This window comes from Pinus tabuliformis, chromosome 2_1 (assembly GCF_031772625.1).
Source record: "Pinus tabuliformis cultivar Carrire ecotype Pingquan chromosome 2_1, CPIR1, whole genome shotgun sequence".
Taxonomy (NCBI): Eukaryota; Viridiplantae; Streptophyta; class Pinopsida; order Pinales; family Pinaceae; genus Pinus; species Pinus tabuliformis.
Window position 1 is genome coordinate 356,342,642 of NC_142299.1, and position 70,141 is coordinate 356,412,782.

The 70,141-nt window shown below is 36.9% G+C and overlaps 1 protein-coding gene and 1 pseudogene across 1 annotated transcript; one reads left to right on the plus strand and one right to left on the minus strand.

Moving 5' to 3' along the window:
- Nucleotides 1–20,161: 20,161 nt before the first annotated feature.
- LOC149200339 (uncharacterized) lies at nucleotides 20,162–21,385 on the minus strand. The gene is made up of 2 exons (XM_089400917.1): nucleotides 20,878–21,385; nucleotides 20,162–20,775 (listed from the first exon to the last, which is right to left on the minus strand). The coding sequence occupies exons 1-2, from the start codon at nucleotides 21,383–21,385 to the stop codon at nucleotides 20,162–20,164; spliced, it is 1,122 nt and encodes a 373-aa protein (XP_089257043.1).
- A 2,434-nt stretch (nucleotides 21,386–23,819) lies between these two features.
- On the plus strand, nucleotides 23,820–24,465 carry LOC149200340 (uncharacterized; annotated as a pseudogene).
- Nucleotides 24,466–70,141: the final 45,676 nt, after the last annotated feature.

Consider the following 70,141-nt stretch of genomic DNA (forward strand, 5'->3'; position numbering starts at 1 on the left):
GCTTTAGTTCCAGAAAGAAATTTCACTCTTTCGGTCCTTGCAAATTTTACACTGTTGTGCATTACAAACAAAATACTTTGTCTCTTCTGAAAAATTAACACTACTATATGTTTGTGCTGCTGCGTTTCATTTCATTTTCAACAAAAAAAAACTGTTGTGTGTAAAAACCCTTTTTTTGTAACTTACTTTCACGCTTCTGCGTGCTACATTTTTCTTTACATTGCATAGTCAACGAACAAAAAAAATACGTTTTTACTTTTTCTATACTCCTGTGTAAAAAAAATAAAATTAAAAGTTTTACCTACATTTTACGACCATAGTAAATTTCATTAATTGTTTCACTGACAAAACTGGCGGTCAATGAAAATTCCACTTCACGTCACATAATATGGTGCAGGCATGTACATCAACCGTTGATTTAATCAGACGGCTGTCAGACGATATCGCATGACCCTTCCTGCTGAACTTTTAAGCGCTAGGGAAAACTATTTTGACAAACCACGTGTCAGTCGTTGAATATGCTCACTGCCCTCGGAGGAAAACCAACTTTTGGCAAAAGGCGGTGCGGGGAAAACTTTGGTGGTTTTGCAGTCGCAGTTGAAAGTACCATTTCAACACTCCCCTTTAATTTCAACTGTTGGGTTATCAATCATACCCAGACATTTCCTCAAAAATTCAAAACTTTTCTGCCCCAATGGTTTGGTCAGAATGTCTACAACCCGCTCCTGAGTTCTGCAATGTTCTAAGACAATTTCTCCATTGTTTACCAATTCCCTGATGTAATGAAACTTTGTGTCAATGTGTTTTGTTCTCTTATGAAACACAACATTCTTGGATAATGCAATAGCTGAACTATTGTCACAAAAAATCACAGTTCCTTTTGCTTGCTTTTGGCATAAACTTCTCAACATCCTTTTCATCCAAATTGCTTGACATGCTGCTACTGTAGCTGCCACATATTCTGCCTCTGCTGTAAACAATGCTACAATAGGCTGTTTTTTAGAATCCCATGAAATGGCTCCAAAACCCATGTGAAAAACATAACCGGATGTGCTTTTCCGATCATCTACACTTCCAGCCCAATCACTATCAGTGTATCCTATTAAATCTGAACATTCTGAAGTAGTATATAAAATGCCAAACCTTTTAGTACCTTTAACATACTTCAGAATTCTTTTTGCTTCCTGCCAATGTGCTTCTTTTGGCCTCTCCATGAATCCAGAAATTAAACTAACAGCATACATTATATCCGGCCTAGTTGCAGTCAAATACATGAGGCTGCCAACTATGCTCTTGTACAAACTAGGATCAAAATCCTTGCTGTTTTCCTCTTTGCTGAGTTTTAATCCCATCACTGTTGGAGTGATTGCTGCTTTTCTCTCTTGCATATTAAATCTTTCCAACACTTCATTAACATATTTCGCTTGTGAGATAAAAATCCCATTTCCATTTTGTTCTACTTCTATTCCTAAGAAGTATCTCAGCAAACCCATGTCAGTCATTTCAAATTCTTCTTTCATGACTGTTTTGAAATTTTCAATAAGATAATCATCATTACTTGTGAAAATAACATCATCAACATATAACACAACAATTAGTATTTTACCATCATTTTCTTTGATGTAGAGGGTGGGTTCTCCCTCACACTTTTCAAATCCATTTTCCAGTAGATAGGAATCTATTCTACTGTACCATGCTCTTAGTGTTTGCTTCAGCCCATAAAGAGCTTTCTTCAATTTGTACACTCTCTGCTCTTGGCCTTTCTTTTCATAGCCTAGAGGTTGTTCAATGTAAACCTCTTCCATTAACACTCCATTTAGGAATGCTGACTTCACGTCCATTTGGTAAACTTTCCACTTGTTTTGTGCTGCTATGGACAGCACTGCTCTCATGGTTTCCATTCTAGAAACCGGTGTAAAAGTTTCCTCATAGTCTCTCCCATGTTGTTTCTTATCTCCTTTGACAACAAGTCTTGCCTTGTGTCTTTCTATTTTTCCTTTAGCATTACTCTTGGTCTTGTAGACCCATTTAACTCCAATGACTTCTTTTCCTTTTGGTAGTTCAACTAAATCCCATGTATTGTTTCTTTCTATGGCATTGATCTCCTCATCCATAGCTTCTATCCATTTCCTGTCCTTAATTGCTTCTTCGAAATGAACAGGGTCATCAACATGACAATATAAAGCAAACAAAGAGTTCATACCTTCATCTGTTGCCTGTTGTTCATAAATATCACTTAAATTTCTGAACTTCTTACCTCTTTCATTTGGTGTACAAGTACTTGAAGAAGCAGTTGAACTTCCTCCTTATGGTGTGCTTGGAGAAGCACTTTCATTCCTCCTCAAGGGTGTCTCTTGCTGCCCTTATGTTGGTGCGCTGTTTGGGGATGTATTTCAGCCATCTCCTCATCATCTTCATCATGACACAAAGAGTTTTTAACATTCACTGTTTTCTCTATGCTTCCATCCCAAGCTTCCTCCTCAAGGAATTGAACATCTCTACTCAGAATAAGTTTCTTGGTGGATGGGTATACAACCTGTAAGCTTTGGATTCCTCACTGTATCCAATGAAAATACATTTCTCCCTTTTGTTGTCCAACTTCTTCCTTAGTTGATCTGGAATGTGTGCATAAGCCACACATACAAAAACTTTCATGTGGGTAACTCCTTGCTTTGTCCCACTCTATGCTTCTTCTGGCACTCTGTTCATGACTGCTTTTGTAGGGCATCTATTCAAAATGTACGTTGCACAATGTACAACTTCAGCCCAATAATCATTTGGCAAATGCTTTGCCTTTAACATACTCCTCGCCATATCCATGATTGTCCTATTCTTCCTTTCGACAACTCCATTTTGCTGCGGAGTGTACCTAGTGGTAAATTGCTTATGAATTCCATTTTCTCTTAAAAAAAGTAGAAATTCTCTGGAGATATACTCACCTCCTCTATTAGTTCTTAGAACTTTGATATGTAGCCCACTTTGGTTTTCTACAAGTGCCTTGAAATTGCTAAATCTTTCAAACACTTCACTTTTGTTCTTCAGGAAATAAACCCAAGTTTTTCTAGTAAAATCATCAATAAATGTTAGTATATAGTGGTTGCCTGCAAGTGATGGAGTTTGTATCGGTCCACATAAATCTGAGTGGACAATCTCTATGGGTGCTTTTGCCCTTATGCTTTTCCCAGATGGAAAAATTTCTCTGTGTTGTTTCCCCAAGATACAACCTTCACAAAGGTTGTCTGGTTTCTCTATCAATGGTAATCCTCTTACCATTCCTTTTCTATTCAACAAGTTAAGACCTCCAAATTTGAGATGTCCAAATCTCAAGTGTCACAACCAATTTTCATCTTTTGGTTCACTTTGGAAAGCATCTTTTGTCACTGCTGCTATTTCTTCTCCATTTTTTAAATCTGCTTTCATTCTAAGAGGGAACATCCTGTTCCTTGTCATCTTCACTTCAACAATACATTGTTTGCTGGGTGTTTTATCCATGATGGTGCATACATCATCCACAAAGAAAACATTGTACCCCTTTTGAATAAGCTGTTCAATACTTAAGAGGTTACATTTCATTCCAGGAACATAATAAACATCTGATATGGTTTTCTTCTCACCTTTCTTTGTTAAGACATTTACTTCTCCTTTTCCCATAACAAAAACTTTATTATCAGTCCCTAGTGTGACTTGTGACTTCACATTCTGATCTAACATAGAGAACAGGGCTATGTTTCCTGTCATATGGTTACTGCAACCGGAGTCTAGGAACCATACATCTTCACTCTTTTCTTCAGCCATATTACAAGCTAAAAACAAATTATTTTAGCTGATATTTTCTCTAGTGAAATTTGCACTAGTTCTATTACTCATATCATGCTGCTTCTTCCTACATTCATTTGCATAATGCCCATATTTTTTACAATAGTGACATTGGACATTGGATTTATCATACCTTTGTCCTTGAGCATGATGTTGTCCTTTTTGTTGGCTGCTGCCTTGGCCTTGGTTCTGATTTGGATTGCTGCCTCTTCCTTGAGCATTTTCTATACTGTTTCTTCCACCTTTGTTTTGGCTTCTGCCTCTTCCTCTCTTTTTTCCTCTCCCTTGACCTCTTCGTCTTCCAAAGAACATCTGGGTCTTAAAAGCATGTTCTAGAGATGAGTTTTCATTCCTACTCAATCTCTGCTCATGTGTTATCAGTGATGCATGTAGTTCATCAACTGAGAAGTTTGTGAGATCCTTTGTCTCTTCTATGGTGGTGACAATCACATCGAACCTTGAGGGTAGGATCCTCAATAGTTTCTCCACAATCCTTATTTCTTCAAGAATCTCTCCATGAGACCTTATCTGTGTGACTAGACTAATCACATGTGTGAAGAATGAGTCAATATTATCTGACTCCTTCATGCAGAGAGTCTCAAAATCTCTCCTCAACAACTGTAGTTTTGTTGTCTTCACTTTCTCCATGCCTTGATAGGCTATCTTGAGAGTTTCCCATGCTTCTTTGGATCTCTTTGCTGCTACTATCCTTGGAAACGCACTCTCATACACTGCTTGATACAAAAAATAGAGGGCTTTAGAATCCTTCTTCTTATTGCTCTTCAACGGATTTTTCTCTGCCTGAGTCAAATTATTAAACTCATTTGCATCTGCTGGTTCTTCAAAACCATCCTCAACAAGTTCCCATAAGTCGTGGGAAGCAAGCAAAGCTCTCATAGTTATTGCCCAATAGTCATAGTTTTTCCCATTAAATTCTGGGAGCTGAGTATTACAGATACCCATGCTAGTGCTGGCTCCAACCATTCTTGCACTCTTAGCTATGCTTCAAAATACTTGACTATGTATTTAAAATAACTGACTGTCCTCAACAGTAACACAAAAAACTAACTTGAGAAATACCTTGGATTCTTTCTTGACTGAGTCTTCACTCTGTTGGAGAAGCTGCTGCAACAAGAAATTATTCCTTCAGCTTCTTTGATACCTTCAAAGAGTCTAGACAAGCTCTGATACCATGTTGGGAATTTCTGATAATTCCAAACAAAATGAACAGAAAATAATGCTCTGTTTTTCAACACAGGAAACAAAATTTTTTACACACACAAAAGAAACTTTGCATTCATTAACAAGACTACTATTACAAAATTCTTCCTCCAACAGAGGAATTAACACAAGAACGCTTCAGTTCCAGAAAAAAATTTCACTCTGTCTCTCCTTGCAAATTTTACACTGCTGTCTTTGCACTACTGTGCATTACAAACAAAAAACTCTGTCTCCTTTGAAAAATTAACACTGCTATATGTTCGCGCTGCTGCGTTTCATTTCATTTTCAACAAAAAAAACATTACATTCGCACACACACTGCGCTGTGTGTAAAAACCCTTTTTTTGTAACTTACTTTCACGCTTCTGCATGCTACATTTTTTTTACATTGCATACTCAACGAACAAAAAAAATAGGTTTTTACTTTTTCCATACTCGTGTAAAAAAATAAAATTAAAAGTTTTACCTACATTTTACGACCATAGTAAATTTCATTAATTGTTTCACTGACAAAACTGGCGGTCAATGAAAATTCCACTTTACGTCACGTAATATGGTGCAGGCCTGTACATCAATCGTTGATTTAATCGGACGGCTGTCAGAGGATATCGCACGGCCCTTCCTGCTGAACTTTTAAGCGCTGGGGAAAGCTATTTTGACAAGCCACGTGTAAGCCGTTGAATATGCTTGCTACCCTCGGAGGAAAACTAGCTTTTGGCAAAAGGCGGTGCGGGGAAAACTTTGGTGGTTTTGAAGTTGCAGTTGAAAGTACCATTTCAACACCTGTTAGCATCCAAAGACAAAGCCGATCTGAGTGGAATTACGCAGAAGCTAAATAACATGTATTTGAAAATTAGCGTCCATATGGGTATTTGTAATTCAACTGGCATTGAGCACGTTTTAGCTGCCTTTGAGCGTGTTGTAGCTGCCATGGAGTCTAACAGGAATCCCCGTGTCCAGAATATATCCTGACCAGGCTGGTAAATATATTTTCAAAACAAGCTATATTGAATTTTATAGTTATTGTGAGTTTTATTTTATTATTAATAGATTTAAATATGGATCCGGTGTTGAATATTGTTGTAATAGTTGGAATTGATAAGTCAATTGCAGAGGTTCTTGATCTTTTGAAATGTGAACATGACCAGAAAGGTGTCACGGTTATCCTCCACGGTTTCGGAGGGATGGGGAAGACCACCCTCGCAGATGCGGTGTTTTCACGAGTTAGAGGATATAGATATTCTCACGTTCAACTGTTTGAAGATATAGACTCTAAACCTAATATAATAGAGTTGCAAAAAAAGATATTAAAAGATTTGATGGGAACTAAAGAGCCTGTTCCAAATATTAGAAAGTATCAGGATGGTTAGGGAGAGTTGGGAAAAAGGCTAGAGAAAATGGAGGCATTCATTTATATTGACAATGTTTTGGAGGGAGCTGCACTTAAAGAGCTTTTGCCACATGATATGAGTACAGCGAAAAAGGTGAGGCTCCTCCTTACTGTGCATAACGAAAATGTGAAGAATGCATGCCCAAAGCCGTGTACAGAACCCAAAATCTGTTGGAAATTTCTAGTAATTTCAAACACAAAAGAGCAGAGAACAATGCTCTGTTTTCTCCACAGGATCTTCACACAGGGAAGCTAAATTTTTCTGAGCAGACAGAGTTTTCAACACACATGGAAACACTATGTATTCATTAATAAAACAACCTGTTACAAAAAACTTTTCCTCTTAACAGAGGGATTCACCAATAACTTCCAAAAAAAATTAGTCTCTTTTAGAAATTTTTACGCTACTGTGTGTAAAATTTCTTTACATTCACTGCGGTAAAAACATTCTCCTTCACATTTTACATACAACAAAAAAAATTTCCTTTATGCTGTTGCGTATTCCATGTGCTCAAAACTACTGTAAAAAATAAATCCCCCCCTTTTTTTTTACTTCTTCGCACTGCTGTGCGTTTTTTCAAATTTTCACAAAAAACATGAAAACAAAACATAACATATGTTTTTACTTGTGCCATAAAAACTAGAACTACACCCATAAATAAAAAACATTAAAATTAAAAACATTTACCTATGTCCATACTTCCTGTGAATAAAAAACTTAAAGACTTTACTAAAACTTACCTATCGTAATAAATTCATTTATTACTTTAGCATGGTGAAAAATTAATTTCTCGTCCTTTTACTGACAAACCTCGCGGTCAACCAAAAATTTACTCCACGCAAGTTCAAATGATGCAGGTCCGTTGATTTAATCGGACGGTGGACGGCGATATCGAGAGGCCCTTCCATGCTGAACTTTACCGTCCGGGGAATGGGTGGTTTTGAAAAGTCAGCTCAGACACGTGGCAGCTAGTCGGTGTGTTCGGAGCCTCCCGGGGAAAAAAAACTTTTGGCAAAAGGCGGCGCAATATAAAACTGCCTGGTTTCCGGAATTAATACGCGCAGTTGAAATTATTAATATTTCAACACTCCCCTTTAATTTCAACTGCTGGGTTATCAGTCATACCCAGAGATTTCCTCAAAAATTCAAAACTCTTCTGGTCCAATGGTTTGGTTAGAATGTCTGCAACCTGCTCTTGAGTCCTGCAATTTTTTAAGACAATTTCTTCATTGCTTATCAATTCCCTAATGTAATGAAACTTTGTGTCAATGTGTTTCGTTCTCTTATGAAACACTGAATTCTTGGATAATGCAATAGCTGAGCTATTGTCACAAAAAATAATTGTTCCTTTTGGTTGCTCTTGGCATAAGCTCCTTAACATTCTTCTCATCCAAACTGCTTGACATGTTGCTGCTGTAGCTGCCACATATTCTGCATCTGCTGTAGACAATGCTACAATAGGTTGTTTCTTAGAAGCCCATGAAATGGCTCCTGAACCCATGTGAAAAACATAATCGGATGTTCTTTTTCGATCTTCTACACTTCTAGCCCAATCACTATCAGTGTATCCAACTAAATCTGAACATTTTGAAGTAGTATATAAAATGCCAAACCTTTTAGTACCTTTAACATACCTCAAAATCCTTTTTGCTGTCTGCCAATGTGCTTCTTTTGGTCTCTCCATGAATCTGGAAATTAAGCTAACATCAAACATTATATCTAGTATAGTTGCAGTTAAATACATGAGGCTGCCAACTATGCTCTTGTACAAACTAGGATCAAAATCCTTGCTGCTGTCCTCTTTGCTGAGTTTTAATCCCATCACTGTGGGAGTGATTACTGCCTTGCTCTCCTGCATATTAAATCTTTCCAAAACTTCATTTACATATTTTGCTTGTGAGATAAAAATTCCATTTTCATTTTGATCTACTTCTATTCCTAAGAAGTATCTCAACAAACCCATGTCAGTCATCTCAAATTCCTCTTTCATGACTGCTTTGAAATTTTCAATGAGATATTCATCATTACCTGTGAAAATAACATCATCAACATATAACACAACAATTAGTATTTTACCATCATTTTCTTTGATGTAGACGGTGGGTTCTCCCTCACACTTATCAAATCCATTTTCCAGTAGATAGGAATCTATCCTACTGTACCATGCTCTTGGTGCTTGCTTCAGCCCATAAAGAGATTTCTTCAATCTTCACACTGTGCTTTTGGCCTTTCTTTTCATAGCCTAGAGGTTGTTCAATGTAAACCTCTTCCATTAATACTCTATTTAGGAATGTTGACTTCACGTCCATTTGGTAAACTTTCCACTTCTTTTGTGCTACTATGGACAACACTGCTCTCACGGTTTCCATTCTTGCAACCAGTGCGAAAGTTTCCTCATAATCTCTCCCATACTGCTGCTTGTATCCTTTGACAATAAGTCTTTCCTTGTGTCTTTCTATTTTGCCTTCAGCATTACTCTTGGTCTTGTAAACCCATTTGACTTCATGGACTTCTTTTCCTTTTGGTAGTTCAACCAAATCCTATGTCTTGTTTCTTTCTATGGCATTGATCTCCTCATCCATAGCTTCTATCCATTTCTTATCCTTAATTGCATCTTCGAAATGAATAGGGTCATCAACATGACAACATAAAGCAAACAAATAATTCATACTTTCATCATAAATGTCACTTAAATTTCTGAATTTCTTACCTCTTTCATTTGGTGTACAAGTGCTTGAATACGCACTTGAATTTCCTCCTTGTGATGTGCTTGTAGAAGCATTTTCATTTCTTCTCAAGGGTGTCTCTTGTTGTCCTTGTATTGGCGCTGCTGTTTGGGGATGTATTTCAGCCATCTCCTCATCATCTTCATCATGAGACAAACAGTTTTTAACATTCACTGTTTTCTCTATGTTTCCATCCCAAGCTTCCTCCTCAATGAATTGAACATCACTGCTCACAAAAAACTTTTTGGTAGATGGAATATACAACCTGTAAGCTTTGGATTCCTCACTGTATCTAATGGAAATACATTTCTCCCCTTTGCTATCCAAGTTCTTCCTTAGCTGATCTGGAATGTGTGCATAAGCCATACAACCAAAAACTTAGATGTGGGTGACTCCTTGCTTTCTCCCACTCCATGCTTCTTCTGGCACTCTGTTCATGACTGCTTTTGTTGGCAATCTATTCAAAATATACGCTGCACAATGTACAGCTTCAGCCCAATAATCATTTGGAAAATGCTTTGCCTTTAACATGCTCCTCGCCATATCCATGATTGTCCTATTCTTCATTTCAGCAACTCCATTTTGTTGTAGGGTGTACCTAGCTGCAATCTGCTTATGAATTCCATTTTCTCTACAAAAACGTAGAAATTATTTGGAGATATACTCACATCCTCTATCAGTTCTCAGAACTTTGATGTGCAACTAACTTTGGTTTTCTACAAGTGCTTTGAAATTGCAAAATCTTTCAAACACTTCACTTTTGTTCTTTAGGAAGTAAACCCAAGTTTTTCTTGTAAAATCATCAATTTGAATGTTAGAAAATATTGGCTGCCTGCTAGTGATGAAGTTTGCATCGGTCCACATAAGTCTGAGTAGACAATCTCTAAGGGTGTCTTTGCCTTTATGCTTTTCCCTGATGGAAAACTTTCTCTGTTTTGTTTCCCCAAGATACAACCTTCACAAAGGTTGTCCGGTTTCTCTATCAATGGTAATTCTCTTACCATTTCTTTCCTACACAACAAGTTAAGACCTCCAAAGTTGAGATGTTCAAATCTCAAGTGCCACAACCAATTTTCATCTTTCGTTCTCTTTGGAAAGCCTCTTGGGTAACTGCTGCAATTACTTCTTTATTTTTCAAATCTGCCTTTATCCTGAGAGGGAACATCCTGTTCCTTGTCATCTTCACTTCAACAATGCATCTTTTGCTGGGTGCTCTATCCATGATGGTGCATACATCATTCTCAAAGAAAACATTGTAACCCTTTTGAACAAGCTATCCAATACTTAAGAGGTTACACTTCATTCCAGGAACATAATAGACATCTGCTATGGTTTTCCTTTCACCTTTCTTTGTAAATATTTTTACTTCTCCTTTTCCATAACAGAAATTTTACTATCAGTCCCAAGTGTGACTTGTGACTTCACACTCTGATCTAGAGCAGAAAATAGGGCTATGTTTCCTGTCATATGGTTGCTGCAACCGGAGTCTAGAAACCATATATCATCACTGTTTGTTTCAGCCATATTACAAGCTAACAACACATTATCTTGACTGATATTTTCTTTAGTGATATTTGCACTAGATCTATTACTCATATCATGCTGCTTCTTCCTACATTCATTTGCATAATGTCCATATTTTTTACAATAATAACATTGGACATTGGATTTTTCATACCTTTTTCCTTGAGCATGATGTTGTCCACTTTGTTGGCTACTCCCTTGGCCTTGATTTTGATTTGGATTGCTGCCTCTTCCTTGAGCATTTGCTGGACTGTTCCTTCCACCTCTGTTTTGGCTTCTGCCTCTTCCTCTCTTGCTTCCTCTACCTTGACCTCTTCCTCTTCCAAAGGACATCTGGGTCTTGAAGGCTTGCTCTAGAGATGAGTTTTCATTTCTACTCAACCTCTGCTCATGTGTTATCAGTGATGCATGAAGTTCATCAACTGAAAAGTTTGTGAGATCCTTTGTCTCTTCTATGGTGGTGACAATCACATCGAACTTTGAGGGTAGGACCCTCAATAGTTTCTCCACAATCCTCCTTTCTTAGAGAACTTCTCCATGAGTCCTTATTTGTATGACCAGACCAATCACATGTGTGAAGAATGAGTCAATATTGTCTGACTCCTTCATGCAGAGATTCTCAAAATCTCTCCTCAGCAACTGTAGTTTTGTTGTCTTCACTTTCTCCATGCCATGATAGGCTGTTTTGAGAGTTTTCCATGCTTCTTTGGATATCTTGGCTGATGCTATCCTTAGAAACACACTCTCATGCACTACTTGATACAAAAATACGAGGGCTTTTGAGTTATTCTTCTTATTGCTCTTCAACAGATCTTTATCTTCCTGAGTTAATCTATTAAGCTCATCTTCATCTCCTGGTTCTTCAAACCCATATTCAACAAGTTCCCATAAATCTTGTGAGGCAAACATGGCTCTCATGGTTATTGCCCAATAGTCATAGTTTTTCCCATTAAATTATGGGAGCTGAGTATTAAAAATACCCATGCTAGTGCTGGTGCTGGAGCCAGCCATTCCTTGCACTCTCAGTGATGCTTCAAATATTTGACTGTGTATTTAAAAATCACTGAGTGTCTTCAACAGCAACACAAAAAAAACTTTGAGAAATACCTGGATCCTTTCTTGACTGAGTCTTCACTCTGCTGTACAAGCTGCTGCAGCAAGAAACCTTCCTTCAACTTCTTTGACACCTTCAAAGAGCCTGAACAAGCTTTGATACCACTGTTGGAAATTTCTGGTAATTTCAAACACAAAAGAACAGAGAACAATGCTTTGTTTTCTCCATAGGATCTTAACACAGGGAAGCTAAATTTTTCTGAGCAGACAGAGTTTTCAACACACATGGAAACACTATGTATTCGTTAATAAAACAGCCTGTTACAAAAAACTCTTCCTCTTAACAGAGGGATTCACCAAGAACTTCCAAAAAAAATTACTCTGTCTCTTTTAGAAATTTTTACACTATTGTGTGTAAAATTTCTTTACATTCACTGCTGTAAAAACATTCTCCTTCACATTTTACATACAAAAAAAAAAATTTCCTTTACGCTACTGCGTATTCCATGTGCTCAAAACCACTGTAAAAAGGAAATCCCCCTTTTTTTTACTTATTCGCATTGCTGTGCGTTTTTTCATTTTTTCAAAAAAACATGAAAACAAAACATAACATATGTTTTTACTTGTGCCATAAAAACTAGAACTACACTCGTAAATAAAAAACATTAACCTATGCCCATACTTCCTGTGAATAAAAAACTTAAAAACTTTACTAAAACTTACCTATCGTAATAAATTCATTTATTACTTCAGCATGGTGAAACATTAATTTCTTGTCCTTTTACTGACAAACCTCGCGGTCAACCAAAAATTTACTCCATGCAAGTTCAAATGATGCAGGTCCGTTGATTTAATTAGACGGTTGACGATGATATCGGGAGGCCCTTCCATGCTGAACTTTACCATCCGGGAATGGGTGGTTTTGAAAAGTCAGCTCAAACACGTGGCAGCTAGTCAGTGTGTTCGGAGCCTCCCGGGCAAAGATAATTTTTCGCAAAAGGCGGTGCGATATATAACTGCCTAATTTGAGAATTAATACAGGCAGTTGAAATTATTAATATTTCAACAAAATCTACAAGATGGAGGGCATTCAGCGTCAAGAAGCATTGATTATTTTAGAGAGGGAAATAAAGGATGGAATAAATGATGATCAATTCAATGACATCATACACACATGTGGCGGAATTCCCCTCATGTTAACATTAACAGCACCATTCATAGGTCGCGCCAAAAATAAAGAGGAAGCTTATTCTACCCTGGTGGTGCTACAGAAAAAAAAAATGGCCGAGTGAGGCCTTTGAGGAGATGCGCTACGCCTTTGCCTATGATACTCTTCCCCATGATTGGATAGAGCCATTTTTAGACATATTCTCATATTACGAAGGATGGGATTGGGAGGCAGTGGAAGACATTGTGGGAAAGTATGAACTGGAAATGTTAAAAAGCAGAGCACTTGCTACAAGAACCATAAATGACGTTGTGAGTGTACACGACGTCATCTTAACACTTGCTCGCCAAAAGTCAGAAGGAAAGGAAGTGAGGTTGGCATTCACCAGAGCAAGCAAACTCACGGAGTTCCTCGAAGAGGAGGTAACAAATCTATGAACAATATGCATGTTTGTTTATACAGTCTCCGTTTTTATTTTAATTTAATTATACTTTTATAATGAGATGCAGGGCGCTGAAGGGATTAAAGGCGTTTGGTTAAGCGACAATAAGGATGCCTTGGAAATATCTGCAGCAACACTCGACTTAATGTCTAAATCATTGAGAATTCTTCGACTTGGAGATCTGGCAAATGTGGAGGGCGAGTGCAGGGAAACATTTAAGGAGTTGGTATTTTTTGAAGCGAAAGTTCGGCAACTCCCGTTTCATGATGTGTCAAAGTTGACGAAATTGAGGTACCTCAGTTATAGACCCAATCATGAGTTGAATCTATCCAAGGCAAGTGATGCTATTTCCCCATTCATTTTTCCTGAAAATTTGAATCTACGTAAGAAATTGTTTTACTAATTTTAATGATTCATACGATTGTGACGTATCAGTTGCATAACTTGCAGATGCCTTCAAGTTTGAGGCACATGGAATTTGATGGAAGTTCATTGTTCTATCCCTTTCAAATGTATTCTAATGATCTTCAACAACTTGAACATTTGAGAATACTACGATTGCTCAACTTTTATTGGTTGAAAAATCTGCCAAAAAAGCTGGGGGATCAAGTAAAAGGGTTGCATGAGCTATCTCTTTCAAACTGCGGATCTATCACGAAGCTGCCGGATTCAATTTCAAAGCTCCAGTCTTCAAGGATATTGGAAATGGACGGTTGTTCAAGTTTGACTGAGTTGCCGATTGATTTCGATTTCGGATCCTTGAGTTCTCTGCGAGAACTCCATCTACATGGTTGCTGGAGTTTAGAGGCACTTCCAGACAGTGCCGAGAAACTTTCATCATTGACATTATTGAATTTGTCAGGCTGCACAAGCCTATTAAATATCCCTCCCTGCGTAGGAAACTTAACACGCCTTGTTGAACTAAATTTAAGGCATTGTGATGAACTAAAAACTATTCCTGAAGGCATAGGAAACTTAACACGCCTTGTTTATTTAAATTTAGATGGTTGTAGAGAACTTGAAAGTATTCCTGAAGGCATTGGAGAGTTGAAGCTATTGCGAGCCTTGGGTGTGTCAGGGTGTTCGACTCTAACTGAACTACCCAATGGGCTTTGCAACCTCTCCTTTATCACACATCTTTCATTTGAGTATTGTAAGAGCCTAGAGAAGCTTCCAGATCGGTTTGGTCAAATTAGCAAGTCTAAAAGTGCTGCTCTTCAGTGGGTGTCAATCACTACAGAAGCTTCCGGAAAGTTTTGGTCAACTCAAAAATTTGGAGGCGCTGAATCTTCAAGGTTGCAGGAAACTTGAAAAGCTATGCAATGACTTCCACTGCCTCTCCTCCTTGAAAAATCTAGATTTGAATGGCTGCAGACATTTATAGAAACTCACCGAAGATTTCCATTGCCTAACCTCATTGCAACGTCTACAATTGAGTTGGTGCACCAAGCTAGAAGGAAAATCTATGGACCACGTGGTAAAGATGAACAAATTACAAGTTGTGCACATCCGGGAAAGCGAACAGTTGGTGAACAAGTGGGCAGAAATTCAGAGAGATGGAGGTGGATCATGGTCCTTTACAGTTAATTGAGGGCAGGTGATGTTACCACCCATCAGTATTTATTGATACCAACGTTGTTAGTGCCTGCATTATGTTAACTTTTATAATAAATATGGACCATAACAACTTTACATTTTTCTTTCAGGATTTGTCAATTTCCATGGTTGAAAAGGAGAACATAGAAAAGAGTGTTTTGTCGGAACTTGACGGCCTGCTTACTAATAGACGAGGAGAGCACTTCCATCTATCTCATCTTCCACCAAACACCCTCATCCTTGTCACGTGGGAGCGGGTGTCCATCATTGAAGATATGATAGATGAAACAGAGATAAAAATAATTTATATTGGTCCAGATTTTGATAAGTTTTCCACCAAAGTGAAGGATAATATATTTGTTGTCCATGTGCCCGACAACTCGTGCCACCAAGATGCTTGAAAAAGTGAACTTGACAGTAGATTTAACACCAAATCCATGTAATAAATGAGACTTTTGACAGATGCTGAAATGGAGGAATTTGTGGTGAGTAACTGTAAGAGATACCTACGGTTGAAGCGGCGTCAAGCAGAAAGGGATGAAGAGAGCGGTAATATAGACTTGTTGAGAGAATTGTTTGCAGCTCAAGCGGATGAAACGACTCCCGTGTTTCAAAAGAATGAGTCATCAGTACAAGAGGTACGAATGCCTTTTACTCCATTTTACGGTTTTCAACATTATTTAATCATCGCCCTAAGTTATTTTGTTACCGTCATCATTGTAGCATCGAACTGAACACTTTGTAGGGCAGATTTTGTTATTAATCAAAACGTTTATTTTCTAATTGTAATTTAGAATTTTAATTTAATTATTATTTATTTTTTAATGGTAATTTTAGAATTTTAATTTTATTATTAATAATTATTAGATGTATAATAAAAATTAATAGCTATTTAATATTTTAAAATATTTTTAATAATTAATTTTGTAATTAGTTAAATTAATAAACTTATTTGTAATTGTAATTTCATAATTTTAAATCAGTGAGAGTTATTATAAATTTTTTTAATTAAATTTATTAATTAAACACAATCATATTAATATATGACATATAAATATGAGTTAAATTTTGAAATATGTGATATTAGTAAGCTATATATATATTTTTTTAGACAAGTTTCGGTTGCTATATACTGATCTGAAAAAAGAAAGAGGCAGTTCGTCATACATATAGTGCTTCCTGAGCATTCTGGATCCAAGGAATTACAAAAGGGGTCCCTTCCTTGATCCTTGTTCTAATATTCCTGCCTCTAAGGCTTCTAATGCTACTGTAAATCCTTACATACTGCAAACACCAAAATTTACAACTACAAAACATAATTAATCTATCTCTATATGACTGATCTTCCTAGCTGTGGGCGCTTCTGGGCTTGGGTCTGGCTCATTCTGTTTTGCACTGGAGGAGGAAGGGGCATCCTTGAACTTTTTGTCCATCATGAACTTGAGGACAGCTATCGATTCTTCTGCGTGGCTGCATCTGTTGGCCAAGTTGCTGAACTGCTCATGTAAGGAATTGACTCTGTGCAGGAAAAGATTGATCTCTGTCCGATACTTCTCATTGAGAATTCTGTACTGGTCTTCCAATCTCGTTTCCAGACTTCGAACTTGATCCTCCAGGGCCCGTTGTTGTGCTCGCAACTCCTCGAACTCTGCCTGCAGATCTCTGCAGTGGACGCAATCTTCTGAACGTTCCATTGACGTTGGATAATTCCTGTCTGCGATGCCGGCTTCTTTAGCGCGAGACCCCTGAACTCTTTGGTTACAACAGGCTACAACCACAGCTCGCGCAGGGTTGTTATGATTCTGTTGGACACTATGGTAGCTACCTCAGGATGCTTGTAGATAGACGGAGGCGATGGTATTCTGATGATCGCGGAAATAAGCTTCCTCTATGTAATGAAGGATCTTGCCACCCGGGATATATATAGAGTCCTTTCGCAGGCTGTGAGGGCGAGAAGGTGCCCATTTACATCTCCCAATACTCCACAAAATGGTCAAGTGCGTATCTTGAACAGCGTATGAGATCTGTTTGCAAGGACGATTTTTCCCTGAACTTCTCTTGATTCCCATGTGCTGAGTCGATCTCCCAATCTTATTTCTGATCCAAATCCTGCCTGCCTTACCTGCTCTGTCATCGGCACTGATTGCTTGTCTGTTGTCATTGGTTCTATCACTTGTGGTACATCTGCTGTTGGTTAGATATTGAATATTCATGGTAACGGTTGGAAAGAGATATTGTTGTTACAACTCAAGCTGCCCTTGGAGCGCTCACATGCCCTGTTGGCATGCTTATCAGCCTCCTTGTTCAACCCACGTAGGATGTGGTAGTATACGACCTCTTCCATTGAAGCGTGTAGGGTTTGATTCCTATGGTTTATCTGCTAGAGAAGGATATTCGGCGTGCTCTGCCTATGCGCCATAAGCTTGATAACTATTGCTGAGTCCCCAAACACCACTGCCTTCCTTATCCCTAACTTTAGCAGCTGAGTGAGGCCCTGATACAATGCAAATCCCTCTGCCCTGTTGTTAGAGATCTCTCCCAGCCCCCATTCGAATTGAAGTATTATTTCTCCATTAGCGTTGCTAATGAGACCCCCTGCACCAGCTTGGCCCGGGTTCGATTTAGAAGCACCATCAAAAAATAAATAAAACCTGTTACAGTTTCTCAACCAATTCGCAAATTCCTCTTCCTTTAACCTCAGCTTCCATGCCCTGTTTGTTTCTTTCGTTTGTATTCTTCCTTGGTTTGTTTCCTGAGCGCTAGCAATATTCTCTAGGACATAGCTGATCACGTTTCTCTCTTCCATGCTGTAATTTGCTGCCTCGATCTTGCCTTTGGTGTGATTTGTGACTGTCTCCACCGCTAACATCTTTGCCTTGTGGCACATAACCCTGATATTGCAGCCTTTCTCCTGAAAGACCTTTCCATTTATTGCCAACCAAATGCGCCATAAGAAGGTTAGAGGTATGGTATTCCATATCCTTTGCGTCAGTTTAATTCTTTTCTCTTTCCATGGACAGTTCTTCCGCCATTTATGAATCGTTTCTGCAATAGTTGCGTGAGGCTCCCAGGAAACATCCCCTATTGAGGCCATCTTTCTCCAGCATTCATCAGCCACCGGACAATCTATAAACAGGTGTTGTATTGTTTCCTCTGATCTACAACAGTTTGGACATCTGGATGGCCCCATTATGCCTCTTTTCTTTAAATTTTCCGTTGTTAGTGTTTTCCCTTTCAGGAGCAGCCAAATGAAAAAATTGACTTTGGGGGGTGCTTCTGCTCTCCACACAAGTTTCCATTGGTTCCATATGTCCTGTGGGAAATTGCTGTCACATAAAAGTTGATGTCCAGCTTTAGCCGTGTATTGAGTTCCGGTTGGGTCCCAACGGTATCCATCTTGCTTGCCTTCTTGGATCGGAGCTTTGCTGTGCAGGAGATGCTTTAGGGCAGTGAGGCTAGTGTCTAGTTCCCTGGGGTGGTCCGGGAATTTCCAACCTATCCATGCTTGTGAGTGATTGTCCCATTGTGATATTTGAGCCAAGTACAGTATTCCTTTACCATTGAGCCAGTTTATGGCAGGGATTGCCTCCATTTTTGATCCAATGGGATGCTGCCCTAGAATTTTGTCTGTGGAGAAATTGATGCTGCTCCCCACTCCTGGGACCTTTGAAATATTCTGAGACATAAAGGATATGGCCTTCTTGCAGAGTTGCCAAATTTTTGTACTATCTCTAATGGGTATATTAGTCTCCAGAAGTTGTTGCCTTGTGCTATTCAAGTATTTTGCTTCTAGAGCCTTCTTCCACCACGTTGTGGGCCCTGTGATCATCCTCCATATTATCTTAGCTCCAAGAGCTAAATTTAGCAATTTTGGTGATCTTATTCCTAATCCTTCTTTTTCCTGAGACTGTATAACATTCTTCCAGCTTACAAGGTTGAATTTTATTTTTTCCGTTTTCCCTCCTTGCCAAAGAAAATGCCTGAGGGCTCTTTCCATTTTCTGATGGAAAGCAACATGGGCTTGATATAAAAAAAAACGGTATATGGGAAGAGAGGCCAAACCTGATTTTAGAATAACAAGTCGTCCTGCTGGGTTTAACCACATGGTGCCCCATTGTTGGATTTTTCTCTTTATTTTGTCAAGGATTTCGTTCCAGGTATAAGCTTTCAGCGGTCCAATACTTACTGGCATCCCTAAGTAGGAGAAATGGTTCCAGACCAGTTTGCAGGAGACCCCAAATATACTTGCAATGCTATGGATGGTATGGTTTGATGTGTTCCAACCATATATGCAACTTTTTAACTGATTGACCTTCCCTCTTGAGCAATCCATGAATTGATCTAAGATCTTCTTAAAGCGCCTTGCTATAGTGGTGGACGCTCCTCCTATTAGGAGAGTGTCATCTGCAAATTGTGAGTGGTTGATGTTCTTTGTTCCTTGCTCAATTTTGATGCCAGTGATGAGACCTATTCTCCGGTTGAAGTCCAGGGTTTGACTGAGTGACTCGGCCATAAGGATAAACAAGTAAGGAGACAGGGGACAGCCTTGTCTAAGGCCTCGAGAGGATTGGAAAGCAACACACGGTCTCCCATTAATCAGAGGGGAGATCCAGGGGTCCGATATACAAGCTTTGATCATTGTGATGAAGGAGCGGTCAAATCCCATTTTATGAAGAACAACGAACAGGAAGGAATGCCTAACCCTATCAAAAGCATTGGCAAGGTCCAACTTTAGGACAAACCCTTTCTCCTTTCTGCTTACGCTTGAGTGGATGGCCTCTTGCACAAGAAGGATGGAGTCAGTAATGTGCCTATTGGGGAGAAAGTCTCCTTGGTTTTCTGAGATCAGGGAAGAGAGGAATGGCTTGAGCCTGGATGACAAAATTTTTGATATTATTTTGTATGCTGAGTTGCATAAAGATATTGGCCGAAATCTTGAAAAAGTGGAAGGTCTATTCTCTTTAGGGATTAAGGCTAGGTAGGTAGAGTTGGTAAATCCCCCCATTTTGCCTTTTTTTAAAACCCAACGTATCATCTTTAAGAGATTTTTTTTGATCATTTGCCAGTACTCTCTATAAAAACTGATTGGAAACCCATCAGGTCCTGGAGCTTTATCTAGGTGTAGACTCCAAATTGCTTTTTGGATTTCTTCTTCTTCTACTTCTTTCTTGAGGCTGCTGTTCATTTCTTGTGTGACTCCTTTAGACAGGTGCTGCAGCATGCTTTAGTAATCCTCCTCATCTTTATCCTCAGTCAGAAGGTTTTTAAAGTGGTTGGTGGCTGCTTCCTTTATAGAATCCTGAGTATTGTAGTTGTTCCCTTCATTGTCCCTAATTGTGCTCACAGTATTTCTGGCCTTTTGCACTGTAGCCTGCTTATGAAAGTAAGATGTGTTTTTATCTCCCTCCTGCAGCCAAAGTTGCCTTGATTTCAATCTCCATTTTGTTTCTTCATCCCTTACAGTTTGACTCAGCTGAGAGTATAATCTTGTTTCTTGCTCTTTGGCTTGCTGGGACAGCCCGAAGGCTTCAATGCTTTGCTGCACTTCCTCTAGCTCTTGTTTAATTTTCTTTTTGTTCACCTCGGGATCTTGGTAATTGTTCTTTGCCCAATTTTTTAGAGCCTGTCTTACTCTCTTTAATTTGGTCTCCCAAATATAAGTTGGTGAACCTTCTACATGTTGGATCCAAGCCTGCCGCACCACATCTTTTGCTGCAAGGGAACGATTCCAGATGGAACAGTATTTGAAAGGAATTGGTCCTAGTTGACATTGACTATGAAGAGTGAGAGTTATTGAATAGTGATCGGAGGCAGAAACATTGAGAATATTTGAATGTCCTGTAGTGAAAGTAGACAGATAAGCTATACTTATAAGGAATCTGTCAAGACGCTCCATGATATTGCCGATTCCTATTCTTTTGTTACTCTAGGTGTACCTACGGTTCTTGGGCCTGATATCGACAAGGTCTTGCTCCTGCATAATGCTCTCAAGTCGATTTCTAAAAGGATCTGGGATGAAGTTGCCCCCTCTTTTTTCATTAGTGTGCATCACTAGATTTAAGTCTCCTGCTATAATGAGATTGTTGTCCTGCTCTTCTTCTATACTTGCTTCCATTGTGTTCCAACACACTTCTTTCTCTCTGTACTGATTCGAAGCATATACGTTGTAGATTGTTACCTTTGAGTCACCAATTTTGCTTTCCAGTTTGACACGGATCCAGTTCTGATGAATTCTGGTGGAATCGCAGTTCCATTTATTGTTATCCCACATAATTAGAATGCCGCCTGAGGCTCCTCTTGCTTCGCTTGCACATCCACTGAAGCGCTTTTGTTGACTTATGACTTTATTAATGTTTGCTTGATCTTGCTTTGTTTCTTGGATAAGAACTATTTCAGGATTTTCACTATGGATTAAATCCTTAAGGGCTACTAGCTTGGAGGGTGCCATAATCCCCTACTGTTCCAAGATAGTATTTTCATCATGATTTACTGGTTACATGGAGAGGTGCTCGCCTCTCTTTGCCTTTGTTATTATTTTCTTTATCCGAGTGTCCAAGAATGAAGGATTCTATTGGAGTCTGAGAGCCCATGGCAATGTCTTTCTGAGCATTTTCTTCTCTCTGTTGCTTGGCCGATTTCCTTCTAGGCCCATGTTTTTTTGGGATATCGCTGGGCGCTCCATGTTCCTTTGAAGAGCTTCTGGTAATCCTAGTAGAGGGGGTATCAGGGGAGGGCTGAGAGATTTGAGAGGGAGAGGGATGAAGAGGAGGATCAAAAGAGGGGAATTCAGGCCCAGTATCTTCCTCAGAGAGGGTCGCAAAGGTATTAGAAGATGGAGGGATAGGTGGGTCGGGAATCCGAGGAGGAGAGGAGGGTTGTTGAAAGGGAGGCTGCAGGGAGGAGGAGGAAGGTTGCTGAAGGGAAGATTGCTGGTGGGAAGGATGTTGAAGGGAAGGGCCAGGGGCTTCAGGATCCAAAGATTTGAGGGGAGGAGATGATTTTTTCCTTTTTACAGTTTCCCATTGCTCATCTTGCTCATCAGATTCAACATTAACTATTTTAGGGTATCTATTTGCAAAATGTCCATACTCGTGGCATACCTTGCATTTGAAGGGTATCTGCTCGTAATCCAACTGTTGTATATGGCACCAGTCCTCGGCCCAGATCGACTTCAACACAAATATGCGCACATGCCTGCATGTTGTCTTTAGGTTCACTGCGGTCTATGTATTTTCCAACCGCATTTCCTATTGCTTTAACCGAATCGTCCCCCCAGCAGTGAAGAGGAAGATGAGGCAATCTAACCCAGACTGGAACTGCACTTGGTATATCAAGTTTTGGATGTCCATTTATTGAGGTAAAGGCCCCTGGAGTCCATAAAGTAAGGCCTGTTTCTGAATATTAGATCTTTATCCTCTTTGGTTTCAAAATGAAAGGTAAAATATCATCTGCCACAGAATCTGATGGATATTTTACCCTGGATCTTATCCAACCAATTTCGTTCAACCCATCTTTGCACTGTTCTGGATGATGGCCATAGTCTTGTAAATTGCCCGATTAACCCTTTCTCTGCTAAGGAAATGGCTACCATGCGTGGAATGGTCGGAGGCAGTTGGACTTCCTGTAATACATCAAGCTTCTTCACAAATTTTGTTGCTGTTGGTCTAGGTCTTTGCGGAGGGAGAGACTTTACCAGATTGGAGAAAGCTCTTTGCAGCTCTGGATCCCCACCAGGATAGATCCATGATGCAGCTCGATCAGTCGGTTCCAGGCCACGGCTCGGTCACAGGCTCAGGCGCGCACGCCAACAGATTTTTTTCCTTGTGTGTTTAGATCATTAGCTAAGATTAGTAAGCTATATATTATGGTATAATATTGTAATAAATTGGTGAATCTAAATAATCAAGATTTTTATTACCAATTTAAATTTAATAAATAAGTTAATTATTTTTATAATTACTAATAATAATAATTTAAAATTTAATTAAAATTAAATTTGGAATTTGTTTTGATATTTATTAATATTTACCAACTAATATTAGTTAAATTACAATTTTTCCTTGCCTCGTTTACATTGTTCTGCTCGTTTTGGCTTGCCCATTATAGGATCCAACAGCAAACTCCGAAGTGAAAGCTACTTGCGGAATCGACAAATTGGAAGGCAAAACTATTCTTTTAGAAATGAGACCTCCCCACTCATTATTTTATGACATTCGTCTTCCGTCTTTGAAGGAGATGTACCTTATGGAGAAAGAGAGACTTAATTTTGAAATTATTTCAATTCCTGTGGTGCAGCCAAGTGAGGTATTCGATGTATATAAGCAGTTTTCAAGTGAAGTTCCTTGGCTTGTCCTCCAAAATCCATGGACGACAATAACAAGGGAAGTCCAGTACTTCTTGGATAAACAGTGCACTGAATGGGAAGAGGGTGATGCATCTGAAAAATGGTATCCAATTATAAATTGGGTCATAGATCCAAACGGGAGAATCACTATTTATAGACCACCTATATCCCCGGGGGATATGAGTGATAGGGGAGAGGTGTTTAAGGTTTTTGTTAACTATTCAGAAAGGCAATCATATCAGGTGAGATGGGGAGGAAACGCTCCTCTTACTACGTTGGGTAAAATTGAAGAAGTAAGAAAAAATGAATGGCAACAAGTAAAGAATATGTCGACTTTGGAGTTCCTTTTCAACCACTTGGAAAGTGTCTCCGTCAAGGTAAATATTTTTATTTGTTTTATTATTATATATTGCCATCATGATATAAATGTAAATGGAAGGGAAAATAATGATGAATAAATGACTGATCATTGATTTGGAATTGTATTTTTGCTTTTGTTGTTGTTTCTGACCAGGTGAAAAGCGTAATGCTTCAAGGAAAATTTATATGTTTTTTTGGCGGGAGTGATGAAGATATGACCTGGTTTATGCGGAGTGCAATGGAGCAGTTCAGGGACAGCATTCAATTTATTCATTTTAGCCATGAACTGAGACGGTTTCCCTTGGAAAATACCTCCAAAGGATATTATCATCCCTTGGAAAATACAACTGAGATGGAAGGGACGTCTTTGTTAAATTTATCAATGTAGGAAACTGTGAGATTTATAATGCGTCTTCACCATTTGGAAGAGGAAATGAAGGGAATGGACCAAAGTGACAAGCAATTGTGTGAACTGAAAACTATTTTACATTCTCTTCTATTCTACGCTGAAAAGGGATCCTTTACCTTCTTCTTCTACTCCTTTTTCTACCAAGCCGATAGGACAGATAAAGTACAGCGATTGATAAACTCAATGTTGAAGGCGGTGAGGAAAAGAAATGCATGATGAGGACAGCAGCCTTATTAGGAAAATGCAAACAGCGTCCGCTTCAGCCGTTGAGCAACAAAATGCGGATGTCTACTTCGATGCCTTGAGAGACTACATATCTGAGCTATGGGGAGTGCAACTTTATCAGCATTGCAAATTGAACAAGGTGGATTGCTTTCTTTGGCATCATCTATCCTTATTTTTCTGAATCATTTCCTTTTTTATTAACCTAATCATATTTTGCATCTCTTATTTCTCATAGGAGGGGAAAAAGAGGTCACCGCCCAGGGTGACTTGGCCGACTTCAAGAGGGATGTGTAGCTTAAAAAATTTCCTGTCGGAGGGAGAAAACGAGGATTGGGTTGTGCGTGTTAAACCTCTCCATCATTTGACAACCGTTGATTAATTTTTTGGTTGGAACATGAAATTCATTGTAGGAGCTCCTATGCCAAACATTGAATCTAAAATTTTCTTTTATGCTTTTCAGAAATATTTCATTTCTCGTCTTCCTAAACATCAGTTCGATAACGTCATTAAGAGTCTGGTGAAGGATATAGGAGAGGCAGAGTGGGCTGTTGCAGGTCTTCTTGCGGTTGCGGATCTTTTGGAGCGATTTGAGACTGTTTCTTCAGACCGAATTGAGTGGCTGTTTGTTTTAGAGGAGATGTTTAGATTGGCCCAATATTGTAAGCACTTTAATCAAAAGGCTGAGCTGTGGAGACGGATGAAGTGTGGAGCAATAGTAGTTATACTGAGATACTCCATCAGCTGCTGTTGGGCAATTGATCAGTCGAAATTTGCATTTAGCAGGTGAGTATGTTTACACTTTAAAGTTAACAATAGTGATGTTTATAACTTTTTATATGCAAACGCTTTCCTTTATATAAAAGATTATGAATGATTAAGAACGAAGAAATCTCCATGTTTGTTTCCTTTGAAGTAGAGGCGGGTGAAGATAAATTTATCAAACTCTGTTTAGTAATTGGACTTTGTAAAAAATGTTTTATCAAACTTTTGGCAATGGCAAGGCTTAAGTACCACCTATAGGTGGATGGGGATACTTGAAAACGATTTAAGAAAGGAGAGCGACACATTGGCCCATACAATGACCGAAGATCTTGATAAAGAACGTGGGTCCCTCGCAAACCTAGACTGCTACAAATGGGGTTTCGACTTGTGGCCAGAGAGTGAACGTGACGGTGGACCATCTTCTTAATATAAAAGGAGCGCTTCCTTTCCCGACTTGTGGCTAGAAAGTGAAGATGAAGATGCGCCATCTAGGGAAGCGGCTAATCAGTCATACATAGGGTATTCAATGCGTCAGGAGATGTACGGGACATAATTTGTTAACACGTGAATTTGTAAATTCGCTACTAAATAAAAAAAGACAATTTGTATTAGATACTCTATATATGACTGATTAAGCGCTGCCAAAAAAAAGCACTTCCTTTTCCTAAGCTGGCTCAACAACTTCGACGGGAGAAGAAGAATAAGACGGAACGTCGTCTATCTATTTGTTGCGTAGCAGCTCAAACACTAAAGGACAGTGAGGAATTTGCTTCATCATTTGCCTTCTCTATCTATTCTTGATGTATGAATAATGAAATTGTTGAAGTGATGCGAAATAACTATTGATGTAGGGTGATGAGTGTAAAAGTTTCAATGTCACTGTATTTTATATTTGGTTAATTCACAAATATTATGGGTAAATTTGTTGGTCAGAGCTAGAGATAAATTAGCTTATTTTATATTTTGTTAATTCATAAATATTATGAGTAAATTTGGTTGGTTAGAGGAGAGATAAACAAGATACATAAGCTGTTCTTACACATTAAAAACGTCTATTCATATATATATATATATTTTTTTCTTTTTTGTCTTTCACAATGTCCCAATCATATGTATATAAACACCAAACTTATTAAATATAGATTTATCCAGATTTTAAGTCATGCAAACTCAAACTTGACTTAATTTCTAATATTAGACTCTACTTGCTTTTTTAAACTTAACTCATCTCTTTATGCATTGCATACATATGTGAGTAGTTACTATTTTTAACATTTCTTCTCACTTATGACCTCAACCTTAACTTAATCATGACTCAACTATTGATGCTAAGTTTACAATAAAAAATTGATTCAATTATAACAACATGTATGTTGGTCTAAGTCTTAGCTAGGCTTCCAATGACTCTAAACTTTTAACATGTTGGGTTTTTTTTTTGTTTCTTCCAAATTCCATACCCTCAAAACTATTTCATTCTTGGTTGCACTTTCTTGTTGTAAGCTCCATATTTCTCACTTGCTGCTATCGCGATTTTCCTTTGATTTCTCTTGTATTTGTTCTAAAAAATAATTTAAGCTTTCTAAGTATGTCTTCTACAACTTTCTCTTCAAAGATTCGTTCACTTATGGGCTGCTACCACAACTCTTCATCTTCAAACTATGAACTTCGCTCTGCTTCTTGTGTTTCATATTCCTGATCTTCTTTCTACCATATTTCTTGATAGCAATATTTGATCTCTTTTTTACTTCATTGTTGAAAGGTTATTACAATGTTTTCTTCTTCATCTTCAAAAAATTCCATGTCCTTTCCTACATTTTTTTCTTCATCTTCTCTTTTAGCTATAATTATAATTTGATTGTTGTCATGTTTATGTGCACACTCAAAGTCAATGTTAAAAACATCTTCATTATGCACTGCAGTGAGAGCTTTCTCTGATTTTTGTTTTTTCTCTACGTCTGCCATCTCTTCCTTTTTCTTCTCAGACTCTTCAACTGCATTCAGACAATCTTCCACTATTATGCAATTATTTTATATTCTCATAAAAATTGTTGAATCACTCCATCCTTTTCTTGATCGTCAGTTATTGGATATTCTCATAAAAAAACTCTTGAATCAGTTCATCCTTTTCTTGATCGTCAGTTGCTGCTAGATTACACACCACTTCATAAGCAATTCCAACTTTTTCTTCTAGATTACACATTGCTTTATTAGAAGTCCCAACTTTTGCTTCATAACTTCCTGCTACAATGAAAAGTTCAACCTCTAATTCTTCATAAAAAATGACACCTTCCATATTGCCACCATCAATCCCTATTTAAAAAAGCAGACCACAAATTTCATCAACATAATTTTCATCCATTCTATGGTGGGATATCTGAGCATGCATGTACTCATTAAAAATTTCAACTTCACCAAGTTCTTCAGTTGTTATTGAATTCACGAGAGATGCACTCTTAGTTGTGCAAACCATTACTTCATATGAAAAACTTTGTTTTTCATTCTCAAACTTAAATGTTTCAACCTCTTAGGCAAAAATACCATCATCATCTTCATGATCCATGTTACAATGGAGTTCTCAAGCACTTATATGCTCTTTCTTTACTGCATACACAAAAGCTTGAAATTTGTTGGACACCTAATCCTCTAAGGGTTAGTGTGGAAGCCAAATAGACTAAGGAAGTCCAAGAGACCTTGGGATGTGGAACCCAACGGTCACACCATGTACTATAAATGCATATCATTTGAAAATAATAAACACACTCTCATGTTTATCTTTCCTATGTTGTTGCTGCCATGTGTGTGTTTAACATGGTATCAGAGCCATAATGTGTGGCCTTTGTAGTTTTCTTCTTCACAGTTTATGCCTTTGGTAGAAAAGAAAAAAAATGGCATGTTGTTATTCCCTGCGCAGTTGGTCTGAGCTGCCTTGAATAGCGCTGGCCTGGTCTTCATTAACTTTAACGTTCCATGCATACCTGATGCTCCTTAGCACTTTGCCTTCCTGCGTATTAGAAGCGTCATTACTATTCTTGTTGCACGCTGTCACCATTACCAATTGAAGGAACTGTTACATCATTTCTTCTTACTGGTGTCAAGAATGGGATAAAATAAAAATAAAATAAAACATTGATGCCACTCATTTTGTCAGCTATCCTATGATAGTGAATGTAGAATGATTCGTTGTTAGAAATAGGTTCATTGTACACTATTAAGTCTAAGTCTTCCTGAATGTATCCAGCGATATTCCATCGCTGATTTCACTGACTTCGATCTTATTAGATTTACAATATTTATTGGAAGAATTACAGTGTTGCTTGAATCTTGAATCACCAATTTGACTACTTCCAAGCTGCCTTTTACCATTTCTACAATTCCTAGAGGGACAGACGTTAACTTGAACAGAAGGCAAATTTTGACAGTAGCGATTAGTGCTTGGCTTGGAGTAAGCAGTCATAAATTGCAAGGGGGAAATTGCATGCATTGAATTTCACAATGTCAGAAGTATTGGCCTCCTGTATTGTCTGAGTGGAATCTACTGATGTCTCAAGATTCCTCGTTGCTTGGAAGGTGAGAATTTCTCGAGAAACTTTCTCATTTCTTCAAACTCATTTTAGAATTTATGCAGTGTCTTCTTGCATCCAAAATTCTTGAGAGGAGTTATTAGTTGTACTGGGGGAAGAGGTTGTACCTTTCCCGTTCTCCATTATTTTTTGGGCGTTTGTATCAGCAAATTCGAGCTACACTGGTGGTGCAGTAAACTCTTTCCTGAGAGAAGGAATGAGGAAGCGAATGTCAGTAACTGCTGGAAATACTTTTCTATACTCGAAATTTTATGTTTTCTGGATACAACATTAAGAACATCGGTTGTTGGGGCTTTGTGACAGATTTAAATGGACGTTGTGAGGATTTAAGAGTTAAATTTGCGAAGCATTTTTTAGTGCAAGAATTTGAATCGAAATGGCCATGATTAAGGTTCATGAGCTCCATTACAAAAGGAAATCAAATTTTTAAACTAGCTCAAGGAGCTCAAGGCTAAGATTTCCATCTATTTTCAGAGTAGCTCATTACAGGGAGACAAGTCGTCTGTTGTCTTGCTTTTGTTGTATCCCTGCATGAATTATTTCAACATATTATGCTGATATATATTACTGCGTTGTTTTCTAATATGCGTTGAAACCATCTTGATGCATGGTATCAAAAATCTCAGGCATACAAAATTGTAAATTTTGATTATGATGTCCAAACCAACCCGAATCGATGATATCACAGTTTAAATGAGATATCACAAGTTCTGTGTATTTGAGATTTTGATTTTGAGTTTGCCAGATTGTAGAGGAGACAGAAAAATAATATGCTCGGAGTCGGAGTGGGAGTAGAAATAGGCATGAATTGGTTGTTGTATGCACGATGTGTTTCTATGGATACTCCCAACAAATCCAAAACTTAGTGTTAGAAGTGCTTGATGCTAGAATGTAGAAATGGGGTTTCAAGCTTATTCCAATGGATTTGGCAAAGCCTGTGACTGAAACGACTGTGATTCCTTTCCAAAAGTAGCATCTGCTGATTTTGATGGAAGTATTTTTGGGTTAACAATGGCAATCATAGTATACTTGAACAACGAGAAGAAAAAAATGATGTTCCCTTGATGCAGTTCCCGGAATAATCCTTTCATTGGTACGTTACTCCTAAGCTGGTGTCCTATGTTGGTATCCATTAAAGGCTGCTCCACAGTGAACTAGAGGGTCGTCATTCATCCAAAATGCTCACACTGTTGGTTGATAAGCTGTTGGTATCACACTTCTCTGTCCATCAAGTCTACGAAGGCTCCTGTTGCCAAGCCATCCAAGGCTGTTAAACTAGCTGCCCCAGCAAAGAAGCCAGCTGCAAAGAAGGCTGCTCTAGGTTATATACATTAACGTTTTCCAGTTATATACGTTGTTAAACACTGTCCATAAGTATAAAACTGTCCATATACATCGTATTGTTTCAAATACATTTCCCTGTTGGTATTGTTTCAACTGTGTTTCCCCAATTACCTCCTCCCGACATATAATGCTCCACACCAACTCTATTTGAGCATATGTTGCATTGTCTCATTCTTTGTGTGTCTGTTGCCGGACCTAGGCGTTCTCTGAAACTATATATTGTGCGTTCAGTCAAAGTAGTCAGACCCTTTGTATTGTGTATTGATTCATGTGTTGGTGTTAATAGCACTGGTTCATTACCACTGTTTGTGGCTGCAGTGAATGGTGTGAATACAACGTTAAATAGTTCTTCTGCAATAGCTATATGTTGTAATTTTGAAAACTATGCATGTTTGGAAGGCTCTTGAAAGGGCATGCTATGTTGAAGTTGAAAGAGTCAGTACGCAGTCAAACATGGAAGGGCATTTCAAGAAATATTAAAGTTTGTATACTTGCAGTATTTTTCAAGTAACATAATTTTGTGGTGCTTGTGTGTCATGAAAAATACAAGAAACTTGTAGATTTGGAGGTCGAAGGGATACAAACACAATCTACATATATATGCACTGATTCCTTGTTACTTCAACTACTACATAAGAGTAATTGGTGCTTGTTGGTTGCACATTGGTCAATAGGTGCACATTAATAGAGGATATTGTTGTGTTTTTGTACTGTTAGTGGGTCTTACTTTTACTCATTGGTTCATAGTTGTGATCAGTTTGACAATGGAGAATATTTGCTCAAATTACTGAAGTATTAGAATTCTTGAAAACTTTGATGCATTCTACTGATCATGATACAGTGAAAATCAACAAGAACACTCTCTGTGATATTAAAACCTGTCTGCAGTATACATAAGAAAAGATAGAATTTTTGGAGCTTGAATCTCAACTACAGCAAGAAGAATTAAAAAAATGGAGTCGTCATTCTGAATCTGTTTCTGTTCAAAACATTTAGACAGCAACCCATCAGCAGCAAGTCAATAATGTTATAGTTCATTCATATTTAGTACCCAATAAAGCAGCAAAGTTACATGCAGATGCAGAAGTTCAATTTGCATTTCCCAAGCCCATCATCAGACCTTGGGAAGAGCTTGTCCATAACAAGCACAGAACTGGTCTTGGATACGACAAGGATGTGTCCTTTCATATTCTAGATTACTCAAAGCCCATTCAGTTTCAAAGTGTTGGATTCATTCATGATAGTTCACCTGCTCCTCATGACAGTTCACCTCCAGTTGTTCCAGATTCTGCCCCTCTTCCATTGCAACAGATTGTGAAATGCCAACATTGTGACTAAGTTGGCCATTTGAAAGATCACTGTTTTGATCTTCATCCATGTAAGCACTGTCATAAAACCACCCATTCTTCACACAAATGCTTCAGAAACAAACGTCTTGCAAGAACAAAGATTCATCTTGGATGGATCGCTTCTTGGAAATGGGCATCAACAGCCAAGAAGATATTCCAGTCACATGTCAGAACTTGTTCTAGAGTATTGAATAGTCTTGCAGTTGAGTTTTCTCCATCACCTTACCTTGTATGTGACAGGGGGGAAATGATGGTCATCTACAAGCTTCAAAGTCACATCAAGCGAGCCTGAGCCACAACCTGCCACACCAGTTTCAGAGTTGTAGCCAGAGACAAAGATGCCCTTGAGCATGCCTTCAGTTGGTAATGCCTCTTCAAATAATTTGGGATACTTCGTCTAGTAGAAGAGTTCAGCTTCTTGCCAGTTTCGGAAGAGTTCCAGGAATAGAATTAGGGACACTTCCTCTAGCAGAAGACTTCATCTTCTTGCCAGTCTTGGACGAGTTCCAGGAATTGCATGAAGCATTCCAGAGTTGGTGGTAATCCTTAAACCATCACAGGTTGAGGCCTCCCTTTTTCAGGTTGAGATTCTCCCTTTTATGAGGGGTGAGACCTCCCTTTCATGGTTGAAGGTTTCCCTCTTCAAAACATCAAAAGCACTTCCTCTAGAAGAAGACTTGAGCTTCATGCCAGACTTGGAAGAATTCTGGGAACTGCACTAAGCGTTCCAGTGTTGGTGTTCATCCTTAAACCACCACCCTTTATACCAACATTTCAAAGAGCACATTCAATCTAGTGCTGCCATGCATTTTTCCACATTTTGTATTATGGCTCTCTTCTTGGACCCATACATAACCCTTTGGATTAAGGGAGGAAATGTTGGACGCCTAATCCTATAAGGGTTAGTGTGGAAGCCGAATAGACTAAGGAAGTCCAAGAGACCTTGGGACGTGGAACCCAACGGTCACACCATGTACCATAAATGTATATCATTTGTTAATAATAAACGCACTCTCATGTTTATCTTTCCTATGTTGTTGCTGCCATGTGTGTGTTTAACAAAATTCTCTCTCTTCAATCTTTGTTGCATCTTCTTCATCCATATGAACAAATTCTCCAATTTCTATTTTCTTCCCAGAGTCTTACTCATTAACTCTTAGATTTGTGGCTAAATTCTCTGTTGATTTTTAAACAGACTGTGACACAACTTGTTGTTGCATGTCACTTTCCTTTAAACCAAAATTTTCTTCTAGGATTTTTCATGCTTTCTAGGAAGATGTAGCTTTTCCTACCTTGCATAAACACTTCTCATCCAATGCGTGTTTATAAGATCTAATACAAAAGCATCACAAACTTCACAGGTTATTAGACCAATACTCAATCAAATATTTACATTGAAGAAAATTTTTGATTTTAAAAGAGAATATTTCAAAGTTCTTACCAAAAACATAGGAGGTTGTAGAAGATCCATGCTTGATCCAAGGGATCCAGAAAATGCTAAAAAATCAAAGTGCTCAAAATCTCCCGAAACCAATGCCAAATTTTAGAGATCATCGTTATGATTCCAACGATGCTTGAATCACCTCAATGTGACGCCATATGAGCAAGTTATCATGTTCTGAAGTTTTAGCTGAATAGTAAAAGAGTCAACTTGCAGGGTTGATTGTGCAGGGTATGGACGCTAATGTGACAGTCTGTACACAAACATGGTGCTAATGCCATATCTTGAATGGGTTGTACGGAGGGCAGGTGGACCAATCATGTGAGGGAATGCGGTAGTTGAATTAACAATATAGATTGGTGAGGTGGTCCAATCAGAGGGCACCACGTGGCCCTATGAGAGGCTGCCAAGTGGCCTTATTATTAGTGCTAAATTTTTTTTAATAGACTAATCAACATCCAGTGGAATCGACCACACTTTCAAAGAAACAACCACCTAACCAACATGTCACATGTACAACTCATTAAATCATGGGTCATGTTATCTCTCACAAAATTTCCCCTTCGTTGTAAAGGTAAAACCCCTAAGATAACCCTTTAAAACTAACTTTAGGGCCAAAGGCTAGCCCCTTAAACCTGGAGAGGGCTCTCTCCTTTACAATTCAACTATCGAGTGTCACCTCAGCAGTTGGTTGTGTCTTTAGTACAATGGCTAGATCATGAGTTCAGTAGGGTTTTGGAAATGATGGTAAGGCAAAGAAAGTGTATCCTTGGGCATGGAGTCATATAAATTGTAAATAAATTAGCGGCCACTAGAACATTGGATTTAGTGGCAGAGGCTAAGAGCAAGATAGTTTATATATCCTTAGACGACCTTACTATTGAGAGTGGTAGGAGAAAATAACAAAAAATTGTTTAAAATAGAGGATCTGATAGAAGAATTTTGTTCAGTTTAGATAAGAAAAGTGATACTTGAATGGGAAAGACAGTGTGAAAATGAACATGAATTTCACCTTTAATACCTTCATCCAAGCATGAATAATAAAACATTTAAATGAAAATAATAGAGGTAAACACATTCACCAAGAAACAAATTAGAACATATCAACACATGAATTCTCAGCTTTGAAACACTACGTTCTTCCGATCACTAGTCACCTATGATTAACCAACATAAACAAAGCACATACACAAATTACAATTCTTTCTCAAATTTGGAACCATTGGTTTTCTTTCATTATCAGCTTTATAGAGTACTTACAAAACCATAGCCACGTTTACAATCTCTAATTAAAACTAAATACATTACATTGTTCAATCATAAACAAGATAATAATATTCCATATCTGACAACTATGTTGTTGCTAAAGACTTGGTTGAAGCTAAGGATCGAAATTGATTATTGATATTCTACCCATATTATTTGAAAATCTTGCTTCATCATCATGCTTGGTATGGCAATTTATTCCTTGAAATTTGGTCTTGATCCACAAAAAAGGGAATCTGGTACGTAAATCCTTCCTTCAGCGATGTATGTAAATTTCTCCTTGTTTCCTTCAAAAATAGTAATTTCCCAAGGAATGACAGATTAACTGGCATACCTCAAATTGGGAGAAAAACTGGGTACCACTAAAAAATTAAATGTCAGTGATGTCTCGAAACAGAGGTAAATTCACATTGACAATTTAACTGTCAACGCTCATCCAAAATGAAGCGAAAGTAGCACTGACATATTAATTGTCTGCGCTTGTCGAGTTTCTCCTAAAAGGAAACTTGCAAAACTAAACTCTGCACTGTAAATGTTTTAGTTGAGTCTGCTAGCTGCCTCCAAAAAAATATCAACTTCACTCTGTCTCCTTTTCCTAGTTTTATTGGCTTTAACAACAAGCTCTCTGATTTGATCCTTAGGCTTCGTATAACTTGTAGGCTTCTCTTTTTTTATGACCAGATATCTTTAAAGTGTATCATCTACCTCAATAAATTGTTGTGCCAAGCTAGGGTTTTCTTTAAGCTTGAATTTCAACATCAAATTTCTCAGTGGTCTAGTGTGAGGCCTTCTTCCCCCATAGATCTTAGATAGTGTGGGCTCCTTAATAGCTTCTATTTCTTCTGTCTCAGGTTCAAAAACTTCAATATGTTCAAGAGATGGCATATGAGGAGGGGAAAAGATTTTCTTTTCCAAAAGTCTCCTACTTCTTCTTGTGTATACCTTTTTCATTTTAGGAATTAGAGGAGGAGGTTTTATCATCATGTCTTTCTTTTGACTCATAGTCTAGACAAAAAAAGTCCCCTACTCTAAGGTGTGGGGCATTTCAACAAGATTATTAATTATTTTCCTTTTTCTCATGTACTTAGGTTTAGGTGAGACAAACTCTACAAAAGCCCCAAGAAAAGAAAATGCTACCATGTTCTGTTAACCTTCCTTAAATGGTTTTCAATTAATATCTTGATTAAGCTCTTGTGATAAATGAAGTGGGATGATACATAAGCTTTTTGGCCCTCACTCTTGCTGACATCTTTTTAAGACTTTTCAGTAAAAAAAGAGCATTCATTCTTACTTGTCCAGCAATGTAAGCAAGAAAATGAAAATGATACCTATTGAGTATGTTGAAACGTCCTACATAGGTGAAATAAGACTGAGTGATCCTAAGGAGAAGGTTAGGTTCATCCTTCTGCCAAGATCTCTTCACCTCCAAATTCCATGGTTTTTCCTTATACTCATCCTTTAAGAAAAAACGAATGTCAATTCTAGCCAAAATGCGGCTTTTAAACTAGCGTTCTCTATCAACAGGGAGGATTATAGCTTTTGTAACCACTTCCTTTGTAACAAAGAAGGAAATATATCCAATACTGACCCCCTAACCATCAAACCCTTCAGAAAAGGATTGGTAAATCCCATTATGATAACCACTGCATCTGAAAGAGGACTCGTCCCAACCAACCTCCCAAAATCATTCTCAAATTTCTGGATATGCCTCAAGGAGATCAGGTCCCTAGGTTCCCCCTTGTGCAACTTGTTACTTTTTCCCATAACTATCACTGTCCAAAACCACAAGCAATGGAAAGCGAGAGCAGGATGTGATCACGAATGTGCAGGATAATTTTTTTTTTTTACTTTGGTGGATAACACAATAGAATGGATCAACCCTGCATGATTCTTTTCATAAAAACTTGAGATCATTAAATGTGATGGTGAAATAGTAAATAAATCATATATAAAAATGACTGATCATATCACTAATTTACAATTATTATTACCATCGGCAGCAAAAATTCAAACAAATTCTAATGTGAAATCATGAAACGACATGTCACACAGTTTATTTGGCCAGTGCTTACTTGTCTTGGTACCCACTCCTTTGTTGATGTGTGAACTATCAACGCTTTAAACTTGACATATATATTTTTTTTTATCAATGTTGACAATCCAACCGTTAGTGCCTTTAGTTTGATGATATTTTGAATTTTTTTCCTCGCTGACCATCCAACTTTCAACCCCATTATTTAATATTTTTTAATTATCACTGACAACCCACCTATCAGCGTGCCTAATTTTTTTTGAATAAAAAAAATTTAAAACTATTGAGCCTTATACTTTGAAGCTAAACTGAGATAACAGGTCGGGTGTTATATTTATTGAGTACAGATCCAATGGTTGGGGTAACGAGCGGGCTAGTGGGCACACCCTATTGACTTAGCCCATGGTTTCGTTAGGTGGCATATGACTGTCGACGACGAAGAGGAGGGGTCGAGTGCATGGCATTACCACCTGCACCCCTAGCCATATGAATATGCAATGTGACCAAAGCACGGGGGCGTAGGGCATGGAGCCAATGACCTGTGGTTCCAACACTTACAATGCGACCACAGTAGGGGAGGGTATGTGGCTAATGACCCAATTAAAAAATTTATTATTTAATATTAAAACTATAACGCGCAAAGAACATCGACAGGTGCCAATCAAACCCCCGACCTATGAGGAGTTAACTAGCACACCCACCAATTGGGATATAGGAATTATGTTTCTAAGTTAATAAGGCCGAGAGCTTTTGAGTTACAAGTTGCAAACCAGTTTGGTTAAAGTGGGGTATTTTGCTTAATTTTAAGCCTTTTTGAGCTCAAGAAGAGCCTAGATGGGGGTTTTTGAGAGTTCTGAGCAACGTGGAAGCATACCATTTTCAGTTTGAAGATTATAAATTGGTATAATTAACATTTGATAATTTTAATGAAGTGATCACCATTGGAAGCTAGACTCAAAGGCATAACCCAAGATGGGTGAACTCTGTTACCAATTTGCTCTTGTTTTTTGCTGCATTTTTGTCCTCTCATTTCTGTAAAGTTTCTGCAAGTTATCTTATGTTTGTGCACTTTAGCAATTTTGATTTGTTGCCTAGGACATAAACAAACATGCAAATCAATCAATGAAACTTTCACTTTCATTTTTGGATCAATTTTCTTTCAGAGCACGGTTTTTGTGAAGGTTTGATAGAATTTGCAAGATTTTTGAATGCTTACAAGGTCTAGATTGAGAAGAGGAGATAGAGCACTTGAAGAACCTAATCCTAAAAGTTGCTCAAGAAGACCAAATACTCTAAAATACATGGCACTTGAAGAAGGACAAGGGTAAAATACCCAACGACAAATTACAATCTCCCTATGCCCTTGGGCTATGGCTAAGTCCAGGCCCATATAGGCTCCAATACCAAGTTAAAAATGGTTGAAAGCACTCATATATTTCACACAAAATTGTATGCGTCAACACACACCCAATTTACATTCAAAGATTACTCTAATATATAGAGTTTCTTAGTTTAGAAGGAGAGGTTGAGAAAATTTCTCAACCATCACAAATAGCTCATAAACCAACATTACAAATATAATATGTAAGTATTAACTCCAAGTACTGTTATGTTAAGATCCATACTCATAATTACATCTAATTAAAAAAATTGAAACTATGTTACAGGAACAGAGAAAATAAGTTATAAGGAAAAAGTGTGAAGAAATTATTATTGAAAATGAGTATTTTTTTTTAATTAGTATTATTGACGGAAAATGAAAATGAGTTATACTTAAAAAAAATTGAAGAAATTAGATTAAATAAAAAAATAATGGGAAAAAATGGGTGTTTATCTGTATTCCTTACAACAATGTACATATTTTTACGCCATAAAAAGTGCCAAATCACGTGATATAGTCTATTAATTATTGAAAAACATTGTTGGATTTCTGTGTTGTAATTATTGAGAAATATGGTTGGATTTTTGTGTTGTAATTATTAAAGTAGGATTTAGGATATTCTAAATTAATGTTTTCTTCAAAAATCATCACTGTACATGTCATTTTTCATTTTCTGAGACTCTACAAATGTATTAAATGTGGACATTCTTGTAGAGAATGCAGATAAACAATACTTTTTTAATTTAATTCTATTTCTTCACATATTATTATTATTATTATTATTATTATTTTGTTTTTAACCAAACGATTATGGGACTATTAAGTAGAATTGGTTTTTTTTTTTTTGCAATTTTTACCAAGTAAAGCACGTTTTTGGAGATTTGAACCAGCCATCAAAAAAATACAATATGTACCTCTACTGCTTGAGCTATACAATATGTACCTCTAATGTGTGAGCTCAACTCCTTGGACTCATTTTCAATTTTTAAATGTAACTAAGTTTCAGTAAGATCATGGATTTTTACCATTTAAAATGTGTTTTTGGAGGTATAAATGAATTCAACATTCTTAAAAATCTTTGGAAGATTCCAATTGTGTAGATTACAAAGCTCAAACTTACCATTCTAAGAAATGCCCACAATTTTAGATCAAATTAACCAGAAAATAAAGTGTCCACTCAACGTATTATAAATATAATTACAAATTGAATTAATATCTAAAACTAGAAAAGAACAATCCATCTTAAAATATAAATAATAAACTATCATTCTCCATAATTAATTGATCATATCAACCATTTTAAAAATTTATTAGTGTTTTCAATAAAAAAAACATGCCACATATGACATTTGTGTTGAAAATCCGGTAATAAAGAATTACAACTATTAAATTCTTATGCCCCACTCCCCATTTCCACAATCAAGCAATGGAATTTTTCACACTTTCTTTCATTTCATGAATTTCAAATTATTGGATTACATTTCATGATTTATTTATATATGTAAAAACCTTATATAATTTATAAAATTAAAAGATGCATTAAATTACATTTACAATAATGATGTCCTTTTATTTTAAAGATGTCTTAACTCGCATCACTTTTTTTAGTAGTGTTCTAAAGCATTCTTAATATAATTACATATTATTTGTATTAGCAAACTCTACAAGCAAGGTGAACTGCTCAAATCTTCATGATGAAATGTGTTTTACTTTTTCATGTATATGGCAATGTATCATCACATGCACATTATTCTGATCTTTTTTTTGTTTCCAAAGCACAATCATTCTTTTATGTTTATATTTTTCATTCTCCATATTTCAAATAATAGGGATGAGAACTTAACTTAAATTAACTATGATGATGATGATGATGATGGTTAAAGTCCACTGAGACCAAACTTTGGTCTATCGGACCTAAAGAAATGAATTATCTAGTTTGATTTAAGATTTTATTCCTATGCTCAAAAAGCTTGGAGAGAAGCCTCCCGAGCTCACTGTAATTTTGACATCGTAAAAGGCTAGGAAAGTTAGTATTGCAACGAAGATTTTGAAACTGAGATCTAATGTGGTTGTACGCGAGGCACTCTAAGAGAAAGTGATTTTCATCCTCGATGTTCGTATTCTCACAGAGATGACAAAACCTTTCCATCCATGGTGTTTTAGGAACTGCCCAACCACCTGTTTCACTATGGAGCTCATGAGAGTTTGTTCTAATCTTGGCTATATTAATTTTCTTCTTTGAGCTAGTTAAAACAGAGATATACTTTTGATCTTCTAGGGTGGGGTTGATGACCTCCTTATAATATGATAATTTTCTTTTAACTGCTAAATCTTTATCACACCACATTTTTTCTTTGAACTTAGAAGTAATAATATTTTTAATGTTATTAATGTTTTTCAATGCAACATTCTCGTCGATCTCCCAATGGTTTAACCAGGCCCTAGTGTCTTTATACCAACCTCGTTTGAGCCTTAGGTGGTTTTTGTTGGAATTTAAAGCTAGCTTAGGAAGTCTATGGTCTCCTATGTTATTGAGTTTGTGCTTGTACAATAGAAGCCTAGTCATAGCTAGGCTCTCGATAGGGGAAAGACCCACTTCTATAAGGAGAATAGGATAGGGTGTGTTTCTTTTAATTTTGAGGTTATACATTATAAAACGCTTCTGGATTTTCTCAATATTTCTCCAAGATTCTCTAGAGATGCTACAACCCCAAACCTCACATCCATATAAGATAACCAGAGTGACTAAAGTTTCAAAGAGGAACTTCTTTCTATCCCACATTACGAGGTTTTCCATTTTACAATTATTTTCAAGACCAAAATAAGCTTTCCATCCCCCATTAATCCTTTTCTCAATGCTATAGTTCCAATTGAGCTTGTGATGAATATCAATTCCTAGGTACTTGTAGGAAGACACTTCCTCCAAGTTACTATTGTCATACATAAAATTAGTGTAAGTGTCCTTCTTGGATTTGATAATCATAAATTTTGTTTTGTCAGTGTTAACAATCATACCCATGGTAGAGCATAAATCCTTAAGAAGTCTAAGTTTCTTATCAAGATCAGATGCGCACCTTGCGAGAAGAACAATATCGTCAGCATAGAGAAGAAGGATGATGACTATCCCAGCTAAGACCATGCTAGCACATCCTGCTTCCTCTAAACAACCTTCTAGCTTTTCGATGTAAATGCCAAATAGGGTAGGGGAGAGGGGACAACCTTGTTTAACTCCAATATTACACTTAATATATTTCGACCACCCCCTCATTGCTCTTTAACTTGGCAATTACATTCTCGTATAACCTTATAGCGGTAGCTCTCAACTCAAATTGAACCTTTAGCTCTTCGAACCTCTTCCAAAGGTTGTTTCTAGGAACTGTATCGAAAGCCTTTCTAAAGTCCACAGAGCAACAAAAGAGATTGGATTTATCATTGCGACATTCCTCCACAATGATCCTAAGCATAATGAGGTGGTCTGTTGTTGAGTGTTTCTTTCTAAAACCCACTTGGCCTTTAGCCTGCTTACCTTCACTTTTAAGCCATATGCTTAACTTCCTTTCCAAAATAATACCATATAACTTGGCTAGGAGAAGGATGATCATAATTTTCCAATAATTAGAGGGGTTATTTGTATCCTCACTTTTAAAAATAGGGATAATGAGGCCTTGAGTCCATGGTTTAGGGAACCCTTGTTTGACCACTTGATTGAAAAGCTTGTGAATGTGGGGGATGAGGACAAGACCTCCAATTTTTAAGATTTTCGCCTGGTAACCTTCAATGTACTTAGCTTTCCTATTAGCCAAGCGATTAACCCCAAAATCAATGTCTTCTAATGAGAAAACTTCTTTCGTTGTGAGCAGGGTTTCAAAGTTATCCATGACATTTAGAGATTCATAAAGCTTTTTAAGATAGGAATTCCAGTTGTGTAAAGCAATTTTATTATTATCTTTAGTTTTCATAGTTAGAATCTGTCTCAGAATTTCTTAGGAGCTACCTTAGAGATAGTGTAAGAGATTCAATTTTATTATTATCTTTAGTTTTCCTAGTTAGAATTTGTCTCAGAATTTCTTAGGAGCTACCTTAGAGATAGTGTAAGAGATTCTCTCATCTTTTAGGAATATATTGTTTTTTTTCCCTTAATTACTCCCCTCGCACTTTTACAATCTTTGTCATACCATGGGTTGGTTTTACTATTTCTTTTATTACTTGAAACTTCAATTGAGAGTTCAGAGAATATGAGAGGGTTGTAGAGATATTCTACGTTGTATATATATATATATATATATATATATATATATATATATATATGAATTTCTTCTTATTATGTGTTAACAATTAAGTTAACCTTATTTTAGTTTAAAATGATCAACATTCTCTTCAATTTCTAAATATTTAACTAATTTTCATCCCTATTCAACCATATATTAAGATATAATATACATAATTACAATTCATAATAAGTTATATATAGAAATTGGAAAAAAGCTTCTTTTATGGATAAAATGTTTGAAGTAGTCAAATTATTTTACATTTTGGTTCCCTTTTAGTTATATTTTTTTTGGTCAATTTTCCCTCAAAGCTAAGAGAGAGAGAGAGAGAGAGAGATGCAATGTCTTTTTCCAAATTTTGCATTGTAAAAGAGGTTTGCACTTGAACATATTTGATCCCTCTAGAACCATGTTGAATCCTTTCTAAAACTAAATATATACATATAGGAAAGAGAGAAAATTTTGTTGACCATAAACTATGAATGGAATAAAAAAAATCTGAAATCTTAGATGCATACCCCAAATCAGCTCATCCATGTTTAAATATCTATTTTTAATCAATTTATTTCTACAACACAACACATCTTTGTTTTCCATATTTTCTTTTATTCAATTCCTACCCCACAACATCTCAATAGATTTTTTGTTTTTTTTGAGATCTACTTTTTATGCCATTCATACTCCATAACTTAGAATTCCACACTTTCTTTATATACAGGCATAGATCCATCTTTACTCTGGATCTACCAAGCCCCAAGAGGGATCAAATCTTTTTTTTGCTCTATGGTAGTTTGCATATTAGGATATTTGATCCCTTTGGGCCCTTAGTAGATCGAGAATAAAGATGGATCTATGCTGGTTTAATTCCCCCTTTTAAATAGGCTACATTCCAAGTGAATACCATGGGTCAATACCATGTGCAATATTTATTTTTATTAATATTAATATTACGGTTAATAATATTTTTTTCATGGTATTAAAAATAATTTGGCCCATGGTATTTGACCCATAAACTTCAGCTAAATAAAACGTGATTTTTGAGTGTTTGCAAATATAAAGTGAATTATGGAGTAAATAAAAAAAAAAAAAACAAATGTTTTATTTATTTACCATACCTCTTTTATAAAAATGGTATTTGGCCCATAGGCTTCACCTAAAAAACCTCTTCTTTGAGTTTAAGTTTTATTTATTTACCATACCTTTGGATTAAGTATAAAAAGAGCTTTTATTTATCATACTTATTTTTTTAGTGTTCATAAAATAATAATAATTAGATTGATTTCTAAATAGGGCCTACATTACATTAAAAATGTTAAATGTTAAACATTACATGTTAAATGTTTACATTTACTTTTACTTTTACATTTACATTTATATGTTTATGTGAGATCTACCCCATACTAGACTATCAAACGTCTCTTTACGCAATTATAATTAAAATCACTATACTACTTTTATACCTAATTGATTTTTTAAACTATATTTTTGAATTTAAACATATCAAAAATATAATTAAAAATTAATGACGCATATTTTTGAATTTAAACATCTACCTACGAACGGGTACGCACACAAGCATCTACCTACGAACGGGTACGCACACAATTTTAAGCTTATTTGTATGTTTATCTCATGTTAGTTTCGATTCGACTTCTTACTATTATTGAATATGCAGGCTCAAGCAAGATCATTGCTTGGGTTGGCGAAGACTCAACTTCCTTTTCCAATGACTCCGATAAAAAGAAGACGGGTACGGGTACGCTTATTTTCATGCACTGGCCTAAAATAATTTAAATGTTCACAACATCCAGCCAAGTGATTAATTGCACTTTCATTTTTTCCATTTTTATGGGCTACCTTAGGAATTTAATTGCAATACATGATTTATGCACACTCATTTTGGGAAAATAGGTGACATGTGGCAATACACACCATGAAGTGTGACATGGATTACAAAAACCAGGTCACGCAGTCATGTATCTATAATGTATCGTTTAAAAGCCATGATTATGCTCTCTCCCCAAAACTTAACTTTGCTATTTGATGAGAATCCGTCTATGAATTGTTCGCCATTTGATTGAATGGACACAAAATACAAACAATTTCCATAATACTTTAGCTTTCTAAATTTCTTAGTCTATGTGATTTTAGAAGCTTTGTTACCAATATCCATCTGTTCTACAAAGTTTCAACTAAATTTCTACCATAGTTATCAAAACTGTGGTAAGATGCATTTTATTGGAACTGTGAGGCAAGAACCATGAGTATAGGTCATTTCTGGTTGACACGTCTAATTATGAGCATAGGTCATTTCTGGTTGACACGTCTAATTATGAGTATAGGTCATTTCTGGTTGACACGTCTAATTGTGGCATGGGCTAGAACAAGTATACTCATTTCTGGTTGACACGTCTTATTGTGGCATGGGCTAGAACAACTCATCACAGGGAAACACTATTTTAAATGAACTTTACATAACACTCAGCAAGATAGCACTCGTGCGACATTAGTTTTAAACATTAACCCGAATAATTAAGAGTAATCAACTTTAGTGTAGTTAACTTCTACATTGGGGTCAGTTAACATTTAAATGAAATTAACAGTCATATCCGTTCCACAAAGATTCGACTATCAACCATCTTTTCAGCTCTTAATAGTAAGTACTATCTAAATCCTAAACATTTCTAAGCATTTCTATCAGAGAAATTGTGAAATGGTCTTGTATTTACTTGTTATTCTTTGTTCATATTGTAGATTTTTCACATTAGTTTTTTAGGCCAAAAGCATGGAAAGATAGGCTAAATAAGCTTAAAGTTGCACAAGATATATGAAGAAAGAATCTCAATGCAAGTTGTTTTATTATTTTTGTTGTATTGAAGGGAACGATTAAAAGTTTTTCTTGGTTAAGCATATATGAAGAAGAAATTGTAAGAGGTTCCTCTCATCTAAATGTTTACTAGGTTAAAATGGATGAGAGAATGTAAGGGAAAGAAATATGGAATCTCGTTCATAATCCAAAAGTGATATGGAAGGCGAAGCATAAGTATTATTGTTCGAGCGCTCTAGGAAGAAGCATTGGCAACCTATAATATTCAATAATCCTAGAATGTCTATGAAACCAAGGGCCTAAATTTGACACACAAAATGGTATGAAACAAAAGGTTCAATTTACGTTTTTGAGAAACTCGTCACTTACATAAGTAATGTTTATGACGAAGGCATTTGACGTACTCTTCATCTTATCTACTTAGTCACAAGGTTAATGTCAATGAGGATGACAAAAAAGCTAAGAAACCTGTGCAATGAAATAGAAAAGGAGGCAAGTGGTTCTGATTATAACTTTGAAAGAATTAAATAATGAAAATGGTAGAAAAACATATCCAATACTTAAGGTTATCAATCATAAAAGCTAATAAATTATGGAATGGGGTGATAATAGCTCCAAAATTTGTTTCAAGGAAGATGTAAATATATCTAAAGTAAAATAGCTAATCTCGTATTTTTTTCTTAGCTTGTATATATAATAAGATAATGTTTTGGAGCAAACTTCTATATAAGTGTAAGTTTCAAAAGTAAGGCAATCAAGGTGGTCGCTTTAGGAGCTAGAAATATGGATCATGAAGAGTGCCATAAAAGCCAACTAAAATATTTGGTTAAATTCCAAAGTAATTCATAAAAAATGAAGTACTCGATAGAATGATTACCAACAATTGTTAGTTGTTTTGTAGCTTTTGTTCAAAAAGCGTCATGCAAGAACAAACAACTTAACCAATAGGATGATGCCAAAATCAACTTGCACTTGCATAAAATCTTTTATTTTCATTTTCATTTCCAGTTATTAGCATTAAATGGGGAACATGCTTTCATTTTTTGGAACTATTTATAGCATAAATTATATGTAGTTCAATGATTCCAATTTTCTAAGAGGAAGACTTTTCAATGTTGTAAAGTGAAATTCTGAAGTGAACTTGGAGATTTATCAGACCAAATGTACTATGCGAGCTAATAATTGAATTCTCTATATGGTACACTACCTATGTACACATAATCACATAAAATGTAAAAAAACATTAACTACATCATCATTGTTCCAATATGTATATGAAATATTGACATGATATTGTTCAACATTGAAATTTGTCCAAATTTAATCGATTATAGCTTTTTTTTAAACAAAAATATTTGTTATTTATTGTAATTGTTTTGATTGCTTGTATTCTATTTCAGTATTGAAATTTTCAATAATAATAAAAATATAATCATATGAATGAATTGCATGTTTTCCACTGCAACTGTTTCAATAAGTATCGAAACAAATGCAAATAGAGTAGCATATGCATTTATCATGCATATTTGGTCTTGGAAATAGATAGCTGGTAAGAAAAATCAACTATAATATTGTAAATGTTCTTGCCATGCAGATAAGGCCATAGGCCGCGATTGATGACGAGTGGGAGACATAAATATTTCTCATATTTAACGAAGAATTTTGACATTACAGAGCATAACTTTTGTAAAGGGTTTTCTTATACAGAAAGTGCTTAGATATTCATCATTTACAATGTCATTGATGTGAATGCTACTGGAAGTAGGTGGAATCCAGAGCTGGAACTTGGAGTAGGGATCCCCCTCCTCCCTTGCAGATTGTGGGCCATAGATCTTGGTTAGGTGATTGTATCCATTAGCTAGTAGGGATGTGCTTTGGAGGTGCCAATTCTACCGGATATATGTATGTATTGTTATGAAACCAAATCATCAATGACTTGAAAACTAGCCTCTTTGAGGGGGAAACCTCCTTTACATTACATAAATGAAAAATTCTCGGATGATACAAATGAAAAGACCTCCTTGGTATATATAGGAGTCTAAAGGGTCACAATATAATGAGAGCCTACATAACAACAACAATGTAAGGGCACATTGATAACAATAGTGGGCTTCTATGAGGCACAAAAATAATAATATGGGAGCTATATGGACACAACAATAACAATAAGGGGGCTACACTAGTATTATAAGGACCTAACATGCCCCTGTCCTTCAAAATATTGTTTTCCTCAATGCTTGAGTAGTTATGGATGCTTCTTTATAAAATACTCATCCTACCATGTGGAATCTTCAGTGGGTAAGTTCTTCCACTTAATGAGATACTATGAAATTAATCGATTTCGTAGTTGTAGGGTTCTTTTTTATGTGACTGCTTCAGGCTCCAATATGATTTTTCCTTCCTCGTCAAGTTCTAGAAATATTGTTTGAACTAGGAGCTTGTCATTGATAACCTTCTTTAAGCATGAAACATGGAAAACTGGGTGTAGTCGAGAAGATGCAGACATCTCCAATTTGTATGCCATGGTACCAATATTCTACAACACCTTGTAAGGACCAGAGTACTTGGGTGATAATTTATTATCCTTCTTAGCTTGCTTGAGGGACATTTGTTTGTATGGTCATATTCGTAAAAATACTTAGTCACCTACGTAAAAAATTATTTCACTACAATGCTGATATGCCTATTGTTTCATTCGATTATGCACCAACGTGGTTATCCTTTAAGAGTTGGAGAAATTCTTGTTGATGCTCGATGTGATCTTCCACTACTTGAACCTTATAATTTTCTCTTAAATATGATGTGATAGATGATGGATGATATCCATAAAGTACCATAAATGGGATCATTTTTGCTACAGTATGGAAGTGTTATACGAACATTCAGCCAGAGGTAACCACTTGACCCATTGTGTTTTTTTAATTAGATACAAAGCAACAAATATATCCTTCCAAAGATTTGTTCACTATCTCAGTTTGCCCATCAGATTGAGGATGATAAGATGAGCTATGAACTAATTGAATACTAAGACAAGAAAATAATTTCGTCCAAAAATTTCCAGTGAAAATGGGATCTTTGTCACTTACAATAATCTTTGGGTTTCCATGTAGGTTTTGAATTGTTTCCATAAATGTAGTAGAAACTATATTGGCTTTAAAAGGATGAGATAATTCACAAAAGTGTACGTAATTGGTAAATATATCAACTACCACCATGATGACACTCTTTCCTTTGGAATTGGGTAAACTTCTGATAAAATCCATTAAGACCTTCTCTCAATGCTGACTTGGAATAGATAAAGGTTGTAACAGACTCAGGGTCTTAATTGTCTCAAATTTATTTTTTTGGCAAACCAAACATTCTGCCACAAACTTCTGAATATCATATTTAAGGCCATCCTGAAAAATTCCTTCTTGAGCCTATGGTAAGTTTTTATAAATCTTGAGTTCCCTCCTAAAGGAGAGGTGCACAATTATAAAAGAATATTTTGTTTGAGAGGAATTATTACATAGATATAAGCGATCTTTGTACCATAATGAGTCATTTTTCTAGATAAATGTATTTGACGTATTGGGATCTTGTTGTTGGGAATCACGATTGTCATTAGAACAAAAACCATAGGTGTTATTCAATGATCGCATCGTTAGAGATAAGGATCCACGAGAGGTTAGTCCATGTCACGAAACACACTAGGAGCATTGGTTTATCCAATGTCCAACAATCTCCCCCCAACGCAAGTCGGGTTTGTATCGAACTCGTGATCTACGCTCTGATACCACTTTTGGGAATCATGATTGTATTTAGACCAAAGCCCATAGGTCTTATTCAATGACCGCATCGCCAGAGATAAGGATCCATGAGAGGCGGTTGGTCCATGTCACGAACACATGGGGAGCATTGGTTTATCCAATGTCCAACACTTGTTGCAAATTTTGAATGAGTGTCCAAACCTTTTCATCATTCTCCATTAATCCCTTGATTTAGTTATCCATTCAAGTTGGATAATAGAAATTGCATAGAGAAATGCTTCCACAAACTCATCCCTTCTTGAGAGTGCATCTGCAATAGCATTTTGCTTCCCTTATTTGTAGATGTTTTGAAAATCATAATCCAACATCTTAGTGACCTATTTTTGTTTTTCTTTTGAAGATAATCTTTGTTTCAAAGAGTATTTAAGACTATCATGATACATTTTTACCTTGAAGTGGCTTCCCATTAGGTAAGGGCATCATTTCTTCAGGGCATGTAGTATTGCCAACATATCCTTCTTAAATATGTTTGTGTAATTACTTTCCCTTCCTTGGATGAATTTCAAAAGCAATGGGTATTTTTTCTTGCATTAAAACAACACTGATTCCAATTCCTGATACATCACGTTCCACAATAAAAGTTTTTGTGAAGTCTAGAGTAGCTAAAACAAAAGCTTAGCACATTGCCTCTTTAGGATGTTCAAAGGACTTAGCTATTTTTGGTGTCCAAAAAAATGCATCTTTCTTCAGTAATGTTGTTAGAGGTGTTGTTATTTTCCCATAATTCTTAACAAACTTGCGATAATATCTTGTCAACCTGAGAAATCCTCGAAGATGCTTTAGGGTAGTGGGGATTTTCCATTCATTGGTGGCTTTAATTTTGTTAGGATATACCTTAACACCCTCATGAGATACAATATGACCCAAATATTCCACTTCCTATACCCCAAAGAAACATTTGGAGGTTTTTTCATACAATTGTTTCTCCTCTAATTGTTTTTGCATACTAACACGAATTTTCTAAGGAAGGGTCTTAAAATGGAATTCATCAAACCTTGAAATGTGGAAGGTGCATTAGTAAGGCCAAAAGGCATGACGAAAAATTCAAATGACCTTCATGAGTTATGAATGATGTTTTTGGAATGTCTTCAGTCTTCATTACGATTTGATGATATCCTGAACGAAGATCTATCTTGGTGAAGTAAATTTCTCCATGTAATTCATCCAACAATTCATCAATGACATGAATGGGAAATTTATCTTTAATAGTGAGATTGTTGAGATCCCTATAATCTGGACACTTATACCGTGATCCATCCTTCTTATGCACCAATACTACTAGAGTAGAGAAAGAACTTTGGCTAGGTTGAATTATACATCCCTCTAACATTTCTACAACCATACATTTAATTTAACTCTTTTGGGCATAGGGATATTTGTAAGGTTTTATGTTTGGAGGAACGCTTCCTAGAATCAAGTGAATAGCATGATCATGATCACGAATAGGTGGAAGGTATTTGGAAGTCTCAAATACCTTGGAATTATTGTCCAAGATTCTTTGGAGATATGGAGAAACAAATGATTTCAATGTTTGAACATATAGTGAGCATAATTGTGCAATTATACTTCATTTTTCTTTCTTATTATCTTCCTCGGTTTCCTGGCAATGCCCCTTAAATAAATTTCCTTTCCTTCCCAAGAAAATTTCAAGAAAAGTTATGGAAAATTAAAAGTTATTGTCCCTAAATATTGTAACCATTGGACTCCAAATACAACATCAAGACCACCCATTGGAATGGAAATCAACGTACTATTCAATACATACTCTCCCATGGTTAGATTGATATTATGGAACTTCCTTGAGCATTTTATTGTTCCTCCATTTGCAACCATTACTTGACACTATGATGTTGGATATAGAAAGCAATTCAGTTCATTAACTATCTTACAATGAACAATTATGGGTACTACCAAAATTGATCAACACTTTTACCTTTTTTTATTGATATTTCCTTCTATATTGAGAGTTTAAGGAGTGGTAATTCTTGCCAATGCATTATAAAATATGGTTGGATTCATTTCTTCTTTACCTGGGGTTGGTTCCTAGTGTATATCATCATCTTTTGATGTTTCTTGTTCCTTTTCTTCCTCCTCTTCACAATCTAAATAAAATAATTGCTTCTCAACACACTTATGACCCTTAGCATATTTTCTATCACTTTAACAAAGCAATTTAGCTTTTTTTTGTCCATTTTTTCTGGTGTCAACCTTGTAGGTTGTGGGAGGATAGGAGTAACAACACTTACATCTTTATAGTTGTGAGTGGTAGACTTCCTTGTTGTTATAATTTTTCTTTAAACTTTTCTTTCCATCTTGAATGCCTTCTCTAATGAATTAGGTTCCCAAAGGAAAACCTTATGTTGGAAGTTACCCTTTAAAGTTCCTATGAAGACATGAATCCTATGCTCCTTTGTAATACCATTTACCTTTATATTCAATCTTTAGAAGTCCTCAATGTGCTCCGCCATTGAACCCTTTTGTTTTATATTTATCAATTGGCTAAAGAAGGTATTTCTCATTCTATCCTCATACTGTGATATCAATTCTTTTGTAAAAATTGAACAAGTTACAAGTGATTTACATGAAAAAATCCATCGATACCATACAAATTGATTAGGTTCTAAATATATAGATGCAATGCATACCTTTTGTGTGTGTTTCACATCATGTAGATCAAAGTACTTCTCCATCTGTAATATCCATGTTATTGGATCCTTTCCATCAAACTTCCTCATATCGATCTTTGGAATGTGGTGGGTCTTAAACCCAATGTTGGAGTCTCTAAAATCATATTTCATATTCCTTTTGTCCTCATATTTATTTTCATGGAGTACCTTGTCACCACTAGGAAACATTTCTTGTAACAACTTTGGAAGCCTTCGTTCAAACCTTCCATGTTTGATTTTAAACCATTTTTCAAAATATCCATTTTAGCTTCCATGCCATCCTTCAAACCCTACATGTATTATTTTAAACCATTCTTCAAACCATCCATCTTAGCTTCCATTTCATTTTTGGTTACTCTTTGCGAGAGTGAAATTTGTTGCACTTAGTCTCATAATTTGATATATCATGTTGCATTTCTTCCTCTTCTTCATGTGTCATAGTAGAACTTTCTTGTTGCTTACTAGGTATGTCCATTTTTTTTCTTTTGAGACTTTTTAGAATAAAACAATGATATCTATGCTTTTCTATGCCATTTGAATCACTTCAAACTCATTTTTCAAACAAAATTTATGCGAAATTTTAAAAAATACACACCTTTTTCTTTATTTTTAGGAGCTCAATATTGAAATTGTTGTATCTATGTAATTTCGACTCTCTGAGGTCTGAAATTTCATTTTATCGTATTACTATGAGTCTTCTTTCCAATGTCACAAGTAAAGTAACGGCCAATATCCCACAATGAATTGATTATGGACTAGTTAAGTAGAGTGAACTTGTACGAAATTCCGCGTGTCACAATTTCAAACTTCAGCGCTGAAAATGATACAAGAAAAAATGAAGTTTGTGTAATTTTATTCACATTTTATAGAATTTAAATCAAACGCTCATAGAGAAAGTTATGACAATTTTCCCTAGGTCACCTGTTTGAGACTGAATTCCAGAGCCCGCAAAAACAATAACTTCTTTGGACCATATCTGCAAAAATATAGTGAACAAAGATTTGAATTTTTTTACATGAATTTCACTACGATTTATGTTCCACATGGTCGAAATTTCAGATTTTGAAACTGTTGGTGTCCCAAATTGCTCTATTTTTACCCCATTTCCATAAACTTTAACCTTTGTTTTATCTCTACTTAACCCTCTCTTTCCTGCACTAGTCCAAGATAACTATCTATTCCTACATATGCTTCGTATTTTATATTAAGATTTATTAAAGTGATTTATTAATCATTTTACATAGATTTCATGCCTATTAAGTACCTCTTGTAACTTATGTTTAATTTCCTAGAAGTAATTGAGAAACTAAGTGTTAATTATGAGTTAGCATGATCAGTGCAGGTAGATTCCTACACCGCCAACGATGATTGTTCCGAGATTTCCGTGAGTTGAATCCTTCCATGTGGACATTTTGATCCATGACTCTTAGTTCAGTTGCGGACTAACTGAGGATGGATATCGGTGGCGCATAATCAGGGATATTTTCCAAGGATGGTCTATGGCCAGCAAAGTTCGTGTTCTATTATAACTATTAGCCAATTTTGTAATGATTGGTTGTTAGTCTGTTCAAAAGTCCTGAATAGGAAAAGGGATGTAATTAGTAGAATACAACTAAGGTTCAAAGACTGTATAAAATGTAGACTGTAGGTAGAACTAGCTAGTGATCCTTAAGCTGTAATTTTATTCACTGTGTAATTTTGTATTGCCCTCGGCTCTGGGCTGGAGTCACACCACTATGTATATTTGTTGATCAAGTAATACAAGGAAACTGCCATGTTATTTATACGTTGTGTTTAATTTATATTTCATGCGTACTTGAGTGTTGAATTGTCTCGTTTCTTAAACGGGAAATGAGCTGGTTGGCAAGGGCCAAACCAACCCAGCTCGTTTACCCCTTGCGCTTTTGCCATTGAAAAGTTTGTGTGAACATTTATCCTTTGTAGTTGCATGGTTTGAATGGTTCTTATATTTATTTCTGAGGTTCTGAGTTAAATACATTTCATAGTTAAGTGTGAACGGATCTATGGCTTGGAAGTTTGATTGAGTTTATTTCTTTCTTGCAAATCTTTACGTGTAATTCTTGTCTTGATTTTCTTCCGCTTGGGTTGTGCAGGAACTCTCTTCTTGTACCAGTGCATGTAGTTTCTTGCACTCCGATTAATTATTTATTTCACAACAAACATTACATTTCTTTTCTTTCTTATCATTTCAGTTATTTCTACAAGCAAATGTATTATTAATTTCAGTAATCGTCCTTAACATTAAGAGTACATTTTTGAAGGATCTGAGAACGATTACATGAATTTGTCACAGACAGTTTATCCTTGCATTTTATGACTTATGATTAAGGAACATAAACATTTTTAGTGGATTTCCAAAGCTAGCTGATACATGCAGATTACTTTGACTACTGCTTTGATTACTTCGAGTTGCTTTCATTTTATGAAGTTTACTTTCATTGCAAGGTTCAATTAATTAAAGCATTTCTTTTCCATAGATAATTTATCTCAGAATTTTGTTTGCAATTGCAATTCTTTTTAGCACATCTTTCAATATTTTTAAAAGTAAATTGGAAACTTTGGTGAAGGAAACTCTGCCTCAGTGCAGGAGCTAGTATCTTGTCACAGGAACAGAGTGCTCTAAGCCTTGAGGCTTAGAGCACCTCCACAAAGACATAAATATTTAGTAAGGAAGGTAAAATATACTTTTGCACAAGGGCACTGTACCTGCACTAGTGCAAGAAGATTGCAATAGTACAAGAACAGGTTGTTTGTGTAGAAGGAAAATCAATTGGGAAACAGATCTCTGCAAGGGCCCACTTGTCAGGTTGTTAGCCATCTATCTGAAGATAAACATAGCATTTCATTCCAACATTTAATATTTCTTTCAGTTGTGTGAAATTTCCTTTACTTGATTTACTTGCAAATTATTCTTTTACATTCCAGCACTAGGGTTGCTTTGGTGTCAATTGCCTTTAAGATTGTTTTCTGTTTGATTCTGCAACATTTCCTTTAAGAAGTAGGATTAGGAATAGGAAAAGTTCATACCACTTTTTGCATTTCCTATGCTTCTTCTCTAAGTTTACGAAACCCCTGGGTTGATAATTAAGTGTTGAGGAGTTTGCTTAAGTACAATTCCTTAACCCAACATTTTGGCACCGTTGTCGGGGGGGGGGGGCGATTTGAATTGGTAAGAATTTTCCGTTTTTGCAATAGGGGTAAGTTTGCTATTATTTTTTCCTATAATGTGCTTCTATTGTTTGAAGGAATTTATAGGTGTTGAGTTATTTTTTCGAAAATTGCAGCTTTTATTTGAATTTTGTTTTTTCATTTTTTGAAATGAATGTCTAAAAGAGGTAGGGGTATGAAGCCTGGTAGGGGCCAAAGAAATACTGACAAATTTGAAACCAAATATCATATTGGGCCTTCTTTTGTAGGCAGAAAGTATAAACAAACTCAGAGTCATCACGTAGGAACAATCCACTTGGGCTCTGGTAACAGTGGTCCAAGTGTGACACAACTGGTAAAGGGGAAGAAGCGGACTATTGGAATCCATAGTCAACCTTCTCAACCCGTTGAGAGTGGTTTGTGTGGAAGAACAACAGTGGCAGATGAGGAATGCCATGTAGAAGGAAGTGGTGAAAATCAGGTAAATGAGGAACAATCCACTTTTGGATTCCCGATTGTGAATCCTAATACACAAGTACAAATGAAAAATATTTCACCATAAGCTCTTCCCCATTTCTATGGTAAGGTACATGAAGACCCAGACTATTCTTATTTGAGTTTGATATTTTGTGTAGAAGTTATGATTATTCATCTGATGCCCAGAAGTTAAAGTTGCTTCCTGCAACCCTAAAGGACACAACACTCCGTTGGTTCATGGGACTATGAGGAAACACTATAAATTCTTGGGAGAAAATGAAGAGAGTGTTCTTGTCGAAATATTAGGAATATTGTAAAACTAGAGATATTCAAGATGAAATCTTTACTATTGTGCAAAATGATGATGAGATGTTAGAGGACTACTTGGAGAGATTCATGTACATCCTCCAAAGGTCAAAGCACAAATTTGATCTAAGTACCATTAGAAACTTGTTCTTACATGGCCTTACTAATGATGCTAGGAATAATCTAAATCTATTAGGACAAGGGGATATTTCTCAAAAACCTTTTGATCAGATTTGTGACTTGTGCAGGAAATTCTCAAGGAACCAATATAGATCCGGTAAAAAAATTCGGAATAGAAACATGAAAATCGAATCTACTGTTGCTATGATTATTGGATTAGAAAACAAAATGGACAATATGAAAATTCAAATAATGAATATGTTAGTAAACAAATAGACTCTTTGAAGTTTCAACAAAAACTTGTAGAGGAGAAAGAGTCATTATCTATTTTTTGTCCAAAATGTAGAAGAAAGCATCATTTAAGAGATTGTCCTCTTGATATTAAAGAAACTAATAAATGTGCAATTTGTGTAGAGAACCATGCCATAGAAAAATGTCCCTCCATACCTGGGCTGAAAGCTATACTTGAGGGAGGACAACCTGAAATTGAATCACTGCATGCTATGGGAGCACGAAGAAATTGGCCTCAGGTAAGTGCAGGTATGGTTCCCGAACCTCCACCACATTTTTTTGGTTATAATGCACACATATTCCTATCCTAACACTGGTCACTCTCAACATTGGCAGCATGGGAACCAATATCAGTATGGACAACCCTCCCAATCTTGGAAACAAGGATGGAGAGGGCCAAACCATTCAAATCATTCATATCCTGCACCTGTGCAATCATACCCTCCTACATATGCACCTTACCTAATGCCACAACCATCATTACCTCAACCGAGTCAACGAATGCCACCATTACCTTTACCTCCACCGTTTCGACCTTCTCAACTGCCTGCTCAACCTTTACCCAACCCCAATAATAAAGCGGTTCAAATGATCCATTCTATGAACCCACTTTCTTCATCTAGATATCAGTGTATGCCAGTTGGAGTCAATGATCTCCAATTGAGATCAGGGAAGATAGTAACCTTAGAAAATCAAAAGCAACCTATGGTGATTATTAATGAGAAAGGAGAGGAGGAAACTCCTGACCATTCCGAAAAAGATGACACCTTTCATCCTATCCCTGTACCTTCTGAGCCCTTGCCATCTTCTTCCAACCGACCTCCCTATCTAGAGAGGTTAGTTGTGGAGAAGAAAGATCCCATTCCTGAGCCTAGCCTAACTTCTGAGCTTAGGAACATTTTCATAAGGGTACCTTTGCTCCAAGCTATTAAACAAATCCCCATTTGCACAAAAATCATTAGGGAACTCTGTCTCAAGAAGCCAAGAAGGAGAAGATTGGAACCTCAAACTATTCAATTTTTTGGTAGAGCAATAGAGTTAATGACAGAGTGTATGCACATGGAAAAATATACTGACCCCGAAAACCCTGTTGTCTCTGTTCAGATAGGTGATGTCCTTGTCTCCAATGTACTTATAGACCTGGGGGTAGCCATTAATGTTATGACCAAGAAATCCATGGATCAACTTGGATTGGTCCATATTTGTCTTACTCCCACTGTGCTTGAACTAGCAGATAGATCTAAAATCAAGATAGAAGGGGTGTTGGATGATGTGGTCGTTTCCTTAGACTCTTGGGAATATCCCACAGATTTCATTGTGCTTCAACTAAAGAATCATGTGGGAGGACATCCCTTGATATTGGGATGACCATGGCTTGCTACGGCTGATGCTTATATCGGATGTCGTTCTGGTGATATGTATATTTCCCATGGAGATTCCAAGAAGAAGACCACCTTGTGTCCACCCGCTAGATCCATTCAGGAGCTTGGAGACACTTTATGGTTAGACTACAATAGTGATGAGGAGACTCAACCTATTTCCTTGATACATCAGAATGTTGAGTCCTCGCAGGAGGGTGAGATTCAAGACTTCCTAAACAATCTAGGCACCATGCCTAATTTTGAGTCATTGAGTCAGATTTTTAGTCTAGATTTTCAGGAAATATATGACTCTCTACCTCGCTCACCACCATCTCTAGTGACACCTTTGTGTACTCTTGAGCCTGATACCACTCTTGTTGAGATTAGTCTAGGTAAATCCTTATATATCAGTTCACACTTGGATCCTTCCCAGTAAGAGAATCTTGTGAATTTGTTGCAAAACCATCTTGATGCCTTTGCATGGGGCTATGAAGATATGAAAGGCATCCCTCCTGAAACTTGTACGCACCATATCTATATTTAGGATGGATCCCAACCTGTCCAACAACCCCAAAGGCGAATGAACCCAACTCTAAGAGACATTGTAAAGGAAGAATTGCAAAAACTCTTAGATGGTGATTTTATCTATCTTATTTCTGATAGCTAGTGGGTCTCTCCATTAGTATTAGTCCCTAAGAAAGATGGGAGATGGCACATTTGTATTGACTACAGAGAATTGAACAAATCCACTCTCAAATATTACTTCCCCCTTCCTTTCATCGATCAGGTACTCGATTCCCTTGTTGGTAAGAAGTACTTTTCTTTTCCAGACGGCTTTAGTGGATATAACCAAATACAGATAGAACCCGAGGATCAAGACAAAACCACTTTTACATGTCCATGGTGTACATTTTATTACCGAGTGCTTCCCTTTGGGCTATGTAATTCTCCGACTACCTTTCAAAGGGCAGCCTTAGCTATTTTTGTTGACCTTGAGTGTGTAGAAATCTATATGGATGACTTCTCTGTGTTTGGTGATTCATTTTAGGAAGCCATCAAGAATTTAGAAAAAGTGCTTCTTCACTGCCAAGAAGCTCATCTCACCTTGAGTGACAAGAAATGAAGATTAATGTGCAAGGCAAGGGTGGTTCTTGCTCATCTTATTTCCGACAAAGGTATCCAGGTTGACCCTGTAAAAATAGAAGTCATTTTGAGTCTCCCTTTGCCCAAAAGTCAAAGGGAAGTGAGAGGTTTTCTAGGACATGCAGGCTACTATAGAAGATTCATTGAGAATTTCTCAAGGATAGTTACCCCCCTTTTTCGAATTTTGGGTAAGGATAGTGAGTTTTCTTGGTCCATAACTTGCCAACAGTCCTTTGAGAAATTGAACGAAAAACTAGTCCAGGCACCAGTTTTGAGAGTACCAAACTGGTCCCTGCCATTTCATATTTCCTCTGATGCCTCAGATACTACTATTGGCGCAACTTTAGGACAAAAATAAGACAAACCATCTTATGCTATTTATTTCATTAGCAAAAAATTGTCACCCCTGAACTCAATTATACGGTTACTAAGAAAGAGTTTTTAGCTTTAATTTTTTCCATTAATAAATTCAGACATTATATTACAGGCTATGAAGTATTTGTACATACTGACTATTCCACAATAATATATTTGATGAATAAACCATTAACTAGTAGTAGAGTGACTAGGTGGTTACTATTGTTATAGGAATTTAATATTACCATTTTTGATAGATGAGGAAAATCAAATGTAGTAGCAGATTATATTTCAAGATTAAATAATCCTGGTGAAGCAATTCCTGCTGATGATGATTTTCCTGACGAAAATCCTTTGGCTATGTTAACAAAATCCCCATGGTTTTCTAACATAGCTAACTATTTATCCACTGGAAAATTACCACCTCACTTATCCGCTTGTGAAAAGCGGAATGCCATACAGAAAAGTGCTGCATATTCCTGGATTCAAGGAGTCCCCTTTTACACCAGAGCAGATCTCATTATCCGTAGATGTGTAAGAGAGGAAGAATTGTTTGATATTTTAAAATCTACCCATGATTAACCTTGTCGGGGTTACTTTTCCGATAAGTGGACTGCATACAATGTGTTATGAGCTAGCTATGTTTGGACTTCCTTGTTTAAGGATGCCAAACAATATTTCAAGCAGTGTGATAGATGTTAGTGAGTTGGCCAACCTAATCAAACCAATGAAATTCCTTTATGTCCTCAGGTTATGATTGAGCCTTTTGAAAAATGGGTCATTTATTTCGTAGGACCAATAAATCCAACGTCATCAAATAAAAAACATATTTTGGTTTGTACAGATTTTGTTATGAAATGGGTAGAAGCTAAAGTTGTTTCTTTTGCTACTGAAAGAGTTTTTGATTTTCTTTTTACTGAAATCTTTACTAGATTTGGTGTGCCTAGAGAAATTGTTTCTAACAATGGACCACAGTTTATTTCTAATCTGGTATAGGGTGTGATGGAGCAGTACAAAATATGGCACAGGAAATCTACACCATACCACCCACAAGCAAATGGTCAGGTGGAGTCCACAAATAAGGTGAATGAGTCCATCCTCACAAAGACAGTAAATATGCATAGAAAGGATTGGGCTAATAAATTACTCGAAGCATTGTGGGCATATCGAACCACTTGGAGAAACAACATAGAACACACACCATATGAGTTGGTGTATGGAAAACAAGTCCTCTTGCCGATATAATTCCATATCAAGACTTTTAGGGCTAGATCTCTCTGAAGCACAACAGAAGTGTCTTCTACAGTTAGATGAGTTAGATGAATTCCAAAGGGATGTTGTTTAGTAGAACATCTTGGTTCAACAACAGTGCAAGAAGTGGCATGACAAGTCCATTCAGAAGGAGTAGTTCCAAGTAGGTGATTGGCTACTCCTTTACGATTCTAGATTCAAATATTTTAAAGGAAAATTCCACACACACTAGATGGGACCCTATGAGGTGGTCAAAGTATTCGAAAATGGAACGGTAGAAATCAAAACTATTGATGGAAGAAATTATGTGTTCTTGATAAATGGGCATAGATTGAAGGTATATTTTCATATCCTTACTAAAGGAGATTTTATGCAGCAAGTCCAATAGCCATTTGAAAAGGAGTTGGTAGGTGGTAACACCAACCTGTCAAAGATTTGATTCCTTCTTGAAAAAATAATAAAAGAAAAGTAAAAATAGAAAAAAATGACAAAAATAAAAAGTATAAAAAAGAAAAAATTTCCTGTAATTATGAAAATCAATTGACTGACACGATTGCAGAAGGATCAACTTGAAAACTAGCATGTTGGTAGGAAGATCGAAGTTTTAATAAAAAGGGAATGTTACTTGATTTTTTTAGATATGTTGGCTGCCTTCAAGAAGAAGCAGGTTCAGGAAACTGAGCACTTACCCAAGTTTGGGGTAACTAGCCTGGAAATTTTTATCCAAGTAAATGTTTAATTACTGCTGCAATTACTTTTTCCTGCACCAGTGTAGGAAGATTTCAAGGTAAAAACTTTTCCTTTCTTCTATTTCCCATTTCGAAAATTCCCACTAGTTTCTTTTATAAAATCCCCAATGAATTACCTTCCTCTTTCTTCTAAGAAAACTACCCTTGCCCGATTTCGTAAAATCCCTCTTTTCCCTTGAATTTTTCCACATCCCGTTTCATTTATCCCCCTTGGTGATATTGTTTCTAGAATCCCTGCTGTAATGTTCCTTCCCATTCTAAAAAAAATTACCCCTTTCCCACTTCTTTATTCCCTCATAAATTGATTGCAGAATTTGATGTAGTCAATCTAGAAGGCATGCTCATGAAACACCAAAGGATGGTGAATAAAACTTTTCTTGTATATTGAGGAAAAAAATTTAGTCCAGCTATAGAATTGTGTTCTATTAGAATTTTTGATTTGGTAAATGTCCCTAGTGCAATATGTGCAGTGTAAGCACGGTGCAGTGCAAGCAGGTTCAGTGCAGGAACACAACCAACTGTGGAAGAAAGTGTAAAATAAAATTCACACAATCTAGGAGTGTCTTATCAAGGATGTTTATGGATCTTTATTTTCCTGCACATGAGTACTGATATATCATAGCATTGCATATTTCAATTAATACTCTGTTTTATCATTTACTGAATTAGGAATTTTTTTTTAAGTGCAAGATGTATTGGGTTCTAAAATCTAATTTTTAATAAGTATTGAATTATGTCTTGACTGAGTTATGAGGCGGACTATGGGATAGTATTGGTTTCCGATAGCTTGTATTCACCTTCCTCGAAATAATCTTGCATTGCTTGATCATTATTACCTTACCACGTAACCCAACCATTATAACCGTTGTGCCACCGCCGCATAAACCTCCACTATGCCCAATCATTATGGCTCGCCCGTAGTGGGCTGATACGAATCTTCACTTGATACGAAGAGCTATTTTCATCATGACTAGTTGAGTGGGACTAAAAAGAAGGAGGATGGATGAACCTCCAGCATAAAGCTCTCAGCAATTGTTGGTATCACTCGCTGGAATCCTTTTGAGGATGTAACCAGAAAGAGTGAAGTGAAATTTGAACATGGCACTCGTAAGGAGTGAGCGTCGTCTTTGAAGGAGATCGAGCAGACTACAGAATACTGAAACAATCTTGCGTTATTGCAAGAATCCAGGTCCCTTTCATTTTTACAGAATATCGATGGTTTCGACATGGCTGTGGTACTGGAGTTCGCAAAGACATTTAAAGGAGGTCGAGTCAATGTCAGCTCATTAAAGTTCGAAGTCATGGAGAAGTCCATTGCACAAGCTATAGTCTTGCCAACTACAGGGTAGAATTAGTTCAAAAAGGAGTGGCTCGGGAGGAAATGATGGCATCGGTTCGTGGTTGACAAAAATCTAAAGGTTGATTGGAGGAAGGGAATTCTGCAGAGTGCCATGATCCGGAGCGAGACCTCCTGTTCATACTACAAAAAATTGTGACTGGTGAGGGATGTTATACATTGGCATTGGTGTATCACCTTCAATTGTTGTTGCACTTTGAGTCGAGAAAACTGATTAATTTCCCTTACTACCTGCAGAGTGGGAACTCAAGCCAAGTGGAAAGCAAGCTATACCATCATGGGCTTATCACAATCTTGGTCAAGAAAAAGCTAGAAGAAAAACAAGTGACCTGGGAAGCATTCTTGAAAGAGTTTCGAGAAAGGAGTGCAAGGAAGTCTGTTAGCATGAGTACGAGCAAGAAAAGGGAGGCAGAGACATCGTCTCCTGCCAAGTAGAAAGGTGAAAGAACACCGGTGCAAGCAGGGAGGAAGGCTATCGAAAACACTCCACCCTCAGAAAAGAAAAGAAAAATCACAACCTCGATGAGGAAAAAGACTGTCTCTCAAGGGATGAACCAGTTAAGCTCTCCGATTATAATTGATGAATCACCCCAAGTTTCACCTAAAGTTCATAACCTTTCAATTCTTGTAGATGCAACATCCCACACTATGGAAGACGAAGAGAACAGGGAAGACAACATATTGTTGTCTACCTTTGTCTGCAGATTAAGAAAGAGGAAGACGACACTGAGTGCAGATGAAGTCCAAGTAGAGGGTCATGAGGATGAGGAGATACAGCATATGGAGACCCTCGATAATTTCAATGAACTGGACATTAAAACCCTCAATTATTTTGAGGAACGAGGTACTAAAGCCTTTTTTGTTTTAGAAGAATAGGGTACTAAAGCCCCTGTTTTTTTAGAAGAATAGGGTACTGAAGCCCCTGCTATTTTTGAAGAACAGGGTACTGAAACCCCTGTTGGTTTAAATGGATAGGGTACTAAATCCCCTGAAGAGTTGGAAGAATAGGGCATTGAAAAACCTGAGGAGTTGAGTGCACAAGTTATTGAAACCCTTGGCACGAAGGTTGTGGAGGGCATCAAAACCCTTGGTGACAAGGAAACCCCGAGCGCAGAAACTTTCGGTAATGTCATAATGCAGACACTAGACGACCTTGACCTTGACAATGATGGGACTCGTTTTGAGTCCATTGTGGAGAAGATATTTACACCAGAATATCTGAGCACGAAACCCTCTACTCTCTACCTCAACATCTGAATAGTAGAATTGGAGTAGCAAGTTCATGACTTGGAGAATTTGAACCAGGTCATGAAGGAGAAAAATAGGCAGAAGCAAAGCGAGGTAGAGCTACTCACAAAGGTCAAAAGGAAGAAGTAGCAAGTAAAAGTATGGAAGTATCGGGCTTCCAAATGCTACAAACACATCAAGAAGGTGACTAATCAGCTAAAAAGAGCTTGAGGCAAAAAGCCAAAGATAGTGAAAGCAGGAATAAGCATTGAAGTTTATGATTGAGAGCTTGCCACTCATTATTTTGTGGATTTTTTTGCAGAAGGTAAAATGTTGTGCGAGGACACACAATAACTTAGGGATGGGAGGATGTTGGTGTCCCAAATTCCTCTATTTTTACCCCATTTCCATAATCTTTAACCTCTATTTTATCTCTACTTAACCCTCTCTTTCGTGCACTAGTCCAAGATAACTATCTATTCCTACATATGCTTCGTATTTTATATTAAGATTTATTAAAGTTCTTTATTAATCATTTTACACAGATTTCATGCCTATTAAGTATCTCTTGTACCTTATGTTTAATTTCCTAGAAGTAATTGAGAAACAAGTGTTAATTATGAGTTAGCATGATCAGTGTAGGTAGATTCCTTCACTGCCAACGATGATTGTTCTGATATTTCCATGAGTTGAATCCTTCCACGCGGAAGTTTTGATCCATGACTTCTAGTTCAATTGCGGAGTAACTGAGGATGGATATCGGTGGCGCACAGTCATGGATATTTGCCAAGGATGGTCTATGGCAGTGAAGTTCGTGTTCTATTATAACTGTTAGCCAGTTTTGTAATATTGGTTGTTAGTCTGTTTGGCCGAAAGGCCTGAATATGAAAAGGTTTGTAATTAGCGGAATACGGCTAAGGCCGAAAGACTATATAAAATTTAGATGGTAGGCAGAACTAGCTAGTGATTCTTAAACTGTAATTCCATTCACTGTGTAATTTTGCATCGCCCTCGGCTCTGGGTTGGACTCGCACCACTATGTATATTTGCTGATCAAGTAATACAAGAAACCCACCATGTTATTTATACACTGTGTTTAATTTATATTTCATGCGTACTTGCATGTTGAATCGTCTCGTTTTTTAAATGGGAAACGAGCTAGTTGGTTAGGGCCCAACCAACCCAGCTCATTTACCCCTTGCTCTTTGCTCATTGAAAAGCTTGTGTGAACATTTATCCTTTGTAGTTGCGTGGTTTGAATGGTTCTTATATTTATTTTTGAGGTTCTAAGTTAAATCCATTTCGCAGTTAAGTGTGAACAGATTCGTGGATTGGAAGTTTGATTGAATTTATTTATTCCTGCAAATCTTTACCTATAATTCTTGTCTCGATTTGCTTCCACTTGGGTCGTGTAAGAAGTCTCTTCCTGTACCAGTGCATGTATTTTCCCATACTCCGGTTAATTATTTATTTCATAGCAAACATTACATTTCTTTTCCTGCTTGTCATTTCAGTTATTTTTGCAAGCAAATATATTATTACTTTTAGTAATCATCCTTAACATTAATAGTACATTTATGAAGGATCTAAGAACGATTACATGAATTTGTCATAGAAACTTTATACTTGCATTTTATGACTTATGATTAAGGAACATAAACATTTTAAGTGGATTGTCGAAGCTAGTCGATACATGCAGATTACTTTGACTACTGCTTTGATTACTTCGAGTTGCTTTCGTTTCATGAAGTTTACTTTCATTGCAAGATTCAATTAATTAAAGAATTTCTTTTCCATAGATAATTTATCTCAGAATTTCGTTTGCAATTGAAATTATTTTTAGCACGTCTTTCAATCTTTTTGAAAGTAAATTGGACACTTTGGTGAAGGAAACTCTACCTCAGTGCAAGAGATAGTCTCTTGTCACAAGAACAGAGTGCTCTAAGCCCTGAGCCTTAGAGCACCTCCACAAAGACATAACGCTTCAGTAATGAAGGTAAAATATACTTTTTCACAGGGGCATTATACCTGCACTAGTGCAAGCAGATTGCAATAGTACAAGAATAGGTTGTTTGTGTAGAAGGAAAATCAATTGGGAAATATATCTCTGCAAGGGCCCACTTGTCAGGATGTTAGCCATCTATATGAAGATAAACATAGTATTTCATTCTGGCATTTAAGATTGCTTCTAGTTGTGTGAAAGTTCCCTTACTTGATTTACTTGCAAATTATTCTTTTACATTCCAGCACTAGGGTTTCTTTGGTGTCAATTGCCTTTAAGATTGTTTTCTGTCTGATTCTACAAGATTTCCTTTAGAAGTAGGATTAGGAATAGGAAAAGTTCATACCACTTCTGGCATGTCCTGTGCTTCTTCTCTAAGTTTACGAAACCCCCACGTTGACAATTAAGTGTTGAGGAGTTTGCTTAAGTACAATTCCTGCACCCAAAAGAAATCTTGTAGAAAAATATTTATAGCGAAAATTCCAAGATGGCCTATTTGAAGCAATGAAACCCTAGAATCCAAACCTCTAATGCCAAATGTTATGCAACCACATCACAAAACAAAACAAAAGATAGATCAAAGAATTGAAAATTAGCTTCTTCGAGGGGAAATCCATTTACATTACATAAATGAACAATTCTTGGATGATACAAATGATAAGACCTCCATGGTATATATAGGAGTCTAAAGGGTCACAATATAATTAGAGCCTACACAACAATAATAATGTAAGGGCACAACAATAACAATAGTGGGATTCTATGGGGCACAACAACAATAATATGGGGGCTACGCTAGTATTCTAGGGACCTAACATGTATGTATGTATATAATAATATAATAATATATAATAGTGTTGGAAATCATGATTTTCATGAGACCAAAACCTGCAGGTGTTAGTCAATGATCGAATAGCCAGAGACAAGGGTCTATGAGAGGTGGTTAGTACATGGCATAAAAAACATGAGGAGTGTTGGTTTATCCAATGTCTAACAATGCCCCCCCCAAGCTCATGTCAGGGGTGTTTCAAACTCGATACCTTTGGCTCTGACACCACTTCTTGGAAATCACAATTGTTGTCAAACCAAAACCTGTAGGCGTTAGTCAACAATCAAATCGCCAGAGATAAGGATTGTTGGGTTGTGCTATATTTTTTCCACGACTAGCCCACGTAGTGAAGTGGGGGGTTAGAGGGTGGGCGGAGACCCCCTTTGTTGCATCGATTGCGTAGTGGGGGGTTTGAGGGGGGGGGGGTAACCCCCCTCTATAGGGTTCGAGGCAGCGCCCCAGGAATTTTTTTTTGGACCCTATATTAGGTTGGGTAGACCTACCTATGGTTTTGGACGCGATGGTTTTCGGTCCATGGTATTGGATGCTTTGGCATGTATAAATATGTATTGTAACATTGAAAGGAACATAATGAAAAATCAAGATGGTAGTCCTGGTTTTGGGATCCAGGGAAAATCTCTGTGTATATGTGTTTTATGTGTTATGCTATTGCATTATTTATTTTTTGTGTTTTAGAATTTGTATGCAGGTAATTTTTGTACAAGGTTAAAACCTACATTTGGTATCAGAGCTATTTTGGCTTTTTGTTACTGAAGGGTTTCGCTCAGGCCTGTGGTAGACCCTGTTCAGTGGGAGATCTACGAGATCGATTCTGGTGGTGAAAGAGGATGGCGAGCAGTGGAAAGATAAAGATCAAGAAATTTAATGATCAGAGTTTTAAGTTATGGAAACTCAAGATGGGGGATCTATTGGTGGATAAAGATCAGTGGGTCATGGTAGATCCAGGCACTAAATCAACGGGAGTGTCCGATGAAAGATGGAGACTTGATGACAGAGCATCTGAATGCATTTAATACTGTGGTAAGTCAGTTATTATCTGTTGATATTAAAATTTCAAATGAAGATAAATTCATCAATTTGTTGTGTTCTCTACCAGATTTGTGGGGTAGTCTGGTTATTGCAATAGGTAGCAATACAACTACCTTGCAGTTTGATGAAATAGTCCCATCCTTGCTGATGGAGGAGATGAGACGGAAAAATATGGAGAGCCAGAATGGTGATGCCTTGTCTGTACGAGGAAGGTCCCAGAATAGAAACAAAAATAAGTCATCGAGTGGGAGATCTAAATCTAGAGGGAGATGTAAATCTCTAGGAAAACCTGTAAAGGTAGTGTGCTGGAAATGCAAAAAGGAAGGGCACTACAAAAGGGACTGTAATTCTAAAGCTCCTGATAAAGGAAATGGATCTAATGATACTCCTTCTGCAGAGGCGAAATCCACCTCAGATGAAGGTGGGGATGTGTACTTGGATTCTTCAAGTACACATGTAGATCATGAGGCATGGTTGATTGACTCAGGTGCATCCTTTCACTTCACTCCCCATAGAGAGTGGTTCTACGAGTATGAGAAATAAAATGGTGGTGATGTGTTCTTAGGGGATGATAGGAAGGCTAGAATCGTTGGTCATGGAAAAGTAAAGTTGAAGTTGCAAGGTGGAAGGGTTATAACACTTCCGGGTGTTCTACATATTCCTACATTGGCCAGAAATATGATTTCTGTAAGCAAGCTGGATGATGCAAGTGTAAAAACAGTGTTTGATAAGGATACCTGCAAGATGGTTTGGGGAGCACTGGTATTGATGCGGGGAGTTTAGATTGGAACTCTATACAAGCTACAAGGTAGCATTATTGTTGATGGGTGCAACAGTTCCGTGGTTCCTAAAAGTGGAGTAGAAAATCTAGTGGTCTCTGGAGAGAAGACCATGTTGTGGCATCAAAGGCTTGGACATATTGGAGAGAAGGGCCTTCGAATACTTCATGGTAAAGGTATGGTAGAAGGTATGAGTAATAGCTCTCTGGATTTTGATTTATGTGAAAATTGTGTATATGGGAAGTAGAATTAAGTGAGTTTCCCCTCTGGTGGTAAGAGGGCAAAACATATATTAGAACTTGTGCACAATGATGTGTTTGGACCTGTGAAGGTCCCATCACTAGGTAATTTTGTGTACTATGTATCATTTATAGATGACTTCTCAAGGAATACATGGATATATTTCCTTGAGAAGAAATCTAAAGTATTTGACATGTTTAAAGAATTTAAGGCTCTGGTGGAAAACCAGACAGAGAAGAAGATAAAGGTGTTGAGGACAGATAACGGTGGAGAGTTTTGCAGCAAGGAATTTGAAGAATTATGTAAGAAGTGTGGTATAGCACGATAGAAGACTACTCCATACACACCTGAGAAAAATGGAGTTGCAGAAAGAATGAACAAGATGTCGATGGAAAAGGGCAAGAAGCATGCTCAGTGGTTCCGGGTTAGGACAACAATTCTGGGCAGAGGCGGTGGAGACAGCATGTTACCTGGTGAATAGATCACCTTCATCAGTGTTGGAGGATAAGACTCCACAAGAGGTATGAACTGGTAAGAAACCCTCTCTTTCACATTTGAAGGTATTTGGATGTGATGCATATGTACATGTTCCAAAGGAGAAACAAACCAAGTTGGATTGTAAATCTGAAAAGTGCATCTTTATTGGGTATAAGGATGGTTTAAAGGGTTATAAGCTTTGGAACCCAGCAACAAGGAAGGCTGTGTACAACCGAGATGTGGTATTTAGAGAGGTAAAAGATGTTATTAAACATGAAGTCCAACCAAAGGACCCTGAGAAGATAGAGTTTGAGGTAAAGGAGGAAGAATATGACTCTATAGCAGAGGAGGAATCAGAAGATGAAGAGCCACAAACTCCAGGTGTAAGAATATCAGTTCAAGAAAGAAGGCAGCTAGAAAGGTATAGTCCATCTGATTTCTGTTCAAATTTTTTGTATCTATTACTAATGATGATCCCAGAACTATGAAGGAAGCAGTAGATTCAGAGGATGGAAAACTCTGGAAAGAGGCCATGGTTGATGAAATGGCATCTTTTCACAAAAATGAGGCTTGGGATCTGGTGGAGTTGTTGAATGGAAGGAAACCAATTGGAAGAAAATGGGTGTTCAAGAAGAAGACAAGTGTAGAAGGAAAGGTGGAGAAATACAAAGCTTGGTTGGTAGCAAAAGGTTATTCCCAAGTGTCGGGAATTGATTTTCGTGATATTTTTTCTCCTGTTGCCAAGGTAACTTCTATTATATTACTTTTATCTGTTGTTGCTGCTTTTGATTTTGAGGTAGAACAGATGAATGTGAAGACAACATTTCTTCACGGGGATCTGGAAGAGGAGATCTACATGAAGCAACCTGAAGGCTTTGCGGTGAAGGGTAAGAAAGAATTGGTATGCAAGTTAAAGAAGTCTCTGTATGGGTTAAAAAAATCACCAAGGATGTGGTATCATAAATTTGATACATTTATACTGTTAGGATATTCCGACACATAGGATATAGTTAAGTTCAACTTGGTCTAGCATAGAGTTAGGTAAAGTGTGTTTCTTTACCGTTGTACTTTTTGTAACTTACAATCCGACGGTCACGATATGTAGTGATCCAACGGTTCACTCTCACCTCGGTATTACTGACACTTGATCCGTGGCTTGACACCCGATTGGTCCATGAGTTCTATTTAAAGCGCATGGAGGGTCATTGTTCGGGTAATCCGTGCATGAGAGAAGCTTATGTAAATTTTCATTCTTTGATTAATAAATTGCCTATAGTACCTACGTTGGGACAGGCCGTGGACTGTTTCCCTCCTTGCACTCTGAGGGTTTTAACCACGTCAAAAATACTGGTGTATTGATTTGAGATCTGGTTGTGAGCGGTGTCCTTTTGGTATTCTTTCTGTGGAACTTACCCTGTAAATTCCTACATGGTATCAGAGCTATTTGAGGGCCGCGTCCGTTGGTGATCCAAATCTGAAGCCGGTAGAACTTCATGCAGCTGGCGTTTCCTAGATCTGTTGTTTCTGACTGCTTTCGGGCCGAGAGGACTGCTCTGTTGCGTTCGGAGAATCTGTTCCAGTGAGGAACCCCTTTCGTTTCATGCGAAAAGTTTCCGTAGCCCTAGCTGCTCATTTTTCAGATCGGGAGGTATACAGTGTTTTTTTTGGCAGTTTACTGTTAATTTCTCTCTGCTTATTTCGGTCTCAGTTTATTTAGCCTTTTTTTAACCGGATCTATACCTTTCATTTCTGCGTATGCTCTTTGCCCTACGACTCTGTGCGATCTGGGCAAATCAGAAACAGAAAGGAAGGATTTTTCTCATGCGTCGTATGCTCTTTTCCCTGCACCTTAGGTGTTGGGATCATCGGGAAAATCAGAAACATTGAGAAAAATAATTAGTTTTTTCGGCTAAAGCTAACCGTAGATTTTTTTAAAAATTTCTAGTTTTTTTTGGC

Bases quoted from the DNA above. Each gene is read 5' to 3' on its own strand.
- LOC149200339 (XM_089400917.1), bottom strand. From the start codon at position 21,385: ATGGCACCCTCCAAGCTAGTAGCCCTTAAGGATTTAATCCATAGTGAA. The intron at 20,776-20,877 runs GTAGGTACACCT...CTTTCACTACAG, and splicing joins CGATATCAGGCCCAAGAACC to GACATTCAAATATTCTCAAT.